This window comes from Telmatherina bonti (genome assembly GCF_933228915.1).
Source record: "Telmatherina bonti genome assembly, chromosome: 6".
Lineage (NCBI taxonomy): Eukaryota > Metazoa > Chordata > Actinopteri > Atheriniformes > Telmatherinidae > Telmatherina > Telmatherina bonti.
Window position 1 is genome coordinate 39,893,092 of NC_136624.1, and position 60,948 is coordinate 39,954,039.

The following is a 60,948-nucleotide window of genomic DNA, read 5'->3' on the forward strand; positions in this document are numbered from 1 at the left end:
GTTCTGCACACCAGTACTTTTCTACCCGTTTCCTGTAATTCACACCTACGGCGTTATTATTATTATACATTGTACTTCAGCCCTGGAGTACATTGTAAATGTTTGTGTACATAGATGCATATTAAGAATAAACAGCTCATAAAAAGTTTACTGGTGAACGTTCCCAGTGTTGAGCTGCCAAACACTCACATCTGTTTCTTTCTCAAAACATTAAAAACTGAACTGAAAACCATTATTTAACCTGATAAACATGTCTGCAAGTTGGGTTTTTAATGTTTCATGGCTTATCGTGACTGAAATCAGGCATCAGGGCTTAAATGTTTTAAAAAATGGAGCAACTATTGAGTATTTAAAGGGATTTATTGCTGCTTGGGTGAGTAGTTACCATGTAATCATGACTATTCTAACAAAGCACAAGATGAAATAAAAGTGCAGATAAAATCATGCAGTTCTGTAGCAACACTGCTTTATGTCTTCATTTGTTTGTTTTTGTGTTGGTGATAAACAGCAGACAGGAGTTTAATGCCTGGAAAAAGCAGAATGGTGAAGTATTTCCTTCATCCAGCAGGGTGAGACAGCACATCATTCAGAGCTGATTTAATCTAAATGGCTTAAAACTGAAGTTCTTCCTGCATGTCTGGTTTACAGACAATAAATAATGAATGTTTACAGGAATAACATTCATCATTACAATACCTATTTTTACACATTGATATAAATGAGGTTTGTCTTGTAACTGACAGAAAATAAGACTGATGTTTTCACTCCTTTTTGCTTCACATGTGCAGAACTTCATTAAGCATAAATGTGCAGTTTTTGTTCATATCTGCTGTTATTTTCACCCCCGAAGTGACCAGGGTCCCCTCACAGAGTTTGTTATTAGTATGTTATTTCCTTATGAACACGATTCTGGTCAGCATCGAGGCATTTGTCCTTTTAAAGGATTTCTTTTTGTCTCGGATCAAAAGCAGAAATTTTTTCTTTCCATGTTTTTCTCTTTAAAGCTTCACAGAAGATGTGGATAATGTGAGATATGTTAATTAGTCATATACCACTCGCACAACGTCAGACAGCAGACCAGTCACAAGCAAAGCAGTGCCTGCAATGAATATTTAAAGAGGAAAGAGACACAAAATATTTTTGCCTATTTGCAGTTCTGCGCCTGCAGTATTAATGACAGCCGATCAGGCTCAATGTTAAAGTTTATTAAAGAGGAGAAGAAAGAAGAGGCTTTTATTCATCACCTGATTCAGCTTCTTTAATTCAGCATTGACTCAATAAATCTGAAATGTTCTGTAAAAATGTAAGTATTAAGGAAGTAAAGGGAGCTAAAGACATTTACTGCAGTGACGATGAATGGATTTTACATGTCAGTCAGAAAGTAGGCAGAACAGAAAACAGGAAGATTGGGGTTGCTCTAGATTTGTGATCCCAAGAGTGTCAATGACCCAATACTTAGTAGAAGTTACAAAAGAAAGACAGAAGTGAGAGCAGCATTGACATCAGAGCAAAGTGTGTGTTTCCTCTCTGCATCCACGTTCAGCCTCAGCTTGCTGCTGCCGCTTGTCACACAAAACCTCCAATCAGCAGCCAGGAAACCAATCACCCTCCGCTTCCCTTGGCTCAGCATAATGCAAGAAAAGTACCTTGAAACAAAGCAAAAGGACGGCTTCTCCTTGCAAACTTCCAGTCCATATCCAGAAGGTCTTTAATGAGGCAGGAATCCAATATGAGCGCACGTATCGAGTTGCCCAAACTCTTCATTATGTGCAAGCCAAAGTGTTCAGGATCAATCTGAGGGAACTGGTGGTTAGCAGGCAAAGTGAAACATTCATTCATTCATCCATTCATTCATCATCCTAACTGCTTCATCTGCTGAAGGGTTGCTGGGAAGCTGGAGCCTATCCCAGCTGTCTTAGGGCGAAAGGCGGGAACACCCTGGACAGCTCGCCGGTCCATCGCAGCAAAGTGAAACATATCACACTTAAATATAACTGTGTGTATTTAGAGAAACTGTGGACATTTCTCCCTTTTTTATTTCCCTTTATGTTATGTTGCCTGGTTGCTGACGAATGGATGACCACTGTGGGGTTTTGGAGGCGGATCTTAGGATTAATTACAGACTTAGACGTGTTTTGTGGCATCTTAAAGATAAAGATGCAGATCTTCCAAAAGGAAACCGCTGCTGTGAGTGATAAGCAGCCCTGAAGGAATGTTTTTACCATCTCTGTGCTGCTGTGTCTGTCTACCAGCACATCGGATCATCATCACAACCACTGGAACGAAGCCAGAGCTGAACTCTTCTTCCCAGACGAAGATGAGGAGGAAGTCGGGAAGTGTGCAGGAGAGAGAAACGAGGACACACAGTGATAGACAGAATTAGTCTGTCTCCTGACAGAAGGACCATTTCTCTCCTTTTTTAGGTTTTGTTTTTCATCCGCTCCCTCACTGCCTCTTTCTGTTCCTCTCATTACTCACTGCTGGGATGGCAGAAATGGTCCTCACACCAGGAACTGTCGGGGAAATTAGTCTTAGCTCACACAGAAAGTATGAGCTTCACTTGTGCTGTGTCATGTCACATAGCGTGCAGGAATTACATGACATGCGGGTGCTTTTCATAGTTACTGTAAAAACATCTTAAAGTGCACGAACTGGAAAAACATCAATGTGAAATGGAGAAACAACAATGCTGCTTCTATTTTAAAGTCCTCTGGTGCAAGTGGTAATTTTCCAGGCGTTTCCTCAGACGGCTTTTCATCACATGAAAGGTGATGTCAGAAAACAACATGCCGCTTTTTTCCTTTTAAAGATGGCGATGAAAACAAGTTATCTTTTCCTCGCTAGCGTTGAGGAAGAAGCTCATACTTCCCCAGTTACAACGTAGTTCCTGCTCAGCCAGAGTGCAGGATGAGGGCAGACCCATGGAGGAGTCCCTCTGCAGGGTACCAGCTGGGAGAACAAGCAGAAAGTTCATTTACTGGCAGGAATTTCCTTTAGTTGCTGTTATTTGGTCTTATCTTGCTGTTGTAGGAGTTTCCTTTGGTTCTGAAATGTCACATGGTGAGGAGCTAAACATGAGTTAAACATGTGGATCAAATCGTTCATTCAGGATTTATAATAAAAGTTCAGATTAATTCAAACCAAAATGTGCTTCATTTTAAAATCAGCCCAACTTTTCCAGCTCTGTGTAGCACAAAGACGCTAAGTTAAAGGACTTCTACGAGGAGTCCTGGTCTCCTTGTGCTTGTTGTAATTTGCTGAGTAACTCCTTGGTTTCGTTCAGTAGCCTCTGTCAACATCCAGCCCTCATTACCTAACCTGTACGTCACTCTTCTCCCTGTTATGGAACGACACAGACCTCCTCAGGAGCAACCTGTTGTCCTGCAGCCTTACAGGGTGGAGGCTGATGATTCATCACCATATGATCAGCATGGAAACATTCCAGCTGTTCAAACCAGCCTTTAACAAACAAACAACATTTTTCTGCTGTTTAAACTGAAGAAAAGCAGAATTAACAGCTGAACTCCTTTCTCTCTTCCTTCATTTGCTTTCAACAGGACAGTGGCTGGCAGTGGAGTCAGGTTCAGGTCAAGGTGAGACAAGGAGTCATGATTCCACAGCAGCTGCCACGAGGCTGCAAACCTGCCACCAGGTCGCGCGCCTGCATTCCTGCAGGACCTCAACATTCAGCTAATCAGAACCAAATCAAGGCTGTGCGCGTGCGCGCGTCTTGGGAAATTTACCTGGCTGACGTCACACGTCCAGCCCTCGACGCTGCGCGCTGATTGAAGAGCTGCGGCGCGCGCTGCCCGGCCAGACGCACGCAGACGGAGCTCGCGCGAGCAGCAGCCGGCTCAAGCACTTCCTGAAGACCCAATCAGGGACGTCCAAGTCCGGAAAAGCGCGATTTCTGCCGCTGAAGTCCGTCCGGGCGCGCGCGGGTCAGCAGCCGCCAGGTGAGTCGCAGTTTACTGGCACGCGCCTGGAGGTTTGGGGGAGCGACTCTGTGTGTGACAGCAGAAAGCTCACACACACACACACACACACGCACGCACGCACGGCTTCTTGCTTTGTTTCGCTTTGATGCGGCTCCGCGTGGGCTTCCGTTCCTCGACGTGTCGCGTTTCCAGGTGAAAGAGACCCAGGCAGGCTCGCGCGTGATTTCTGAGGAGCTGTCGTGTTCCAGGTGACTTCAGGGAGACAGACCACAGTTTTCTAAACTTTCTTACAACGTAGTGAAGATTATTCAGTTCCGAGTGGAGATAGAGGATTTCTGAACATCACTCTTCTAACTTCTGCATGTCTGGATGATAAAAGTCCCACATAGAGCCAGAATTCTTTATTCAGACAGAAATAATGCAGAATAAAGAAGCCTACTGGCTGCTGTTGGTGCTTAAAGTAGTAAAAATGAACATTTAAGAGATTCTGTTTCCTGTTTTATTTTTTACCCAAAACTCTGAGTTTCTAAGTAAGAGGAGATGATGATGATGATGATGATGATGAAGAGCAGCTCCTGAGTCATCGTGGTTTCACTGGACCTGGAGACTCCTTCTGCTCTGTTAGATGAGACTAAAGTCCAGCAGCCTGACTTATGGGAAGTCCCCCTCCCTCCGGCTCCTGCTTCCTACAGTCAAAACATCTTACTTCCTCATATGCAGTGTGTACACACACCGTTACACACACACACACACACACACACTGTCTCCTTACCGTGAACGTGTCACTTTGTGGCAGGAGGCAGAACAGGTAACATCATCTGCCTGAAGTCACTGCTGTGTCAATATTGGCTTGTGGCATCATGAACCGAGGGCGCAGCAGAGACATCTGCTCAGCGACGAGCTGCCCGCGCAGGACCGCAACACACACCCATGGAGTACAAACTGAACACGGTGGAGGTGGAAAGACCTGCATGGAGTCCCGCGTTGGCGTCATGTTGCTGTTTGCTCCAACAGTTCAGCTCTTCCTGCATGTTTTAGTTTAATTTACTGAGCACACAACTCTCTGATACACACACACACACACACACACACACACACACGCTACCATCCTGATGGGTTCATTATTTTGACCTGAAGGGTGGGGATTGAACCACCGACTTTTTGTTGTGCTTGCTCTCCACGCTGCAGAGCTGCAGCTGTTCTTGCACCCTGCCATGGAGGTTGAAGCTCACATGAACGGTAAACCATGTGGACATGATGGCAGAATGTGCGTGAACATCCGTCGGGTTTCTACGATGCGTGACAGTCGTTCAGAACATCTGGTTCCAGGTTTCAGTCTTTTATCGCCTGATGTTGTCTGAAAATGCACTGGAGGGATGTGCTCTCCAGGAATGATTGCATGCCCTTCAGCTCTCGCCAATGCCTGCTCCCCCCCCCCCCTCACACACACACACACACACACACACACCCTGCTTGCCTCGCCCATTGGATGCTGCTTTGAGCCTTTGTGAACTGTGAACGAGGCAGAAATGGACACCGCTTTCGCCTTCTCTCACACACACACACACACACACACACACACACACACACCCAGGCAGGATTCTTTCCATGCTGCAGCAGCATCAGGCTCCACATCGTGCCAGAGAGCCCAGCAGCTCCCAGACTCAAGCCAGAGGTGATTTACCAAGTTTTGAGGTGCATTTCCCAGCAATGAAACATCTGCTGGTCCCTTTTCTTCCCAGTAGAACCTGACCAGTTTGTGTCTGATGGGACGGAGGAGCGTTTGGGCCTGTTTAGATATTAACCTTGGTTTGCAAAGAAAGTCGAGCTTCCATTCCTTCCTGCCAGTTTGCACTGAAATTCCTTAAAGGCCTCTTTGTTCAGGGTTATTGGTGTGTGTGTGCACGTATAAGTAGACCTGTGCGCGCTCGGGGCCGTGTTAAAGCAGTAGTAAAACATGCCGCAGTGCCCCATGAAGCACTTTTAATGTTTTCTGTTTGCGTTTCAGAGACTTCGACTGTAAATTCCTCCTCAGATTTTATTCCGTCCATCTTTAGAGGTTTGGAAACTTTTCGTGTTTCCAGACTTTCAGCCTTCCTACAATTTATTTTAAACTTTGTTAAAGTGTTGATCTGTAGATTATTTCAGATGACATAAAGAAGTTTTTACATGATAAATAAAAAGTGTTGACGATAAATTATCAAGAAAAGTCTGTTTTAAAGTTTATTTTTCACAGCAGATGTTTATCAGATAAAATTTAGCTTATTAAAAAGTGAATTATTGTTCATGAAAAGTATAATTAACCACCTAACTCCTCCTTGTAGACCAACAGAGCGTCCGCTTCATGTCTGCATGGATCCGTTTGGTGTTGGATGATTCAGGAAAACATTTCAATCAGAAATTAAAACCAGGTTTCTTGTTATATGATTTAAAATCAATAAATCACAGATTCCTCTTTTCTACCATGTTTTGGAGCAGCTGTGGCCATGCTCGCTCAGGCTCTGAATACTCGTGTGAAGTGTTTGTTCAGCTGTAACGTTGGCTTCCCTTTAGACCGTCTGCAGTATGATTTAAATCTCCTTTCCATCCAGCCATGATGCTGCCAGGCGGCTCCTCTCTAACTGTAAAATTATAAACGGAACGTAAACTGGACGGACAGGTTAGGGAGCCATGCGGGTTGCAGTCAGAGGTAAATATTTTAGTTTTTTTCCACACTACACTAAATATTTATTGATATTACTGAATTACACGTCTCCAGATGTCGTCCTGTGACGCAGCGACACGCAAAGCGGCGACACGTAAAGCGGCGACACGCAAAGCGGCGACACGTAAAGCGGCGACACGCAAAGCGGCGACACGCAAAGCGGCGACACGTAAAGCGGCGACACGCAAAGCGGCGACACGTAAAGCGGCAACCTCCCCGCCGCCTTTTGGTCGGTTTTCAGTAACACATTTCTTTTCACATATTTCTGAGTGACTTCTTTTGGAAAACTATCCTACTTTTCACCTCCTGTCTTTGTTCTTTCAGGACAGTTTTCATTTCTCCAGCTTGTGTTCTGCCACTGAGGCAGACCTAATTACCCACTTACACGCTTTCCTCTCCCAAGATTTACATTTAAACACTTTGTAGGTGAAGACGAGCAAATATGCAGAAAGCCGGTGAAGGGAATCATCCAGACTCTGTTGTCCTAAAGACAAACACTTTTTAACCTTTCCACAGTGGACATCTTCCCCTCCTGCAGAAGGAAATGTGCAGATGTTGGCAACGCTTTTATTGAGCACTTTGTTCTGTTTAGGAGTCGCAAACATCCTGACGGAGCAACAGCAGGAGTAAAATCTCATGAAGGCCTGATGGTCTGTTATTCTGCAGACATGTTACGGTGAGGAACTGGAGCTAGTTCGGAACATTTAGAGTGAAGCTGCATTTTTCCCCCAGCAGAACCAGAACAGCAACACAGACTTGGAATTATAATAACTCCACAAGGCGTGTTGAAGACATCACCTACCTGACAGGCCGGAAAACGTGCACAAATACTTCCACACTGTGGAATGAATGTATTCTACAACATAAAGCCAGGATGCCTCCTGGACCTCCCTGGTGAGGTGTTCCAGGCACGTCCCTCTGGGAGGAGACCCCGGGGAAGACCCAGGACACGCTGGAGGGATTACATCTCTCGGCTGGCCTGGGAACGCCTCGGGATCCCCCCCGCAGAGTTGGTAGATGTGGCTGGGGAGAGGGAAGTCTGGGCTTCCCTGCTTAGGCTGCTGCCCCCGCGACCCGACCCCGGATGGATGGATGGATGGATGGATGGATGGATGGATGGATGGAACATAAAGCCAGAATGATGGCAGTAGAATGTTGCAGTGCTCTGACTATTGTTTAGATCTTTATTCTCTGTAATGACGCGTTTCTTTCTGGTCTGCTGATAAGTTCCACACAGAGGCGCCCCAGCCTGTTAGACCTGCTTGATCAGTGCTTCCTCTCAGGAACATCTCTTGTAATTCGGTTTGCGGCCTTTCACCGAGCAGGACTTTCTTCGATGCAAGCCGCTGTTGTGTTGCGCTTAAGGCCAGCTCTGCTGCAGGAAAGTTTTCATGTTAAGGACAATCGGATTTGAAAACGGGGTCAGCAAAGTTAAACTTTGGTTAAACCACATGGACTATTTCTAAAAGGAATGATGGTGATGTTTTCAGACTTTCCCTGTGGTAATGATTAATCTGTCCTTTGTGACTGCATTGATAAGAGCCGTGTTCCTGAGCCCACTAGTGATTTTCACCACAGAGGCATGTCTGTGTTTTCATGCACTTCTGCCGGAGGGCCCAAAGATAACAACCACTGTATTTGTTTTCCAGCTTCGTCCCTCGTGTGCAGACGTTTCCCAGGACATCGGATTCTTTTTGTTTCCTGCTCCCAACTTAAAAAGAACAAGAAAAAACGCTAATCAACAAAAATCTGATTGTCTTATTGTACAGAGGACGTTATCATAAAGCTGCACTCCTCAAACTTCCTCGTGTCTCATGTGACACAAAAGTCCTTTTTCCCGTCAAAGTGACGTTCGATGGCGCAACCATGCTATGTGCATCTCGGTGGTTTTAGTATCCTGGTCATTTCCAGTCGGCATGAAATTTAGGAATTTTATTTCTCTGTGCAAAGTTAACACAGATAAGACACTGGAATGCAGACTGGCTTTGCCGTGAACTTACTGGTTGTCCTCAGTCCTCCAGGACATGCACAGAAACCCCATCTGTCCTGCTGTCAGGTTATTTCAATGCTGCTTTTTAGTGGAAATAAAGATCTGGTTTCCCCTCGAGGCCTCTGACCTGCCCTCCAGTGGGTAGTCTTTTTCTTCTCTCTCTTCCTCTCTCTTGCCCTTTTCCTCTACCCACCCCTTCCCCAATTGCATGCACTCATTTTTTCCACTCTCTCTGGGGAAACAAGGCTCTCTTCTATATAATGTCTGTTTGCGTACACAAGAGAATGAGTGAAGTTTCTGAGGCTGGAACTGGACTTTATATATTTTATTTGTGTGTGTGTGAGTCTACATGGCTTTGATTCCTATTTTTCACTATGTGACTGTGTGTATACTTGAATGGGAAGTACTATGGGGTGTCTGATAACTTCTGACCTGGCTTGATGTGACTTTAGTGCGGTCAGTCTTCAGATGAACATCTCCATGATAACGTCACCTGTTGGATAAGAATCTAAACATTCAAGGTGTGCCGGCGTGTCTGGCATGTTGTATCAGCGGTCTAATGAGTAGCACTGGAACATTAAAGCAGTAGCTGATTAAGCTTTAAACTTAATGTGCACCTGGGGGGGGGGCTTTCTACAGATCCTGCAGAAAGGTCAGTTGATCCAAACCATAGACCGTATATGAAAGATGGACGAAGCCTACAGCGGTTAAAAGTGAAGTTGATGCAGAAGTGCATAAACTGCATAAAACTGCAGTTCCCCCTTCATCCAGTAGGGGCTGCAAAACGGAGCAGATCTTCATAGACTCCAATGTTAAAAAGACCAACTTCACAGCAGGAATAAACATGTTTACAGCAGAAATAAACATGTTCACAGCAGGAATAAACATGTTTACAGCAGGAATAAACATGTTTACAGCAGGAATAAACATGTTTACAGCAGAAATAAACATGTTTACAGCAGGAATAAACATGTTTACAGCCTGGTACAAAAATCCATTTTAGGTTTAATAGGTCAGGTTTACCTTCATGACAACTGTGGGGGGAGTGAATTTTTTTCTAACTCTCCCGTTTAAAAGTAATTTAATCTTAAAATTCTGCATATTTAGGGGCGTGTCCTTTTGATTGACAGGTACCCGATCTCCCGTTTCAAGTCAGAAAAACGTAGAACAACCAGGGTTTTTAGCCGGTTAACAACGTGACTTAGCTTTAGCCTGCTTACCTCCGTTAGCTGGTTAGCTCCTGTAATCCCCGGGTTAGCTTGGTTAGCTCTTAGCTACAGAAAGCTCAGAGTTCGCTCGATGTCAAGACGACGTGCATGCCCCTGCCAACATGGCGATGGTAGGAACCGCCCACCGAGCTTCAGTTCAGCTCTTCAGAAACCTGCGTTATTATATAGAAAACTGGTGTAATCATTGTATTCTGAGAGGAATGTTGTATTGACTCCAGGAAGAATATATGTATTGCAATAGCTAAGAGATCAAAATAAATATAAATACAAATACAAATATGTAAGACGTCACGGAGGCTCCGCCTATCTTTTTATATACAGTCTATGATCCAAACGTCCCCTCAGCTTGTCTGCTTTACTGTAGTATGTGCAGCAAAATGACAGTTTAATTTCAGCACAGTAGTTTCAGTATCTGCACATGTTAACGAGCATATCTCCCCTCAAACTTACAACCTCTGCACTAAGAACATGTACAGCCTGACACTTCCCCTCCCTCAGTCGACTAAAATAAGATCTGGATCCATTCAGAAGTAAAAATAGCATCTGCTTGGCCTTTTGTTGGCTGGCCAGGTGGCTGTATTGTATCACATTCTGGTTCGGTCACTTGAAGCTTCTTGAAGAAAAAAACCACATGAACACACTTGATCCACTTATGAGTGACGAGTCGGTTATAAAACAAGAAGTTTCCGTGTGGCACGTATCCATCAGTCAGCATGCACATTCAGACATGACACTTGGAGACCGGTATTGTTGTTGCACATCTGAAAAGCCGCAGGTGTAACGTCTCCCTGCAGGGTCACGAATTTAGGATGTGAAACTTTGAAATGTGTTGCAGAGGGAGGTGTGTGTGTGAGTGTGTGCAGCACAAACAGTGTTTATACTGCAAGCTGCATTTAGCCGTTCCCTCGCTTGCATAACATGGGTTTGTCTAAACACACTTAAACACAGACAATGTTCTTCCTCCTGAGCTGCAGTTACATCATTCTGAAGCCTTTCAACACACATTAACTATGTTTTAAAACATTCAGCTTGTCTGGTTTCTGCAAAGACTTAGAGGTAGAAGCTTCTCGGGTCTGAACTGGTTAAAAGGCACAGAAGCTGCCATCCAGACATGGCTGCAGGAATCCTGGCAGGGTTCAGTCGCTGCTCTGGGATCTGCCATGCAGGCTTATGTGGTCCAGGTCACGCACACACATTCTGGGACTGTTTGGTGTGAAACAGCCCTGATAACATAAAAGACTCATTAAGCATCAGAACGGTTTCTGTTCTACATGACGGCTGCCTTGCTGCTTTTTAAGTCAACACTTGTGTATTAAAGCCCCTGTAGGGGAGTGTGTAGTGATTCTAGTGTGTTTCTGTTAGAGGACGTTGTGTTCTGTAGCTCACAAACACAATGCAGAAGAAAGAATTGTGAAGCAGCATATTAAACATTAAGCTGTTTGCACAAAATAAACGAACGCTGCCTGATTTCTGGTGTTGAGACGGACTTTTAGTTCAAGGCTTTCATGCATTAATGCATGATGATTTACATTCTCATGTGGCAGTATGAAATGTTAATTATTTCTCTTTGGAAGTCATTTCTGAGCGTGCTGGTTTGTACTCCACTAATCTCATGTCTGGCTGTATTAATACGAGTTGGGTGGGTTTGTTGCTCACAAGGTTTGAGAGGAAGTGTGAAAAACAGCCAGAAAGCAGCTCAGTGGAGCCGCTCGGCTTCTGTCGCAGGCCTCCTGTCTTTAAGTCCTCCTTAATGACATGTAGAATATAGATTCTGTCTTTGTGTAAAATCTGCAGATGAATCCATCCCAGTATCACAGTAGGCGAATAGAGGATCAGTGTCGTCTCGTTTTTCTGTCGTATGGTTTCATTTAGATTTTCCTCTCCATGTGACTCTTGTGTTCCGAGTCTCTTCTCTCCTTTTAGCCGGTCGGTTAGTTTCTAATCTCGTGCATTTGGTTGGAAACCTCTACTTCCTCTGCCATTCACGTCTCAGGCTGCTGTCGGCTACAGATGTTCTTCCTTCTTGTTTCAAGTGAAGAACTTGAGCAATACAAACACAAGAATACGTAACTTGAGAAGCTGAGTGTGTCCTAACTGTCGCTCTGTTTTTCTAGGAGGCCTGGGTGAGCGGTCGCCATGTCGCCCTTCCTTCGTATCACCCTGAATACTTACGACGCAGGCGCCCTGCCGCCTCTGACTGACCCTCCCATCTGTGCCATCAAGATGAAGGAGTCTGTCAGTACTGGTATGTACATGTGTGCAGTTTTTATGTAGACAGCAGGAGGTGGAGACCTGAACTGTCACATTCCTGAAGCGAGTATTTGCTCCTCGCTGATGATCCTCTTTTCTCCCTCAGAGCGAGGAAAGACCCTGGTTCAGAGGAAGCCCACCATGTATCCCTCTTGGAAGTCCACTTTTGACGCTCACATCCATGAGGGGCGTGTCCTGGAAGTGGTCCTGATGCAGAGCACGGAGGAGCCACTGGCCAAGGCCACCGTAGGCGTGTGTGTTCTCGCAGAACGCTGTAAGAGCTCCAAAACCAACGGCCGCACTGAGTTCTGGGTGGACCTGCATCCTGCAGGGAAGATTCAGATGGCGGTGCAGTTCTTCCTAGAGGACGCCGACGTAGTCAAATCCCAAATGGGTAAAAATATTCTGTTCTTCCAGAGACCAACGCGGATGTTTGATGTTAATGTGCGACGGAGAATTCGGTTGGATTAAATTATACTCGACTGTCTTGTTCAACCGCCATCAGATTCTGATATTTCTGAAGTTTTACGAGTCGACAGAAGTTCTGACAAACAAAACGATGAGAAAAAAGGTTTTTCTAAAATACTGAGTTCCCTGACCGGGAATCGAACCCGGGCCGCGGCGGTGAGAGCGCCGAATCCTAACCACTAGACCACCAGGGAGTCCTGTAAGGGGGGCAGATGGAACAGCTGACTCGACTGACCCCCTCCACCCCCGTCGCTCTTCCTGCCTTCCCTCTGTCAGCCTGTTTCTGTCCCTGTGGGGGGGTGCTGCCCTCTGCTGGCAGAAATGCCTCCCTTCCTCTGCGTTTCTTCCACCTACAACTTCCTCCGTCTGCAGACTGCAGTTGTTGCTCGCTGGACCTGCTCTGAACCGTCTGCATGATGCTTCACCCCGTCAGCTGACCTCAGCTGTGGCTCTGCAGCCTCTGAATGTGTGTAGATTCAGAAGTTTTAAATCTGAAGTCTGTTTCAGTCCGAGTTTCAGATCCCAGTCGGCCAAATCGAAGAGAAACATTTTTATTATTGTGTTTATTTCTTATAAATTCTTCCTTCAGCTGTTTGTGAGATCAAACCAGTACGTACTGGACACCTTCAGGAACCAGCTCAGCAGATTCTGTGTGGCATCACCGTGCAGCATCGGCTCACGAAGAGCAGTCCACAATCATTGTAGACATGTGTGAATAGTTCTAATCAAAGCCTCCCTGTCTCTTTTCCCACTTCCCTGGTCCGGCTCACCAAACCGCCGCCTCAACTCATCACTCCTACTTTTCACCATCTATCCGCCTCGTTCTATAGGGTTCCTCCTCCAACCCTCCTCCCGTCTCTCATGCAGTTTTTCCTCTTTTTCTTTTGCTGCTTTCACGCTTTGTTTGTCGTCTTCTCACATTGACTTTTGGCCCCCCGCTCTTCTGACCTGCCATTCATCCAGGAGGGGGCCTTTCAGTGTTCAGCCTCCATTTAACCCCAGCATGAGTTTTCTGCTCTCCATAATGTTTCATTTACAACGCCTGCTCGGTAGAAGTTCTAGATAAATCAGTGTGTGAGGTGCATCAAACGTGCTCGGAGGTGTAGAGAATAACTAGACTTTTACCTTGACGTGTCCCCTTAGAGGCATCTAAGCAGTCGGAGTCCATTCCTGAAGACGGCATGATGACTCTCAACAAGAGGAGAGGCGCCTTCAAGCAGCCGAGGGTTCACGTCATCAAGGCCCACGAGTTCACGGCCACCTTCTTCGGCCAGCCAACCTTCTGCTCCGTCTGCAAAGAGTTCCTCTGGTGAGATGGTCCGGCCTGCTGACGGCGGTCTCTATCATGCCTGCTTTTTATTTGGAACAAACATTTCAGAGACGACAGACGTACATCTGATTCTTCTCCGGTTGTTCTCCATCAGGAGACGCTGATATGATAAAACAGTGTTGTTTATCAATAAATAACTGCAGGGAAACCATCTGAGAATGAATCACTTTTGTGGAAAACCCCACTAGGAGGTCACGTCCTCTTCCAACTACGGAAACAGAAGCAATTTCTGTGTCTTGCTGCTTCCAACTCCCCAAACTCCAGCATTTATCTGCCCCGTCCTGGAGGAAAGAGTTCTAGCTTCATTATCCAATATGTGGAGAATGTCCTCCAGTTCAGCTCTGACATGTAAAACTACTGCATAAAAAGAGGATCATGATGCTAAATGGATCTCCATGCCAACAAAAAGCAGTCTTTATTAAAATTCCGCTGAAAGTGACTGAAGGTGTTTAACTGCAGCGTCTGCAGGAGAACATTTCTTTGTGTTTGTCATCTTGGGCCATAAAAAACAAACATTTAATGTTGTCTAAAATCTCACACAGGGGGCTCAACAAGCAGGGCTACAAGTGCAGACGTGAGTGTTTTCTGCTTCCTGTTTCTGTCTCACATGTTAAGTGTATCCAAACGTCCCGCTGACACAGCATCTCGCTGCTTGTTTCCCTCAGAATGCAACGCAGCAATCCACAAGAAATGCATCGAGAAGATCATCGGCAGGTGCACCGGAACAGCAACCAACAGCCGTGACACGATGGTGAGCGAAGCTGATGTTTCCCTGCTTGGACCGCGGTGCTGTTTCACAGTTTTCTAGCTGCTTGTAGAACAGTTTGCCTTCTGCTGTTTTACGGTTTATAAAGTTATTCAGCTGTTAAATTCCCAATGAATGAGTGGAGACGTGTCCTGAAGTTCTGCCGGCATCATCAGTCTGTTGCCGTCCCAACGAAGCAGCCGAAGCCGGATTTGTGTGGCTGAAATGGAGACGTGTGTGTTTGTAGTTCCAGAAGGAGCGCTTCAAGATTGACATGCCACATCGCTTCAAACTGTACAACTACAAGAGCCCCACGTTCTGCGACCACTGCGGCAGCCTGCTGTGGGGTCTCTACAAGCAGGGCCTCAAGTGTGAAGGTGTGTTTTCCTCCTGAACTACATCAGATGTTTCTCCTGCCGTGCTTCTTAACACTGTACTCCCTTTTCCCCTATCCCCCGTCTCGGCTCGGCCAACGCAACCTTCGTTCCGCTGACTAGACTGTGGGATGAACGTCCACAGTTACTGCCAGAAGAAAGTGGCCAACCTGTGTGGAATCAACCAGAAAGTTCTGGCCGAGGCTCTGTCTCAGGTCTCCCTGGTCGGTACAGCGCTGGGTTTACGCACCTCAGGAATTATGGATGTCAGATCGGTTTCATGATGCTCTTTTTTCCACCTTAGAAATCCGTGAAGAAGCCTGACAACTCAGGTGCAGACGACATTGGGATTTATCAAGACCTCCAGAAACCAGCAACAGACACTAGTGGTAAGATGTCGGCAGGTTCGGTCTGGTTTGGTGTCAGATTTGACCTTCTGTTTGTCGCTGATCCTGCTTTAATGGTTTCCATTGTCCTAAACTTTGTTTCCTTGCTTCTGCGGGTTTGCATGAAGATTTGCATACAGGTTTGCATATTCATTTACTCAAAGAGTGCAAATGTTTGTTTACAGCTGGGAGCAACGGCAAGAGCGTGAGCCCTGCGCCGGCTCTTGTTCCAGCCCCCCGGGTGCACCTCACCCTCAGCCATCTGGTCTTCCACAAGGTGCTGGGCAAGGGCAGCTTTGGAAAGGTATACCTGCAGGTTTCACACTTGATGAATCCACCTGTCAAAGCAAAGTTTTCCTGTGATGGATCCTGTGATGGATTCTGGACCATCGTTATTTTTATCATCACTCTGAGATGCACAAACGTCGCTCACGTTGATCTGTCGTCTCCACCCCAACCAGTCGAGGCAGATGGCTGCCCTCCCTGAGCCGGGTTCTGCCAGAGGTTTTCTTCCTGTTAAAGGGGAGTTTTTTCCTTCCCACTGTCGCCTCGTGCAGCTCAGGATGGAGGATTGGATCCAAGTCATGACTCGATGCAATCAGTTGGTTTCTATTATAGGATATGTATGAACTGGCTGGAAATGATGTGGATGTAAAGTGTCCTGAAGTGACGCTGTACAAATAAAGCTGAATTGTTGAGTTTGTAATGCAGGGATGTACCTGGATCTGGTTTCTGACGTGTCCAGGTGCTGCTGGCGGAGTTGAAGGGTCAGGGTCAGTACTTTGCCGTGAAGGCGCTGAAGAAGCATGTCGTTCTCATGGATGATGACGTGGAGTGCACCATGGTGGAGAAGAGAGTCCTGGCTCTGGCCTGGGAGAACCCGTTTCTCACTTACCTCTACGGCACATTCCAGTCTAAAGTACGCACACACCTGCTGCTCCTCTGTGTGTGGAACACACTGCAGCTTTTATCTCAGCACATTTATTCCCTTTCTCACACACACACACACACACCGCGCGTCGTCTGTCACACAATGAGATGACACTAATGTGCTGTTTGCACAGGAGCACCTTTTCTTTGTGATGGAGTATCTGAATGGAGGCGACTTGATGTTTCACATTCAAGATAAAGGCCGCTTCGACGTCAACAGAGCCACGTGAGTACCCTGCGTTGTTTCCTACGGAGCATGTCTAAAACTAGGAAAGTTAGGAAGATCCTAAGGGCCCCATGACTCGATCAAAAAGATGCACAAACTATATAAGAAAATAATTAAACCTTCATTCAAAAATATTTTTCAAAGGTTGTAATAAAATATAGCAGTTATATAAACTGATAAACCATTTATATTAAAATAACCTAGTTAGATGTTTGCACTGTGATTTAACCCTCAAAGAAATACCTTCAAATTAGAAATTTTAACCTAAAATTGTCCTTCTGGTATGAACCAAGACCCCCTTTCTGTTTTACATGAACAAAAAAAATAGTTTCATGCTGAATATGAAAGGAAGCAAAGTGATCAATAAGTCAATTGCCCATAAAGGGTTAAACACAGCCCTAGATCTTCATTATTCCCATGAAAAGCTGCTGCTTTTTTTTTTTTTATCAGCTTGAAGCAAAAACAAAAATCTAACCTTGCGACCCAGTGGGGGGGTCTCTGCCGTTGTCTTTCATAGGACCCAGAATTCCTGGCGGCGCCCCTGATGTCTACCACCAACCCCTCATCTAAACCAATCTGCTTGTTTCATTTAGATTTTATGCTGCTGAGATCGTAGTCGGACTGCAGTTCCTCCACTCCAACGGCATCGTCTACAGGTAAGAGCCAACATGGCGGTGCTGCGCCACTACAACATGCTACACCGGGCAGTAAACTCGTTCCACGCTTCCTCACTGCAAATAAAATGAAAGAAACCGACACTGGTTGTGTGTCTCTGTCTGCAGAGATTTGAAGCTGGACAATGTGATGCTGGACAAGGATGGACACATAAAAATCGCAGACTTTGGCATGTGTAAAGAGAACATCTCGTCAGAAAACCGGGCCAGCACATTTTGTGGGACGCCAGACTACATCGCACCAGAGGTCGGTGTGGAGCCATGAGCGAGCCTTCAGCAGACGGTGCCTGAATGGCCGTTGGGGGGCGTGACGGCACGTTCCTCTTACACACCGGTGGTCTCTGTTGTTTCTCATCTCAGATCCTGCTTGGACAAAAGTACACCTTCTCAGTGGACTGGTGGTCATTTGGCGTGCTGGTGTACGAGATGCTGATTGGCCAGTCGCCGTTCCAAGGCGACGATGAGGATGAGCTGTTTGACTCCATCAGGAACGACGTCCCCCACTACCCTCGGTGGATCACCAAGGAGTCCAAGAACCTGCTCGAACAAGTGAGAAGTCCCGCATGTCCGACTCCTTCGTCGCTTTTCTTCTGTGTTCGTCGTAAAACGAGTCGTTTTGTCACGTTTTCAGCTGTTTCAACGAGACCCCAAGAACAGGTTGGGTGTGGTGGGGGACATCCGTGCACACGCCTTCTTCAGAAGCATCAGCTGGCCGGCCCTGGAAAAGAGACAAGTGGAGCCTCCTTTTAAGCCCAAAGTGGTACGAGCCAACGCCTCCTGCTTTACGGCGCCAGTAACGCCTTTCTTTAGATTTCATTTCATGCATGTTGGATCCGATTGCTTTGCTTTCTGACCTGCAGAAATCCAGCAGCGACTGCAGCAACTTTGATCGGGAGTTCCTCAACGAGAAGGCCCGGCTCTCCCACGACGACAAAAATCTCATCGAATCCATGGATCCAAAAGTATTTGCCGGCTTTTCCTTCGTCAACCCCAAACTGGAGCATCTGATAAGCAAATAAAAGAACCAAATGTCGCCGTTTCAGCCCAGCACTCTAAAAAAATGTTTTTATTTTTTATTTGGTCCAGGGTCGTTTGACTTTTTGAGTCTTTTTAAAACGACGTAAAATAATATCAAGATGTTTGCAGGTATGTAAAACTATAATCGTGTCTCGGCTGTCAGAGTATTTACCTTCAGGAAATCTGGGGAGTGTCCACATCCATGTAGCAGCGATGCATTCAGGGGCTTTTTGTGACTTTATAATATTCTTCTTATGATCACCCTGTGGATCTGTGAGGATCATTCTGTGTGAAGTCTTGTGACATGTTTAGTCTCACGCTTCACCCGCCTGGCTTAGCAAGCGCAGCCAGAGGAGCTGAATGGCAGGAACAGAATTCTGTCTGGTGCAGGTCTTTCTTCGCTGTGTGGGAACGCACATCCATGCCTCTGGGCGTGTTTGTATCAATATGATTATATGCAACTGGTGGTCATATTGTTTGTTGATGAATGAATACTGAGATGGTCCCACCCTTCTAAAAAAATCTGCTGTACTATGAATGTGAAGTAAATTTAAATACTTCTGGAAATTGTAACTTTTATTTTAGTCACTTTCCGTCATGTTGTGTAGTTTTAAGATTTTTCTTAATGACACATTTTAATTGCAGTTTTCTGTTTTTGTGCATCACGGATGTCAAACATTATTCCGTTCATCTGTTCATTCCATTCTGTGGACTATTGACAGGTGTGTGTGTGTGTGTGTGTGTGTGTGTGTGTGTGTGTGTGTGTGTGTGTGTGTGTGTGTGTGTGTGTGTGTGTGTGTGTGTGTGTGTGTGTGTGTGTGAGAGAGAGATATATGTACTTCTGAATATCGGTATATGCTGAAGGATGTGCTTTTTTTTTGTTTTTTTATTACAAGGGAACGGGGCCTTTCCCTGTAAGAACAGATCTTTAATATATGGTACATGTTTGTATATAAGACTTGAATGTAGGAATTTTAACATGAATTAATAGAGCTGTATGCAAAAATATGTTACTGTTGGCTTTCCCAGAGTTGTGGGTGTACTTTTTAAACTCACCTTTTACATGTGATTCTGAATAAATATTCTTTAAATTCACAATGCAAAGTGGCAAAATGATGTTGAAAATGAATTCTCACATTTGATATCCAGCAGTAAACATTGGAGGCGCGCGCAGGGACCCGATCCTGGCCAATCACCGCTGGGATGATGTTAGAATGCAACGCAGCGGGGCGTCAGTGCCACCTAGCGGCCGCGTCCTGACACTGCAGCCGTTCTGAGAGGAAACGTTTGTTGCGGCGCTCGCGCCTTTGTGATGACCTGTGCTCCTCATCCTCTGTCCCTCATCCCATCTCTCTGTCACCTGGACGATGCAGCTACAGAAGATGCACTGAAAGATCAATCTGCATTAGCTGTTCATATATTTACCAGGATGCAAACATGCAGCATTAAACCCACCGCAGCCTCAAAGTTAAATATCTTCTAATTATAATAAATATATTTGGAAACAACTGGTTAACAAATCTATTTTTAAAATAAACGCGGCTACTTTGCAAAGCAGAGAAATTTAAGAGCAGGTTGATTTAATGGGTCCAGTTTCCTCACACGAATCGTGTTTCCTGCCAGTACTTTTTATTTATCTTTCACAATATCACAATAATACATGGAATAAATTCCAATTGATCGTCGACTGACTGTGTCGTCACTTAATGCAAGTGCAGTTTGCACATTTTTCATCTGAACATGTGCAAAGGAAAGGGCTCGTCCTTTCCTTTTGTTAGAAGCATCCACAGGCTGGGTCTTTGTGGAGGATATGTTGTGAAGCAGAAGGAAAAAATGCCTTTCAGACACGGCTTCATGCTGAAACAGAGAAGAAACATACTGAGATCATGGAGGAAGCGCGATGATCATGTAGGATAAAAGCACTTTGAGCATTGCTGTCACACTGTCAGCGCATATTTGCAGCAGTTTCTTCCTTCTCTTCCCAAACAGCAGAAAAAAGCCGCCTGGACTCCGCTTTGCAGCCTCAGACTCTCTGCATTCGGAACCATCGGAGTCTCGGTCGGAATTTGGTTAAAAGTCCAGACTCTGTCTCTCCACGGCGTGTTAATGACGGATGTCTTTGTTTCTCACTTAGAAAATATGAGAGAAAAAGGAAATAAAGTCTCCCAAACGGGACTACTTTCACACAACACGCTGCTTTTCTCCAAACCAAAAAGACCACTTATAGAAAAGTGAGTCGAATTAAGATGCAGTTAATTCCAGTTTAACTAAGTATTGATACCGTGGGGAATAAAGGCTCTCATTGAGCTCGTGCGCTGTGTTTGTGTACATAAATGGCAGCGTTCCTCCTTCCTCGCCAGCGTTTGTTTGAATTGTTGGTCCAGACTCGGATTGTGAGATGTTTTATTGTGTGAGTGAAGATGGAAGTCAGGATGATGATGATGATGAAGCTCAGAGGCATATAGGCGGTAGAACATGCGCAGTGGACACTTGTGCCATATTGGAATGAGGTCGTGAACGAAAAGAGTGTCAAGCTCACGTGACGCTGCGACGGCAACGCCGGAAGTGGAGCGGTTTGACCCTCCACAGTAAAAGCCGCGCGCAAAGAAGAACTCTGTAAATCTCTTTTTATGTTTAGCCAAATTTTTTATTCACAAATGTAAAGTTCAGAAATGCTCCCCTAATTTGATTTTTTTTTTTTTTTAAATGAGCTCAACCCATATGTAAAATCTTTGAATTGTATGAAAAACCCCAAAGCTGAAACAAAGTATTCCTATATACATGATATTCTCTTGGACTCAGTGGTCTCAGACTGAAGTCTTTTGCAATGTTTTGCCTCATTTTTGCGCTTTTGATTTATTTTTTTAATGTATTGCTTGAACTATTCATAATTGTTCCCTTATTTCAAATGTTACAATTGTAAAAGCACAACCATGTCTGTATATTTTCAGGGTGGGATTTATGAAAAAACAGAGGAGGGGGGGGCATTTAAAAAAATCTTTTATTTATAAAATAACTGGCAACACGTTATCTTCCACGCGGGTTTCCTCATTCCAAACTGGAAGAAAAATCTGAAAAATATGGAAAATAAAAATAAAAGTCAGTATAATGTTCCCAGAATTTTGGCCTATTTAAAAGATTCTTCTTATTTTTTAATGCCCTTACCTTTAAACTTAGCAGAACAGTCTAGTAAGGGGAGGGATCTCAGCATGTATACAGCTTTTTATATAGTTTTTGACTGCCTTGACCAAAGACTGGAACATTAGTCTACCCCCTCCCCCCGGATAAAAAATGAATGACCAGAGGGGAGGTAAATCCTCCTCATCCTCCCCCAACAAATTGCACCCTGCATGTACTCACTTGTATGTGAGTTATCAAATAAATAAATAAAAAAATCAAATTAAAAAAAAAAAAAACTAAATAAAAAATATGACTAAATAAATGAATAAATTAAAAAAAGATTATTATTATTATTATTATTATTATTATTATTAATAATAATAATAATAATAATAATAATAATAATAATAATAATAATAACAATAAAATTAAAAGCCCCGAGCATTGCCGCGTCAACGGCTGCGGGAACGTCCGCGTCTTATTTTGAAGGGTCCAACCGGGGCTGCGTGTTTCCTTCACGCGGGTTTGACGCTGCTGCCAGCGAGCAGGCGGAGAGGAACGGCATCTAAAAAAGCGACTTGGGAAAACTACTTAGCGGTAAGAGGTGAATTTTGCGACCAAATATTCACGTTCTCCGTGTTGTTTGTCACGAATCCCTCGCGCTGTTTCGCGCTGTGGCGGCGCATGCGCCGTTTTTCCCGTCTCTCAAAGAGATGCGTGTGGTTCGGTCGGGTGGAAGCGTCCTTACTGCTCCTCCTGCTCCTCCTATTGCTCCTACTGCTCCTCCTGCTCCTCCTGCTCCAGCCGTGACGTCCAGTAACTTGCCTCGGACGCGGCAGATCTTCCACCATGTGTCCGGAGAGTCGCACCCGGCTCGTGCCGGGGCTTGCGCTCCCCAGCCAGCAGCGTGTCACGCGCTGTGCTCGTGGGGAAAGTTGGACCTGCGTGGTGTCTCCGTGAAGCCTTCCACGGCCCATCACCGCTGCTGTTTGTCTGAACGGTCTCCAGCTGGACACACTCCCAGCAGTGTGTGGAAATTTCCCTCTTATCAGAAAACTCTTTGTGATGTCGAAGTCTGACATAATCAAGGTTGCACGAGCTCATCCGGCGCGTGCAGCGACCACAAAACGCCAAATAAACTCGTGTCATTTCTGCTTTAAAAAGCCGACACCTGGATGATGCTCTGCGGGGTTTAACCTGCTGCTGGATGGGGGTTTGCTTCATGCAAGCTGATATTCATGACGCCCCCCCCCAAAAAACCCCAACTTCCCTGTTGTGCAACTTGACCTGCAGGCTGCGCGCGGCTCCGCCTGACGTGCCACCAGGCAGCTGCATGGAGATGCTGAGAGGAATATCTGGAGTAATGTGTGCGTGTCAGTTTGCACAGACATGCTGCATTAGCATCAGGGGAGTAATGGGAACGTTATTCCAGTGACTTCACTGCAAAAACTGAAATCTAAGTAAGATTAAAAATCTGAAATTGAGTCCACATATGCTTTTTTTTTTTTTTTTTTTTTTTTTTTAGGCTGAGTTTTTGCAGTGTTTTTGGAGCAGTGAGATGTCCAAGCTTTGCAGAAACTGTTGTTCTGGGTACTTCTATTCTGCTTCTTGTATCATGATCTCAGCTTCTGTAGTTTATTAGGAACCTCAGCCTGTACATCTACCTGCTTTTTACATCTCTATGAGGTGCAAGGCTCTGAAGGAAAGTCAGCAGACGTCTGTTGGAGATTTTCGCCATTATTTTTGTACAAAAAGAGGAGTTAAATATGAAGGTATTTACTCTCTGGCACCAACCTGCTTCTTTCCTGAAATTATGACATTTTTATTGAATCTAATGTTCATATTTGTCAGAAAATATCTTTGGCTCTGCAGGGTTTCCCTCTGATTTCTGTTTGAATTTCATTTCATTATTAGATTTCTTTGTTGTGAACACAAACATGCAGATTCCCATCATGCCCTGCATGCTGTAGAGGCAGAAGCGAGGCCACAAACAGCAGCATGTCCTCATACCAGATTCATTTCACACATCGTGGTGCTCGAAGCCAACAGATAATGATGCAAAACAAAGAAGTTTTATTTATGTTTAAAGCGTTTACAAAGCAGCAACACTCCAGCCGACGCTGTAATATTTACCTTTATTAAACCTCACAATGCAGCTGCTAGATCAGAACGAACAGACCGTCTCAGGCGGAACCTGCTGGTCCGTCTCAGGCGGAACCCGCTGGTCCGTCTCAGGCGGAACATGCAGGTCCGTCTCAGGCGGAACCTGCAGGTCCGTCTCAGGCGGAACCTGCAGGTCCGTCTCAGGCGGAACATGCAGGTCCGTCTCAGGCGGAACCTGCAGGTCCGTCTCAGGCGGAACATGCAGGTCCGTCTCAGGCGGAACCTGCAGGTCCGTCGCAGGCGGAACCTGCAGGTCCGTCTCAGGCGGAACCTGCAGGTCCGTCGCAGGCGGAACATGCAGGTCCGTCGCAGGCGGAACCTGCAGGTCCGTCTCAGGCGGAACATGCAGGTCCGTCGCAGGCGGAACCTGCAGGTCCGTCGCAGGCGGAACCTGCAGGTCCGTCGCAGGCGGAACCTGCAGGTCCGTCGCAGGCGGAACATGCAGGTCCGTCGCAGGCGGAACATGCAGGTCCGTCTCAGGCGGAACATGCAGGTCCGTCGCAGGCGGAACATGCAGGTCCGTCGCAGGCGGAACCTGCAGGTCCGTCGCAGGCGGAACCTGCAGGTCCGTCGCAGGCGGAACCTGCAGGTCCGTCGCAGGCGGAACCTGCAGGTCCGTCGCAGGCGGAACCTGCAGGTTTGACTGTTTTTTAACAAAGTAGCAGAACATTTATTCTTTGCATCAAAACAAATGAAACCTGAGACGAGCTCGGCTACATGCATCATTGTTATATAAATAAATCCAAAAGTCTAAGATGATGTTTTTGTGCTGAAGGTCCGGTTCGTGATGCTACGATGTTCCTTTAGCTCCGTGCAGAATGAAGCATTTCAGCCGTTCAGCATCCAGAGACGTGCTTGTGTGCATCGTCCTGATAGACGGGATCAAACCCTGAGAGGTGGCGCTGTGAGTCCGGTTGCTTGACTTGTTGGAAGTCGTGTGAAGCGGATGTCGGCATCTTCACAAAGACGATGCGTGAAAGGGAAGAAAGAGTGAAAAGTGCAGTTTGAACACTTTGCCGTTCCTCCACCACCAAGCCGGATTCTATCTGCCAGGATTTTCTATGACTTCTGTTTTTGCAGAACAGGGCAGCAGGAGAAGCCAACACCTCGACTCGTTCTCAGAGTTTGTAGAAATTTGCTGCATGAAGCACCGAAGTGGAAACGGAGCACCACCCAAACCCTGAAGCTTTTCCATAGTTTGCATCTCCTTTCTCTCACTCAGCTCCACCCTCCTCCTCCTCCTCCTCCTCCTGTGTCTGCCAGCAAACCCCCACAAGCTGCCGACTCGCTCGCAACTTATCTTCATTACATAGTGACTTTTTGGACCAGAGGAAGGCAGCGTGTGTTCTCTCATCACCGGCAGCGTAAAGACTTTCTTCCTCTCTTTCTGCCTCCGTCAGCTGCAGCAGGACGTTCAGCAGGCTGCAACGAGCTGTGCACGGACTAACTACTTGGAGATTACTGTAAAGGTAAAGGTGTTAGAAGTCAGAGCACAGCTTTGTTGGTGGTAAATTAGCAGGTATAAAATCTGCTGCTGAGCATGAAGAAGTCTTCATGAGATGTTCTTCAGTCGCTCTTCAGCTGGAGAGAGGGATGAAAATGAGGATTCAGCTGTTTGCCAGGGTAGTCCAGGAATACTCTGCGAGTAGAGGAGGCAAGGTAAACAGAATGTCTGTACTTATTATGCGATCATACTTTGTTTTAAACCAAATATTCATAGATTTAGTTTTGTTTTCAGTCTGAAAAGACAGAATTTGTTCCACGTTGTCCGGCTTCGCTGTCGGTGCTTCAAGAACAGATTTTCTGCTACATCACTGCTTGTGTTGTAAAGTCACCCAGATGCCATCAAGCAGTGTTCGGGGAAATGTGTGTGTGTGTCTGTGTGTGTCTGTGTGTGTGTCAGTTTTCATTTATTTAATTATTTTCCCGTGTGTGAAGATGCATGTTAAGTGCTGATGAGAATATGATTCAGGAAGTGCTTCCAAAGAGGATGCAGCATGGATCTCTGCTCTGTGAGTGTGTTTCTACTGTGTGTGTGTGTGTGTGTGTGTGTGTGTGTGTGTGTGTGTGTGTGTGTGTGTGTGTGTGTGTGTGCGCGCGCGCATTTGGCCCGTTTTCTCTTCCAGGTTCAGTCGGTCTGCTGCTAGCTGTGGTCCACGCAGACCACTTGCAGTGTGAGAAACAGGGGAAGTTGCTTGTCTTCCTGTCTGCCTGACAAACCGCCGGCGTGCACGGAGTTCTGCAGAAACGCACGCCTCGCGCAGTGAGAGCGCTGTTTTAATGTCAGGACGACAGATGGAGTTTTATCTGAGGCCGCAGAAAGCGGCGACTTCTGTTCAGAAGAAGAAATGTAAACTCCAGAGTTAGAAAACTGTTTTAAGACTTAAGGTCTGCATTTTATTCACCACCTTTTTTTTTTTTCTTGCTCCCTCGTGTCAGAATTGTCCCCCCTGCTCCCCCCTCCCCTCTTCCGGACAATGAGGCCCTCTGGTTTGTGTGTCTGTGTTGGGGAGAGGGGGAGTAAGACGGAGGGAGTCTGATGCAGGGTCGCGGGTGAAAGGCAGCGATGATCCCAGCGGAGCACGGAGGTCGCGGTGGCAGGCCGGTGGCCGGGGGGGGGGGGCGGCCTCTGGCGCTGCTTGTCTTAATGGAGACGTCAGATGTGACAGGCTGAATGGAGCTGCGCTGACACCCTCAGCATCCCATACAGCGTGCTCGCCGCTATTGTCACGCCTTCTTTGGCATTCATGCCACCTCTCCTGTTGAATTAACTTATTCCAGTCTGCTTTTCACAGGGCTGTGGGTCAGTTCCATGTGTCATCGCTTGATGTGTGTGTCCACATTCATGTCAAGGCAGTGTTTGAATCTCCGTGTCGGAGCAAGAAAAGGCTTAAAATGAGGGTTTTAAAGAGACGAGCCTGGCTCAGATCAGCGTAGTTCAGAATATTTTCCAGCCATCTGGAGTGCTGCTGACGTGCAAAGTCCAGGACTAGATGGAACTATTTGCATATTTATGTTGCAACTCCAGTGATTTGCCACCCAGCAGTTCTTCGGACTGTTGCACTTTTATTTGCTTTCGGGTCTGAAGCCGAGTTTGGAAAAAAAACTGCAGAAATCTTTTTTTATTTCTGTGAAATCTGTGTTGCACGGCCCGATGGCGGGTTGCACGGCCCGATGGCGGGTTGCACGGCCAGATGGCGGGTTGCACGGCCAGATGGCGGGTTGCACGGCCCGATGGCGGGTTGCACGGCCCGATGGCGGGTTGCACGGCCCGATGGCGGGTTGCACGGCCCGATGGCGGGTTGCACGGCCCGATGGCGGGTTGCACGGCCAGATGGCGGGTTGCACGGCCCGATGGCGGGTTGCACGGCCCGATGGCGGGTTGCACGGCCCGATGGCGGGTTGCACGGCCCGATGGCGGGTTGCACGGCCCGATGGCGGGTTGCACGGCCCGATGGCGGGTTGCACGGCCCGATGGCGGGTTGCACGGCCCGATGGCGGGTTGCACGGCCCGATGGCGGGTTGCACGGCCAGATGGCGGGTTGCACGGCCAGATGGCGGGTTGCACGGCCCGATGGCGGGTTGCACGGCCCGATGGCGGGTTGCACGGCCAGATGGCGGGTTGCACGGCCAGATGGCGGGTTGCACGGCCCGATGGCGGGTTGCACGGCCCGATGGCGGGTTGCACGGCCCGATGGCGGGTTGCACGGCCAGATGGCGGGTTGCACGGCCAGATGGCGGGTTGCACGGCCCGATGGCGGGTTGCACGGCCCGATGGCGGGTTGCACGGCCCGATGGCGGGTTGCACGGCCCGATGGCGGGTTGCACGGCCCGATGGCGGGTTGCACGGCCAGATGGCGGGTTGCACGGCCCGATGGCGGGTTGCACGGCCCGATGGCGGGTTGCACGGCCAGATGGCGGGTTGCACGGCCAGATGGCGGGTTGCACGGCCCGATGGCGGGTTGCACGGCCCGATGGCGGGTTGCACGGCCCGATGGCGGGTTGCACGGCCAGATGGCGGGTTGCACGGCCCGATGGCGGGTTGCACGGCCCGATGGCGGGTTGCACGGCCAGATGGCGGGTTGCACGGCCCGATGGCGGGTTGCACGCCAACCGCAGTAAAGAATGAAGTTGTTATGGAAGCTATGATCACCATTTCTGCAGCTTCATTAAGAAAACAGTCCTGATTTGAATCTCAGTAAAATCCTGCAGGTGTCGCCTGATGCATCATGCAGGGGTTGGAATCGACATCAAGCTCTTCCAGATCCCAGAAAGGGATGTTTGGCTACAAGCAGCTTAATGAAACATATTCATGTCCATCTTTCTTCTCTCTCACCAGATCTCTGGACTGGTGCTGTCACCTCCTCTGGCGGGATAATAACCCTCCTCCTCTCCTCTTTGTCAGAGCTCCTTGTCTTGGCCTTCAGGCGGCTCCAGCATGAGCCGGGAGACACTGGAGTCTGGTAAGAACTCCTCTTACAGCAGCTGTGTGACATGAGTGAGCTGAAACATTGGAACGAGGGCTGGTAAAAAGAAGTGTGTGTGTGTGTGTGTGTGTGTGTGTGTGTTCCAGACGGAGACTGTGCCCAGGATGTGGCTGACTTCAGCTGGGATGACTACCTGGAGGAGACTGGAGCCGTGTCCGTGCCCCATCACGCCTTTAAACATGTGAGTGACGGCTCTAACATCGACACACACCTCTGGAGGAGCTCATCTGTTGTTGTTGGCTGTTTATAAGCAACATGAAGCTTCAGTTTAAAGCCGTTTCCACCACTGGGACGACTCAGTACGCAGCTTTCTGTGTTTAGCCGTTTGGGTCCTAAAGCCACGCGCTGAGAAGATCTGCTGGATGTGCTCCGTTCTCTTCTTTTGTTTCTGTCGCATTTATTTTTATTATAACACAAGGAAGACTTCGCGTTGCTATGACGCCACGCTATCTCATAGCTGACGCATCTATGGTCACGCTGCTGCAGCAGCCTCTGCCCGGTAAGGGTGCGGTTGGTTGTGGACTGGCAGCAGAGGTCAGCGTTCACCGAGGCAAAGCTGATGTCTTGGTGGAAACGGCTGAAGTTTAGAGCGACGACACGATGAGAACATGGAAATATGTCTGACTCTGTCGCAGGTGGACCAGGGGCTGCAGACGGGACTGACCCCCGGCATGAAGCTGGAGGTCTGCGTGCGCTCTGAGACCGACAACCCGTACTGGGTGGCCAACATAATCACAACGTGTGGGCAGCTGCTGCTGCTGCGCTACGAGGGCTACCAGGATGACCGGCGGGCAGACTTCTGGTGTGACATCATGACTGCAGACCTCCACCCTTTGGGCTGGAGCCGGCAGCACAACAAGACCATGCGGCCCCCGGAGGGTGAGTAATAACCGCTACGCCGACGGCAGGAACGTTTTAAACATCTTTGCATCATTCATGTTATTTAAATAAAGACGCCGCAGATTGTAGAAGAACACGACGGTGACGGTCAGATAGGTGCACGCTGCACGCCTTCACATGACCGCCACGGCGGTCCGAGGCGCCCTCAGATCAAACTTCATTAAAAACCAAGTCAGTAAATTTCATTATGATGTTCTGCTTTTCCAAAACTTATTTTTTCCCACAATTCATCATAAAATTGTCTGCAATGATCTCCGCCGGTGTTTCTGGGGAAGAGACACACTTCCGGAGCTAAATAAAGGGGTTTGGGGGGATAACTTGTATCTTTTATCTCTTTATTACTTAATAAATATCACTGCAGTTTGTACTGTGAGGTGAGTCTGTTTAGGTGGTCAGAATGACTACACACATGTGGAAACGTACACGTATGTACATCTAAAACGACTTTAAAAGTTCCTCTGGATCATGCTGGATTTTTTACTTCCACATTCCCAGAACAAAATAATTGGTGAGGCTGCTGCTCCTTCGTGATCTGATGCACCTGGGAACGAGGAAATCTATCAATGTGCAAATATTACAGATGCATGATATCGGCATCGGCCGATATCGGCTTCAAAACACCAGATATCGGCCATTTCACCCCCGGCGCTGGGAGAACATCAGCCAAGTCTGTGTTCAGTAGGACAGGAGGTACATGATGAAATTAGAAATATTTATTTAAATTCAACACAAAGACAGAATTAAACATTGTTTCTGTTTTTGTTAAAACATCTGCATTTAACAGCAGGAAATAAAATGACAAAATCAATAAATATATAACTAATTTTTTTTTATTTATTTCTGACAAAACACTTTTAAACCTGTTTTTTTAATTAACAGTTATTATAGAGTCTGAAAAGCAGCAGGATGAAGATATTTAAAACATTGTTGAAACTCCACTTACATGTTTCTCCAGTAATTTCAGGTTCAGCTTGTTTTCTAAAAGGATTCTTCATTAAGTGGAAATATCTTGATAATTGCACTGAAACAAAAGGAGTTTTCATTGTTTAGAGGTTATGATGCGGTTACTTCCTGCTCCGACGCACAGAGACTAACACTGATGCTGCAGGAGGCGCCGTGCTGAAATCCGCTGGAGAAGTAATGATCTGCTCTAATCAGGTCTAATGTTCTGATCTGCAGCTCCTCTCTTTTTTCCTTTAGCATTTCCTTCTTCAGTGTGTTTTCATGTTGGCAGAACAGAAGAATCCCAAAACAAACAGCAGAGCAGAAGAAAGGCTTGATCAGAGCTAAAAATATTCACAACTTTGTGTTTTGATGCTGATGCTGATGCTCTGCGTCGAGGCGGTGGCTTAGTGAGGAAAGAACAAGAGAAAGGAGAAGATGTGGTGTTAGGGACCGCCTGGCGCTTCGTTTAAACACTGTGAATCTTCCACTTCTTCAGGTGTGCGTGAGAAGCATCCAGACTGGGAGGCCGTGCTGGAAAAGGCCTTGGCTGAGGAGTGCAGCGCGCCTGCCAGCCTGCTGGAACTGGTAAGACTGGGAGCAAAGCAGCTGAGAAGATGCAGTCAGGGCGGGATGTTGGCCGGAAGTCTCTGTCGGTGCCCTGAATGATCAGCTCTGTCTGCACATAACAGCTCTAGTTAGCAATTTCTAGAAGTTAAAATGTCCACATTAAAACAGTTTGGATCTGAAAACAGTCGCGTTGTTCCACCGGGAAGTCTGTTTTTTAGTCTGAGAAGGAATAAAAAAGGCTCCATGCTTGTGTTTTCACCGTCGGGCCGTGGAGAGCGGCGTGGCTGGAAGATCAGCCTGTCAGAGCTGTTCGTTCGTTTTCAGCCACTCTGCTTCAGTTCTGCCACTTAGTCATGCAGCGCTACAAATTCCTCTCCTCGCCGAGGCGTGTGTCTGAGTGTGTGCGCTCTCTGCCTCCCGTTTACCGCCTCCTGCCCTTCCTGCAGCCCCAGCGCGGGAGAGACCCAGTGGAGCTTCTGAGCGCAGGCTGCTATGTGGAGCTGCAGGACGACGCTGACCCAGGGCTGGCCTGGGCCGCTGAGGTGGAAGAAAACGTTGGAGGAAGGCTGAAACTGCGCCTGGTAGGCACAGAGGGCCTCCCAGACACGCCCGCAACCCTCTGGCTCTTTTATCTCCACCCACGCCTCCACCCGCCCGGCTGGGCCAAAGAGCACGGCTGCACCCTGAGGCCTCCTTCAGGTCAGTGGAACCAACACGGGTCAAAGCTTCGTGTTGGGAGGAAAAAGGATGAAAGGAACAATAGATTTCTCGGTTTACTGGCAAAAGAAGCATGAATAATAGTGAAGACGGAAGGACACATGGAAAAACTGAAAGAACTCGCATGAAAGCATGTGTTATAAATCTGTTTTCACTCATTACACTGAATTTTTCAGTCCAGACAAGATACAGCGTGGAAGCGTCGTGCAACACCTAGAGATGAGTTTTTGTCCAGGATTAAAGGATTATTAGATAAAGTCTGCAAATAGTAGCCTTGTTGTGCAAAATGTACGACGCATTACTGCGACTAAACCTTTTAGAATACTTTTTTATTTTATTTAGTTTTACTGAATATGTACAGTTGTGCTGATATGTCTTCATCCCCTTTCATTAAAGAAAAGGCTGAATTTACAACAGTCACTCAAATAACTGGAGACTTAAAAAAGGAACAATAACTAAAAATTAGCAAAAATATGATTTAGTAATGTAAGACACTGTTTATTCATTTAATTGAGTTGAAGAAAGAAAAAAACAAACAAACAAATGTGTCCTGGACAAATGAGAGACTTTTCTGTTGAACAGTGGGAGAAAATACCTGTCAACAGGTGCAGAAGTCTGACTGAGAGGAACAGAAAACACCTGACTGGAGCGGAAACATTAAAGGATTGTTCTACTAAATGTTACTTTATGACTGATGGAATATGGAATAAATTATCTTATTTGTTTACTTTTTAAAAAAATATTTCTATTGAACCAGAATTAGAAAATAATGTCATGATCTTCATAAAATGTTTACTTATTATTACTTTAGTCAATTCCTGCTTATTTTACAGGCAGCTGTTTTTTTTCCTTCTTTAGTGAATAAATATGAGCACAACTGTACTCGTGAGTTTCTGTTTCCATTGTAAAACTGCTTGTGGAGATCGAACAGCGCTTCAGGCTTCACCAGCTGATTCTTCTGCGTCTGTTTGCATCAGACTTGTTGAGCCTGCGGACAGAGGAGGAGTGGGAGGAGGTGAGGCAGAGGATCGGTGACCTTCCTCAGGATGAAGCTCTGACTGCAGAGTTTTCTAAGGTACCGCGTTCATTAACCCGTCGTTTTATTTCCCAGTTATGTTTCTGATCTGAGAGAGGAGTCCCCTGATGCCGGAGCATTTAGAGGAACTGTAATGTTAGCGGGGTAACGTGCGGTAGTTAGGAGCCGTGTTGTGGGAACGTGTGAACATGACCGTGTTTTACAGGATCCGCCTGCCATCGCTGCTCATTGTTTTAAGGAAGGGATGAAAGTAGAAGCTGTTGACCCTGCAGCACCCATTTCCATCAGACCTGCCACAGTCTCCAAGGTAACACACACACTTTCCTTTGCATTATTCTGCTTTTTTCTTCTCGTGTTTATTTGATTTAGAGGTGAATTGTTCTGTCTTTATTTCCAGATGGTCATTGATTCATTAAGAAATGCTTAAAATGGATGAACATGTTGACTTTTACCCCACAGGACCACAGATCTGACGGTCTGATGGCTAATTCGACAACATCTAAGTGCTCTTAATTGATCTCTCGTACTCTTTAGGTGTTTAATGAGAAGTACTTCCTGGTGAGGATGGATGATCTTTGTGGTATCGAGGAGTCGGAGGGTGCAGGACGATCCTTTCTGTGTCACAGAGACAGTCCGGGCATCTTTCCTGCTCAGTGGAGTCTTAAGAACGGGCTTCCGCTCAGCCCGCCGCCAGGTTTGCTTCGTCTCGTTTTCATATGAGGACGTTTGTAACGACACTGAAGGGACCTTTTCATGTTGGCTTACTGTTTCTCCCAATCCACCCTCACCTCCTCCTCTCTCTCTCTTCGTTTCACCTGTGCAGGGTACCAGGGTCCAGACTTTGACTGGGCGGATTACCTGAAGCAGTGTGAAGCCGAGGCTGCTCCTCAGCTTTGCTTTCCAGCTGTAAGTCAGCCTTTATAAATTACTTCCATCAAACTGAAAGGAGATGCTGTTCACCAGGACGATATGCTTCCCGATTCGATTCCGATTTTTTTTTGGGTGCCAATTAGATTCAAAGTGCGATTCTCACAATTCTTCGATAGTGCTGATGACCGTAGATTAAAAACAAAAAAAATGTGTAAAACTTCTTTTTTGTTCGTCATTTTTCTTGATTTCAATGAGGAAAAGTCAACACAGTAGCCAGACCATCATTCTGCTGCTGTAATGACCAAGAAGACAAGTAAAAAGATCAATAAAAACTATAAAAATGACAACAATTTTATAATGGATTATTTCTATTTATTTGGGGGAAAAAAAAAATCAAATTTAAAATTGTGAAGCAAAAAATCCCAAATTTCGATTTTTCAATTCAATTTTCCCACCCCTACTGTTCACTGACAATCAATGTCTTATTATCTGAAGGCTTCACTATTTGCATCCTATTGATAATATGCATCAAATTAGATTTAATTCCTTTTGGACAAATATATGAACGCTTCCTGTTTTTATGACAGAGTCAAATGAAATAAACTCGTTCTAATTATGTGATAATAGTAAAACTGCGTTGACGTAAACGGTGAAACTCTGTCAGCTGCTCTGGTCTCGTGCCCGGCCTGTGTTCAAACAGCTTCATACCCGGATGGTTTTGCTGCCAGTGCTGCTTCCACCTCATGTCGGGAGCCACATACTGAACAACACTTCTCTCATCGGGGTCGGAGCTTCTCTGCTGCAGAGGCGCGAGAAACAAGAATTATTTCGGTGTAACTCTTCCAGGAATAAACGGCTCTTATTTACTCGTCCACTGCCGAAATATTTTTCAGCAACATGCCCGGTATAAATGACAATGTGCAGAAAATGAATGCCATTCCTGTGACTGACAGCGTGATGGAAGAGCGGGGATGAAGGCGAGTCTGTAGAGTGTGACGAGGCTGTAAGCAGGCCACCCGTGCTGACTTTCTCCACAGGCCGATCATGTCGTTCTCAGAGTGACAGATTTCACCCCATACAGCCAGTTCACACTTTAAAAACATCTCTTGGGTTTCCCTTCCAGGAGCAGAGTGAGCACAGCTTCAAAGAGGCCATGAAACTAGAGGCCGTCAACCCGCTGTCACCTGAGAACATTCACGTGGCAACGGTCACCAGGGTCAAAGGTCAGCACATTTGGCTCAGCCTGGAAGGTAAGATGTGGCAACGAAAGATGTTTAGGTTGAAGTAAGTAGATAAAAGTGAATAAGTTCTGTGCATGTTTTGCTGTTCCTCATTTGTGAGGTACTGTGCATTAAAATGTTTTTGTTTTTAAATCATTTAAAAATTAAAGATAAATTAGATTAACAGGAGAAAATCTCAACACAAGAGTTGTATGCTTTTCTGCATCAGAACCTTATTAAGTTTTATTTTTCCACAGTGAAAAATCAGATTTTAATATTTATAGATCTTTAATGTTAAATAATTTTATTGCAGATTTGTGCTTCACTTAATAATAACATCCAGAAATCCAAGGCTCATAAGAGAAATACACAAGATGCAAAATGAAGCGTTTGTCCAGCTGAAAGCGGCACCGGTAACAAAGGCTTCCTTTAATTTGTGCAAATAAAATCAAAATTCAGCACATATTTTGGTCACACTACAATCATTCCAAGGCTGACAGATGCTGTGATGAAATTAAAATAAACTGTCACACAGAAATACCAGGGAATAAACTGGAGGCTTAAATGGGATCATGTCAGATAGATAGATAATTTAAAAAAAAAAAAAAAAAAAAAGCCTCCAGCAACTCTCATAATTTGTGCTGCAAGCTTTGCTCTGCAGGGACAGGATGTAGGTGTCTGTGTATGGTGTTGTTAGAGGTGACAGGCAGGCTTATTCATGCTCGTGCAGCTGCAGTGTAAAGTCAGAAGTGAGAAAGTGAAACAGTATGTATGATCTATCATAACAGGAAATAATAATGATTGCTCTTGCCATTAAAATTTACACACACACACACACACACACACACACACACACCCAGGTGGGCCAGTGGCGCAATGGATAACGCGTCTGACTACGGATCAGAAGATTCTAGGTTCGACTCCTGGCTGGCTCGTGTCAAATTATTTTTATTTTTACATTTAAACTTTATCTTTTAATGTTAAATGTTCTTTAGAAAGATTTATGCCAGAGTTCAAACTAATGAGCAATAACAGTTTATCCTGTTTGTGTTATTTTTATATTTACCTGTACTTTTTTTATTCATGCTGCCTTTATAGTATAGTAAGTACAGCACGTATTTCCTGCCTGCTTTCCAAATTTCACTTTTTGACCTAAATCATAACTAAGATTTTATTACTTAATAAACACAGTTTCCAAATAAAAGACTTTATTGCTAAAGGCATTCACCTGGATTATTTATAACCAATTTATCATATATATATATTTACAAAATAACATCAATATCCTCAATGCCAGTCCTTCATTTTCTCTTCTATTCTAGAATAGCCGTCATTTAGCTTTCATCAAAGCGGCATACATATATACCCCAATAGGGGATGGGCACATCAGGGGGGCAACTTAGGGTTCAGTGTCTTGTTCAGGGACACTTCGGCACACGGGGAAGCCTGAAAACGATCTTTCCAGTTGAAAGACGACTGCTCTTCCTCCTGAGCTACAGCTCAGATTTCTAGAAATTTCTCAAATCTTTTTCTTTGTCCTAAATTGTGACAGAAATTCTTCTTCTACCAGCTTAATGTTTAATTTTTAAAACATTTAACGCCTTTAAAGCCCAGCCCATGAAAAATGGGGAGAAAATATCATTTTTTTCCATTTGAAGACATTAGTTAAACCTTTTACCAAATGTAAAAAGAAATATTTACAACATATGTATATTTTTACCATGCAATGCCTTGTGATGGACAGGCTAAGCGGTATAGACAATGAATGAATAACTGCTCTATATGTCAACATTATTGTAGGATCATTAAAGCAACATTTTTCACCATAAAGTGATGCAAAAGGTCTCAGAAACTGTATGTAACAAATATGACACCATGCCTCCTTAAAGACTTAAGCAGGCAGAATGTTAAAAATGTAGTAAACTAAGTGAAAGAATGAAAAAGATGACGGTTAGTCGACTGGATGTTGTTCAGGATGGTTGTGGCAGAGGGATGGAAAATGTTTTACGCCTGAGTTTCTGGGCCGGTGGAAATGAGTCCAGAGTAGGGGTGGGGGGGTCCTCAATGTTCTGACAAAGGTGTTTGGGGTGAGTTTGTTATTATTCGGTATAATTATACTAACATTAAAGACACACTACAGAATCTTTTCCATTTTCCCGTCAACAACCCCCATCAACAGTTAACTCGGCCTCCATCCTGCATCCTACCCGACCTGTTAGCTCTCTCCAGCCAGCAGAAGGCGACCTTATGATTACTCTTGTTTTTTCTCTTTCTCTCTTTTAATCTTCGTTTCTTTGCTGAATCAGCAACGTTGTGTGTTCAGAACAGACAGTTCCTTGTTACACCGTGAAGCCAAACATCACATCCTGAGTGTAGAAGTTGTATCGTGTCGGTTTCTCAGCCTCGGGACGCTGCTGGGCAGCAGCAGCTCTAGAAATGCACACGATAGATGTCACTGTGTCATCAAACACGTCCGGGATGTGGAGTTTTAAGGCCAGAAAGTTACCTGATGCGTCTATAAAACATTCCTGGAAAGTGTTGCAAATCAACTGAAAGAAGGAATGTGGCTTCATTCTCATCTAGAAATGGTTTGTATGGGAGGATCCTCATCTGATCCGACTAACCTTTATAACAAATGTTCTGGGGAAACTGTAATAATGAATCTTTTTAATTTTTACTTTATTAATCCTGATTGGGAAACCTGATTTTATGAAGGCTAAGGGGTGGCTACGTCACATCCAGCTGTTCCAGCTGAACGGCTCATTTCTTGCTAGCTTGTAATGACTCCACTGCAGCTCAGCTGGGATTTAAAGCAGTTTTCTAATAGTCGTATGCCTGTTTTTGTAGGTCTGAAGCAGCCAATGCCAGAGCTGATCGTTCATGTGGATTCCCTCGACATCTTCCCCGTCTCGTGGTGCGAGACAAACGGCTACCCGCTGGTCTGCCCCATCAAGCCCTTAGGTACATCACACGAGTCTTCACAGGAGATGCCCATTATCTGGAGACAACTTCATTGATTAGACTTCCTAAGACAGTGTTTTTCAACCTTTTTTGAGCCACGGCACACCTTTTTTTACTGAAAACTCACACGGCACACCTTTTTTTCACTGAAAACTCACACGGCACACCTTTTTTTACTGAAAACTCACACGGCACACCTTTTTTTACTGAAAACTCACACGGCACACCTTTTTTTACTGAAAACTCACACGGCACACCTTTTTTTACTGAAAACTCACACGGCACACCTTTTTTTACTGAAAACTCACACGGCACACCTTTTTTTACTGAAAACTCACACGGCACACCTTTTTTTACTGAAAACTCACACGGCACACCTTTTTTTACTGAAAACTCACACGGCACACCTTTTTTTACTGAAAACTCACACTGCACACCTTTTTTTACTGAAAACTCACACGGCACACCTTTTTTTACTGAAAACTCACACGGCACACCTTTTTTTACTGAAAACTCACGGCACACCTTTTTTTACTGAAAACTCACACGGCACACCTTTTTTTACTGAAAACTCACACTGCACACCTTTTTTTACTGAAAACTCACACGGCACACCTTTTTTTACTGAAAACTCACACTGCACACCTTTTTTTACTGAAAACTCACACTGCACACCTTTTTTTACTGAAAACTCACACGGCACACCTTTTTTTACTGAAAACTCACACGGCACACCTTTTTTTACTGAAAACTCACACTGCACACCTTTTTTTACTGAAAACTCACACGGCACACCTTTTTTTACTGAAAACTCACGGCACACCTTTTTTTACTGAAAACTCACACGGCACACCTTTTTTTACTGAAAACTCACACTGCACACCTTTTTTTACTGAAAACTCACACTGCACACCTTTTTTTACTGAAAACTCACACGGCACACCTTTTTTTACTGAAAACTCACACGGCACACCTTTTTTTACTGAAAACTCACACGGCACACCTTTTTTTACTGAAAACTCACACTGCACACCTTTTTTTACTGAAAACTCACACGGCACACCTTTTTTTACTGAAAACTCACACGGCACACCTTTTTTTACTGAAAACTCACACGGCACACCTTTTTTTACTGAAAACTCACACGGCACACCTTTTTTTACTGAAAACTCACACGGCACACCTTTTTTTTACTGAAAACTCACACTGCACACCTTTTTTTACTGAAAACTCACACGGCACACCTTTTTTTACTGAAAACTCACACGGCACACCTTTTTTTACTGAAAACTCACACGGCACACCTTTTTTTACTGAAAACTCACACGGCACACCTTTTTTTACTGAAAACTCACACGGCACACCTTTTTTTACTGAAAACTCACACGGCACACCTTTTTTTACTGAAAACTCACACTGCACACCTTTTTTTACTGAAAACTCACACGGCACACCTTTTTTTTACTGAAAACTCACACGGCACACCTTTTTTTTACTGAAAACTCACACTGCACACCTTTTTTTACTGAAAACTCACACTGCACACCTTTTTTTACTGAAAACTCACACGGCACACCTTTTTTCACTGAAAACTCACACGGCACACCTTTTTTCACTGAAAACTCACACGGCACACCTTTTTTCACTGAAAACTCACACGGCACACCTTTTTTTACTGAAAACTCACACGGCGCACCTTTTTTTACTGAAAACTCACACGGCACACCTTTTTTTACTGAAAACTCACACGGCACACCTTTTTTTACTGAAAACTCACACTGCACACCTTTTTTTACTGAAAACTCACACTGCACACCTTTTTTTACTGAAAACTCACACGGCACACCTTTTTTTACTGAAAACTCACACGGCACACCTTTTTTTACTGAAAACTCACACGGCACACCTTTTTTTACTGAAAACTCACACGGCACACCTTTTTTTACTGAAAACTCACACGGCACACCTTTTTTTTACTGAAAACTCACACGGCACACCTTTTTTTACTGAAAACTCACACGGCACACCTTTTTTTTACTGAAAACTCACACGGCACACCTTTTTTTACTGAAAACTCACACGGCACACCTTTTTTTACTGAAAACTCACACGGCACACCTTTTTTTTACTGAAAACTCACACTGCACACCTTTTTTTACTGAAAACTCACACGGCACACCTTTTTTTACTGAAAACTCACACGGCACACCTTTTTTTACTGAAAACTCACACGGCACACCTTTTTTTTACTGAAAACTCACACTGCACACCTTTTTTTTACTGAAAACTCACACGGCACACCTTTTTTTACTGAAAACTCACACGGCACACCTTTTTTTACTGAAAACTCACACGGCACACCTTTTTTTTACTGAAAACTCACACTGCACACCTTTTTTTACTGAAAACTCACACGGCACACCTTTTTTTACTGAAAACTCACACGGCACACCTTTTTTTTACTGAAAACTCACACTGCACACCTTTTTTTACTGAAAACTCACACGGCACACCTTTTTTTACTGAAAACTCACACGGCACACCTTTTTTTACTGAAAACTCACACGGCACACCTTTTTTTACTGAAAACTCACACGGCACACCTTTTTTTACTGAAAACTCACACGGCACACCTTTTTTTACTGAAAACTCACACGGCACACCTTTTTTTACTGAAAACTCACACTGCACACCTTTTTTTACTGAAAACTCACACTGCACACCTTTTTTTACTGAAAACTCACACGGCACACCTATATTTCACTGAAAACTCACACGGCACACCTTTTTTTTACTGAAAACTCACACTGCACACCTTTTTTTACTGAAAACTCACACGGCACACCTTTTTTTACTGAAAACTCACATGGCACACCTTTTTGAAAAACACCGTCCTAGGACACTAACATAAGACCGTCCTTACTTTACCTTCACCTCAGAGTAAGAGACGGCGTTGTCCAATTGAGTCTGTTTTTGTTGTTTTTCAGTGGAAAAAGAGAGAAAAATTGCTGTTGTGCAGCCAGAGAAACAGTGAGTATCTTGCTTCTCCTCTCTTCATATGAATCAGGTCTAATCATGTTTCAACGCTTGACTCAGTTCTCATCACTTCGCAGCAGGACATCACCTGACGCTGTCAAACAGCAGATGGCAAACCAGTCTGAGATGGGTGAGTAACTCTGCTGCGCTGGCTTTACTGGTTTCCTACAGCGTCTGACTGTTTTACTGAAACTCCTGCAGGACAGGGGAACGGGAAATACTGCTGCCCCAAGATCTACTTCAACCACCGTTGCTTCTCAGGCCCTTACCTCAACAAGGGGCGCATTGCCGAGCTTCCTCAGTTCATCGGCCCTGGAAACTGTGTCCTCGTTCTCAAAGAGGTGACGACTCTTTACATTCATGGTGAAGCATCATGTGATCGCTGCCGTCAGATGTGTGATCATGGCTACGTGGGAATTCAGTCAGCCCGCCACTGAACAGTGTGTCACATCAGGGCTTGCTGGTTATTTTCTCACCATCTTCTCCTGCACGGTCTGAACGCAGTCCTGTATGACTGAGCCCTGTTCATGGAAGTGATTCAGCATAAAGACTTTGCAGAATGCTGTAAGATGACACAGCAAACTAAAAGTGTTTTGTTTGTTTAAAAGGGACGGTAATCTTAGTGACGCGTGTCCACTTGCCTCATACTGTTGCATGAGAATCCATCCATCCTGCTACTAAGGATCTGAAGGATGCCATGTCTCAACAGCCAATCACTCAGGCCTTACACTTTAAACATGTTGGCATGCTGAGTAAAAGCTCATCATTGCTGCCAAACATGCCAGGTTTTGTTTTTGTGTTGGGATGCATGAGTTTGCATTTTAATGCAGAAAACTGCAGGACTGCAACCACAGCTAGACTCTTGTCTTGGAAATGTTCAGCTAAATATTCACTGAAGACTAAACATGATGGTCAGCTAACAAATGGCAATCAGAGCTGGAAAATACGCCCCATAAATCCTTTTTTTTTTTTTTTTTTAATTATAGATGATGGAAGTGTTGTTTTTTTTTTTTATTTTAAGATGCATCATTTGAATTTATGAAGGAATAAGACTTAATCCTCCAACCTGCAGAGGACTTTTTAATGTCACATTTTTATTCACACCTTGTACCCAGGTACTGACTCTGCTGATAAACTCTGCTTACAAGCCCAGCCGCGTGCTGCGAGAGCTGCAGCTGGATCAGGAGAGCCGCTGGCAAGGCCATGGAGAGATACTCAAAGCCAAGTGAGGAGAAGTACCTTTTAATCCAAAGCTCACACTACTCGTCTCTTTAGAAAGCCTGCCAGAATCGTACAAGTGTTCACAGCTGGCCTGTTTGCACTTGAAGCTAAAATGGAAAATAAAACTGTGACTTTCCAGAAAGATCTGCTGTTTATAGTTAACACAAACGGAAAAGTTTAAAGAAGAAGAAAGACGTGTGTTTCCTGTTTATGAGAGTCTGCAGATGTTCTTCCTATTCAACGTTGCTTTTCTTTAAATGCCAGGTACAAAGGGAAGAGTTACCGGGCCACGGTGGAGATCGTCCGCACCGCAGACCGCGTGGCAGACTTCTGCAGGAAAACATGCATTAAACTGGAGTGCTGCCCAAACCTGTTTGGACCTCGCATGGTTCTGGAGCGCTGCTCAGAAAACTGCTCCGTCCTCACAAAGACCAAATACAGTAGGTGGTTTTGCAGAACTGCACACCGCAGAGGATGCATCATAGCACCAAGGCTAACTGGCTTTCTTTCTGACTGTGGGCTTAAAGAGGAAGACATCTCTGTCCTTAGATCTAAAAATCATGAGCACGTTTAATAATGACCAACATGACCAGTATGGTTTAAAACCAGCGAGCACACAAAATGTTTAAACCCTCATTGTAGACCGGGGGATTAAAACGAGACCAGTAAACCTGCTGGTTTCACCCTCAGACAGCTGACTGTAATTCATTCTGTCATGACCTGAGAAGGAGGGATAATTGGCAGAGAGGGTGTCACACTGGCAAAGCCGTTTTTCTGGAAGGATCAGTTCCTAGCAGCTGTTCTACAGTTTGGGAGGAAAAAAAACTGCTGAAATATTAAAGCAGCAAATCTTTAACGGCTTCATTCTCTTATATCAAACTGAAACCGATCAATAACTCTCCATGGTTAGGAGTCGTAGAATGAACTGGATAGATTTCCGACTACGGCAGTGATGCGTTGCTGTCCACACGCCATCCTCAATACATTTCACAGTAGACATGTTGTGCTTCTGCCAGCATATTACTATGGAAAGAAGAAGAGTAAACGTGTTGGCCGTCCACCAGGGGGCCACACCAATCTGGACAGTGGTGTAAAGAGGAGAGGGAGGAGGAGGAAGAGGAGGAAGCAGCTCTTTGTCCATAAGAAGAGACGTTCCTCGGCTTCAGTGGACAACACCCCGGCGGGGTCTCCGCAGGTAACAAACGCAGCGTTTACCTCCATCAGCGCCGCGTTGAGTTGTAGTCCATCTGTTTAAACGTGCTCCTTATGTCTGTCCCGTAGGGCAGCGGAGAGGAGGAAGATTTAGATGAAGATGACTCCCTGAGTGAGGATTCTGGCTCGGAGGTTCAGGACGATCTTCAGGACGATTCTGAGCCGTCAGTGGGGAAATCGCAGCCCACCACGCCGTCTCCCTCCCCACCAGCAACACCCAGACCGTCACGCAGGCGCCGGAAACCACGCTCACCTTCATTCTCGGACGATGAGAACCGCCCTCCTTCGCCCAAAGTAATGAAAACTGCAAATAAAGGCTGCAAAGTATTTCCAGTAAATGTACCTGCAGTGATGTTCAGAGTTACAGGAAAGTCTGATCTGATGGCTTATTGATCCTCTCTCCTTTTGCTTTATCTAGGTAGTTACCTATTCTCCTTCCTCCTCTCGATCCAGAGTAATCCCACTTCCGTGGCGTTCCCGTCGCGCTGCGTTGTCACGTCTCTCTTCTTTATTCTCTTACAGCCGATTACCTCTTTTTCTAAAGCTTTCTGGATCATCCGTCTATAGTTTGTGAAATATTTAGGCCTGATAGCTGTCTCAGCAGGACTTGTAAGATCTGAGTCTGACTCACTGAATTTGTGTCTCCACAGACTTCAAAAGTCGAACCGCCTCAGAAGCTCTGCTTGGACACCAGCCCACTGGAGTGGAGTGTTTCTGATGTAGTTCGCTTCATCAGGACCACCGACTGTGCACCTCTTGCAAGAATTTTCTTGGATCAGGTAAAAGAAAAACAACAACAATACCTGCAGACTGACCGGCCATAAAAGTTACTGTTAATTGCAGAGATGATTTTTACTTCTGTGACTGTATTACCCCTTTTCCATCAGTATCAGCTCATCTCGACTCGCCTCGGCTCGGTTTGGAGGGTTTCCCACTCGGCTTCTGTCCCTGTTTACCGGTACTTTTATTGTATCTCCTCAGCCCAGGTTCTAAGCGAGCTGAGTCGGGTTGTGTGTGACGTCACCAGACTGCATGTCGCTATTGGTCAGGGGCGCGGCCAATCAGAGGTCAGGGAGTGACATCACTGGAAGAGCGACTCCAACTCGCAAGTTGTTTACATTACAATAAGCAATGACGCAACAAAAGTCTGTTCCGTGGTCCAACACTGAGCCGGAGACGTTTCTTTGGTTGCTGAGGAAAGGATACAGAGGGAACCAGATGGAGCGACACGAAATGGAAAAATCTATCAGGAGCTTTCCGACTCCATGTCTACGGCTAGCAACGGAGTTTCCAGCAGCGTCGAGAGAAGCTGGAAAAGCTGAAAGTGACCATCAGCAGGTCAAGGACCACGATGGTCGGAGTGGATCAAAACAGACGAGACTGGAAGGGGCTCCAACAGGTGGAAACGATTTATGGTCGGCGACCGGCGAGCCGCAGACCAAGTAGCAGATTGTCTCTAGGTCCTGTGTTGTTATAGAGCTTGTCGTGTACAACTCTGATGTCACAGCGATTTCACATAAACCCCGCCCCTTTCAGACCTGGAACTAAACTGTAATGGAAAAGAAACAGAGCCAAGCTGAGACGGGTTGAGACGAGTTAAGTTGAGACGAGCTGGTACTGATGGAAAAGATGCAAATGTCTGCTAATCTGGACCGTTGAGTCGACTACCTCGCAGTTTAAATGTAGAAACTAACATGCACTCATGTGTTCGTAGGAGATCGATGGACAGGCGCTGCTGCTGCTGAACCTCCCGACAGTCCAGGAGTGCATGGACCTAAAGCTGGGACCAGCCATAAAGCTGTGCCACCACATCGAGAGGGTCAAACTGGCGTTTTATCAGCAGTTCGCCACGTAGTTGTTGGAGGAAAACCATGGGACATGGCTGCATCCTGTTCTGCATATTAATCCTGTTAAAATTTGGAAGATGTGTTATCCCATCCAGGCTTTTCTAACACTGGACCTCCTTTAGAACCCACTCAGACATGTGTGGACTTGAGAAAGGAGAAAATGTTTTCTGATCCTTGGGGTTGGGGAAGGCGCTGAGAAGAGGGTCAAAACGTTTCAGGTGCTCTTCGGGGATGGAACAGAGGAGGAGTTTAAGGCACTTTGATGGCACAAAAACATTTTAATCAGATAAGTTTAAGTGTTTAAAAGTTTTGGCTTCTAGCCACATTTGCGTTTTACTTCAACTTAACCCTGAGCTTCTGAGTGCACGAGTCTGCTCGTGTTTTACTGTGAGCTCCAGTGAATGAACATCACTTTTACAATTCCTAGTCGGTTCATTCACAATTCCCAGCCTGCCTTTTCATCTCAGAATGGAAATGCACTGAATCAAAGCTTTTTACATGTCATGCATACCCCAGAAGAAACTTTTCCACTTTACTATTTATCTTTTGATGCCAGAAAAGAGTTGGTTCTGCTTCTTTTTCTTCGAGAAAGTGCTTAATCTTTTTTCGTCATTAGTTGTAAGCACTTTAAAAGAACAGTTTTCAGACTGGAAGATAAAAGCAGGCTGAACTCTGAAATTACACATTGGAAATCTGTTTTCTGGTCTGTTTGCCAGAGACTTCCTCTTTTCAGACAGCTGTTAATTCATCGCCTGTGTGAAGATGAGCAGTTTTATAAACACTTGGTTCCATACTAGTGCCAGATGGTAGCTTCTAAAAGATAAAATGTTTTAAAATTGAAGATAGTTTTGACACATTAAAGGTAATTTTGTTTAAATTTGACCATTTAACATACCCAGATTACAGAAAATCTAAACTAAAATACTCAGAATAAAATTAAAGTGGGCTCATTTTTCTCAAGAGACCAAATAGTTGTTGTCCTTCTACAATAGGTAAGAGCAGTTTAGGGATCCTGTAATGTAAGCACAAGCAAAACGGTGCACCGTGATATTGGCTGGTGCATGTTTGTACATAGTGTACATAGTCAAAAATCTTTTAGTGCAACAGGGTGATTTGGAAGTAAAATATACTGAGGAACTGTCTGTATAAGCAATGTGTAAATGTTCAAATGAGACAGTATATTTGCACAACAAAGGCCTAAAATGAATGGTGTATAATTTTTAAAAAGATAAAAAAAATTAAATCTGCCACAAATCGAGTTACCTCATATCAGCAGAGCAGATAATTGGCTGTTTTAAATCGTTTTTTCTGTTAGTTTTTTTTTTCCAGTTTGCATTTTATGTAGTGTGATTTACTGTACGTGCTTCCTTTTCGTGTCAGAAAAAAAAACCTTAGTTTTGCTATTTTGCTTGTGATTTCCAACTTATTTGTTGTTTGAAGATGATTTCTGCTATTTAAGAAGAGCGCTGCAATAAAGACAATGAGCCGAGCAGTTTGCGGCCTACATTTCCCAGCATGCAGTTCGCGGCGACGCCGCGGTCACGTGACCCACCTCCTGTCAACATGAGTGGGCACTGCTGGGCAAGGAAGCTGCTGGGGATGCCGGAGCCGATATCTGCCACTTATGTTCATTAGATTTGTCATTTTTCAATAAATTTGCAGCTTTTTGTGGCGACATAAGGGACTGGTGCGCGTGTCGTTTTGTTTTTAGCGTGAGAAAACATGAAAGTTTGCTCGCGCAGCTAGCTTTAGCCTAATGCTACCGGGCTGTTAGCTTCTCAGCGGCTGCACCTCCTGAATGTTGAATGTTTGGAAAGAGAATGTCTCGTTAAAAGCTGACCTGTAATGTAAATTAGTTTAAATTAGTCTAAACTCTGGTTCTAGGTTTTTAAATGGCAACTATGCCACGGTTAGCCGGTGTTTAGTTCGTGTTAGCACGCAGGTCAGAGGGCTCCAGGTCCGGGCAGGGCATGCTGTCCGCTTCAGGGAGCTTTTAAACCAGCTGTGGATGTTTTTGTTTGTTTAGATGTAGCTCAGTTCTGAACGACCTTACTGGAGATACTTAAAACGTCGTGCCTTCTGTGAAGATAAGGCAGCCATGGCTGTTGGGATGTGTGGAGCAGGAGAATGACTTCCAGAAGATGCCTCCTTTCCCTGCAGATTCTCCTGCTTAACACACCGACAAGCTGACCAGCATCTGCAGAACCAACCGGACTGTGAGAAGACCCTGCTTTGGTTGGAACAGTGTCCTGGTGCATGTTGCCCATGGCTGCAGTAAGTGGAGGCAACCTGCTGGGAGAGGCAGCTCCAGCTGGAGCATCTGTCTCCAACACTTCGGCGTCCTCCAGCCCGACGACAGCTCCTGATAACCGGGGCTGTGAGAACGGCGCCTTGATGGACTCCTTTGGGATCTTCCTTCAGGGTCTTCTGGCTGTGATGGCTTTCAGCACGCTGATGTGTGAGTAGGCACACTTCTTCCTCACTGAAAAATCACAAGGCACACCACAAACCAAAATGGTTTTTTTTTTTTTTTTTTTTTTTTTTAAGTCTATATTATTAATATAAAGTCCATCTTGTCAAAGCCTCTTACATGGAAATCAGATAAACACAAGAAGATGGAATTTTATCATCTTTCACTGAGGCCTGTTCGGATGAACACACAGCTGCTTTTTTAAACCAATCAGGTGAAATTGGGTAATTTCTCAGGGCACACCTGACAATCTCTCACACACACTCGTGTGCCATGGTACAGTGGTCGAAAAACACTGATCTAAAATATTGATTTGACCCAACAGTTGGTAGCACATGTAAAACTGAATGCTGCTCTGACTTGTTTCACTTGTCAGGAGTTTTTTGGTTGGTGAGGAGATTCTGGTTCTGCATTTCCAGGCTCATTTCAAACAACTCGGGATGCAAGATTATGGATTTTTGGTAGATGATCTGATATTTTACGACTCACTTGGCCACTGACTGGTACCAACATTGCAGAGATTATCTCATTTTCTCTGTTGTTAAATAAAATAGAGTAATATTCTGCGTACATTTTGCTATGCTGGCCTGTTTGCAAGTGAAGATGTCAAAAAAAGATGTAAATGATGTAATTTTTTAGTCTAGAAATGTGTATGATGTGTCAAATTGAATAACTATAGTTTTCACACAAAAACAAGTAAGATTTGTGCATCCTGTCTAAAACAAACTTTGAATATGTTCTCCCAGAGCCCGTTATTGTGCCTGTTAATTATAAGTATGATATATCTCTCACTACACTATGTCAGCGTGTAAGATAGCTTTTTTTAATCCATTTGTTAAATTGTAAGCAGAAGACTAGATAATTCTCTGGAAATTATTGCAAAAGGAGGAGCAGATGTTTGTCTTTTTTTGTCCCATTTTATACACCTCTGTATCTGCTTTCTTCTGATGTTTTTTGTCCCCCGTCTCCATACATTTCTGGTACCATGCACAAACCGAGTGACATGACGGTGAAAGTCATCCATAATTATTCCTGTAGTTTTGTTGACTGAGTTTTATCAAAGTTTGCTTCAGTCAACCACAGAACTCATTGTGCATTTCCTTATGAAAAAAAGAAGCTCTTTTTTTTTTTTTTACCTGAAATTCACCAATAAGATGTTATTTTAAACTTTGATAATCCCTGAGCATGTGGAAGAAATTAGATGAATACTGTATGTGTCATTGCTTATCTTGTATTATGGTTTTTAATCATAAATAGGCTTTATGGACACCCCGTACTTTAACAAAGTCTGACCAGTGACTAGTTTTCATAAAACCTCAAAGGAAGAAAAGTTTGTTCTGCACCACTTCAGCTTTGATAAGGAGGAACAAAAGTGTTGTAGGACTTTCTTCCTTCATGGAAAATTGTGTTTTTCTGGATATTGATGCATGTAAACTTACAGAATTTCCCTCTGTGCACATTCTAGATTTGCATTTTTAATTTAGCTCCTGTTACTTTGGTCAGATGCTTTATTTAGACGGATAAACTCTAAACGCAGCAGTCTCTCACTTGTGAGGAATGTTCAGTATTTAGAGGGACCAGGCCGAGGTTTCTGTTCGGAGGGAACAGGCCGAGGTTTCTGTTCGGAGGGAACAGGCCGAGGTTTCTGTTCGGAGGGACCAGGCCGAGGTTTCTGTTCGGAGGGACCAGGCCGAGGTTTCTGTTCGGAGGGACCAGGCCGAGGTTTCTGTTCGGAGGGACCAGGCCGAGGTTTCTGTTCGGAGGGACCAGGCCGAGGTTTCTGCCTGTAGTTTCGTCACATCCAGCTGTACATGGGGTGTGTGGGCCGTCTGAAGTCACACTTGTGGTGTGAGCAGAAACTGAGGTCATAAGTTTCTGGCATGAGAGCACAAAGCTCTCAGTTAATGTGTGGCCAAACTACATTTTCTATTCAATATTCAACAAATATTTCATGTTTGTTGTTTATGTTTTTAGTCCTTTACAAAATGTATATAATTTAAAAGCAAGGCGAGTGTCTAAAAACAAGTGGCTTTTGTGAAGAAAAGGGCCTCATTTGTGAGGGTCATCTCTCTGCTGTCAGAAGAGTCTTGTATTAAATCCCTCACATGTTTACATAAAGGAGTTTATGTAAAAAAAACAAAACAACCTCTTTTTAGCCCATCTGGTTCGTGCTTCATGAAAAGCACATTATCTTGTTTCCTGTTCGTTTTAATGTGAACTGAAATCAGTGTAAGGTGAACATTTTGCTGCTACGCCGTGAATGTTTCAGCAGAAAGTTTGACCTGCAGAATATGGTGATCAGTGACGAGTAACGTCTTGTTCTAGTGGAAGAACATGCGCTCTGTTGATGAAAGATGCAAGTACACATGTAGGAGATTGATGTTCAGTAACACCCCTCCATCTATGTGGCTTTTTTATGTCTTCCCTGCAGTAAAACGATTCAGGGAGCCCAAACATGAGAGAAGACCTTGGAAGATTTGGTAAGTCAACTGAGAAGACAATAAAACATTTCTGAACCAAGCAATCATGTTAATCTCAATGAACCTCCTTTAAAAGCAACCTATCTATGTCTTTACAGGTTCCTAGACACCTCAAAACAGGCCATTGGGATGCTTTTCATCCACTTTGCTAATGTCTACCTGTCCGACCTCACCGAGGAGGATCCCTGCTCGCTGTGAGTATCTGTCTGTTCACCTCAGAGACACAGAGAAAATGAAGATAAATCCGTCTGGTAGCTCCAACAGCATGTTTAGTCATGTCTGCTTTTCTTTGCCTGCAGATACCTCATTAACTTCCTGTTAGATGCCTCCCTGGGCATGTTGCTGATCTATGCAGGGGTGAAAGCCGTAAGCGTGATTGTAGAGTGGAGACAGTGGGACTCGCTTCGCTTTGGAGAGTACGGTGAGGGTCAGACACAGCGGAGCCAAAGTACTTGTGATGTCCAGTGGAGGGCAGTAGGTGACCTCTCCACTCCGACGCTGCTGCGTCATCTCCTGCATTAGAAAGTTGCTTTTTGTGCCATAAGTTATCCAATCCACTTTATTTATAAGCACATTTAAAAAAAAAACAGAACGTCTCCTAAGTGCTGCAGAGTCAAATATCACAAAATTAAAATAAAATAATATTATTAAAATAAGAACAGGTAAAAACTATTTGAAATAAATAAATACCCAATAAAATATCTAAAAAAAAAAAAAAGAAAAAAAGAACAAATAAGTGGCATATCTTTCACCAAATCAGTGATGATCTGCAGAGCTTGTCATGTTTATGAATATGTAAACATATTTCATTGTCATGTTTTATACTGTTATGTGTCGTGTGTGTGTGTGTGTGTGTGTAGGGGAGCCAGTGCAGTGCACAGCATGGCTGGGCCAGTGTATCCTCTACATCCTCATCATGATGTTTGAGAAAGTTCTCATCATGCTGGTCCTCCTCATCCCCCAGTGGAAGCAGGTAGGAAAAATAAGCAACACATAAAGTCACTGCCTGTTTTCTTCTTCTAGCAGAGATTGATACCAGCAGCTGAAGGTACTCTCCTGAGCTGTTATTTCATGGCTTTTTTATTATTACAGTGAATCTGGGACTGGGTTTCGCTCCCTCCTCTGCTTTTACATCTTGATTCACATGAAATTATTCAGCTGCTCTTGTTTTAGTGTGTTACTGTTGCAGAAGACGAGACGGGGAAGTGAATGAAGCGTTGTCTCACTGCTTTAAACATGTCAGAGACTTCTACCATTACATAACCACGAACAAACCGCCTGCAGTACAGAGCATTTAATGTTTAATGTTGCAAAAGACATGCGCTCAAACCCAGGCTGCGGCGCTGAGAGCGCTGAATCCTAACCGCTGGACCACCAGGGAGTGCTAGCATGAAGATTTTTATCCCGCCGGGACGGATTTCTGGTTTCTGGCAGTGGCTGAAGTGTCTCATCTCCCTGCTACTAACACTGATGGCCTTAAGAAGCGTTGCGAAGAGAATAACCCGAGAAACTCTCTGTAATCTGAAGAACGTTGACAGGAGATCCTGGGAGAGCTGTCCACGGACCTGTAGTCATTAAAATATTCATATTTTCTTAACATGTAATGCAAGGAAAAATGGATTTTTCCAGTGTAAATGACTGGTGTCCAGCAGAGCCTTGCGTTGGGGGTCCAATACAAATCTGGTGTGGGTGGTTTTAAGGTTGTTCTGAGCAGCTTTAAATAAACAGCAGGGCCTGAATTTGCTGGTTGATGATGAGTGCAACTGGGATTGGAAGCTAAATTAAGACCGGAGAATAGAAAAGAAGGGTAGACGAGATCAACTCTTGTTTAAACTTGACATGTTTATTTAGTATCTTTGCTGCTTTTTGGTGAGTTTACAGGTACAGCTCAGAAAATTTGAATATTATAAAAAAATTGTTCAGTATTTTTTGCCAATCATTTCAGAATGTGAAACGCAGATATTATATAGATTTATTACACAGAGTGAAATATTTCAACCATTCAAACCTTAAAATGCTGATAATTGTGGCTTGTAGATCATGAAAACCTAAACTGCAGTGTCTCAGAAAATTAGAATATTGTGAAAAACTTCAATCTTAGAAAGTCATGGTGTCACACTCTAATCAACTAATTAACTGAAAACACCTGCAAAGGTATCCCAAATCTTTAAATGGTCTCAGTCTGGGTCAGATGGCGACACAACCATGGGGAAGACTGCTGACCTGACAGATGTCCAGAAGACCATCATTGAGCCTCCACGAGGAGGGAAAGCCATAAAGGTCATTTCTAATAAAGCTGCTTGTCCACAGAGTGCTGGATCCAAACATATTAATGGAAAGCTGAGTGGAAGGAAAAGCTGCACCAGCAGAAGGCAGAACCGCCTGGAGAGGATTGTCAAGCAGCTTCCAGTCAAGACTCAAGAGCCGCTACGCACAGACGGATCCTAGACATGGACTACAGATGTCCCATTCCTCGTGTCGAGCCACTCCTGGACCAGAGACAAGGACAGAACCGTCTCACCTGGGCTAAGGAGGAAAAGGACTGGTTCTCAGATGGAAGCAGGTTCTGCATTTCATGTGGAAACCAAGGTCCCAGAGTCTGGAGGAAGAGTGGAGAGGCCCAGAATCCATGTTGCTGGAAGTCCAGAGTGAAGTTTCCAGTCAGTGATGGTTTGGGAGCCATGTCATCTGCTGGTGTTGCTCCACTGTGTTTTCTGAAGGTCACAGTCACCACAGCATCTAGCAGGACATTTTAGTGCTCTTCATTCTTCCTTCTGCTGACAAGCTTTATGGAGATGCAGATTTCATTTCCCAGCAGGACTTGGGATCTGCCTACACCGCCAAAGGTACCAAAAGCTGCTCCAATGATCACGGTGTTACTGTGCTGGATTGGCCAACAGACCCACCTGATCTGAACCCCGTAGAGAATCTGTGGGGGGGGGTTGTCAGGAGGAAGATGAGACACTGAACCCAACTATGTAGATGACCTGAAGGCTGCAAAGCAACCTGGGCTTCTATTACACCTGAGCAGCGCCACACGCTGATGAGTTCCATTGCCACGCTGCGTTCATGCAGTAATTCATGCAGAAGGAGGCCCAACCAGCTCAGCTCAACTCAACTTTATTTATATAGCACTTTCACACAGCGCCAGCTGCATCAAAGTGCTGAACAGTAAAGATATGCAGTGAGATTATAACAATAGAAGTTAAGGGAATACAAGATAAAACAATAAAAGCAAACAAAAGTAAAAGAAATTAAAAGAAAAACAATAAAGCAGTACATAAGAGAGAATAGAAAGTACTAAGGCATGGAAATGAACATACTGTTCAGAAGCCTGATATTTCTGTTTAAAATATACTTTTTTTTCATTGATCTTATGTAATATTCGAATTTTCCAAGACTGCATTTTGGGTTTTTAGTATCTATAAGCCACAATCATCAACATTTCAAGACATAAATGTTTGAAATATTTCACTCTGTGTAATGAATCTACATAGTATCTGGCCTTCACATTCTGACATGGGTGATGAAAAATATTGCACTGTTTCATAATATTCTAATTTTCTGAGATGTACATATATATTTATTTAGTCATTTGTAATATTATTACAAATATTTAAACAGTGCTTTTAAACTTGGTTTAGTCAGTGGGAGCAGGCGGTACTGGTCAGAGTTTTAGCAGGAGTGGGATCGAAAAAAAAGTCCCGTTCAGGACTCTAGTGTACAAGTCTGGTCTTCGAAGGCTGAAGTCCTGTAAGTTTTAGAGGTCTCCCTTCACATCAAATGACTCTACTCACCAGCTTGTCAAGTTCAGCCTAACCATGGTGACCCACCAATCTGATTCAGGTGTGCTGCAGCAGGAAACATCCAGAATAAAGTAGGGTACGCGTGCAGAACACAGTACGCGTGCAGAACACAGTACATGTACATACTGTGAACGGGTCATGGAGCTGATAAAGGCGTAAACAAGCTGCTGACTCTTCAGTTTGCTTCAGGCTGTAACACGATCGCTGTGCTTAGTGTAGTGCAGTTTGCATGCTGTATCATCCATTGTTTAATGTTGTCAGTGGATGCAGCTTTGTGTCCGCCACTTATTTTTGTTGTATGTTTGTCTGTGTCACAGCTGGCTCTCCTCAACCCCATAGAGAATCCTGAACTGGAACTGGCCATTGTCATGCTCATCGTTCCATTCTTCGTCAATGTAAGTCTGGTGTTCTTGTAGCCATTTTCTGCACACAAACACCAGAGACGCCAGGGCACGGCGGCCAGCTTCTTTCCCTCAAAGACATGACAGCAGGAGGATTTTCTGCTGGGGATGTGGTCTCCTGGCTGGACATGCCAGGGAGGAGGTGTGGGCTGTCAGCAGTGTGCAGGAAGCTGTACATGATGCAGAAATTGGTGGAAATTGCTCTGTCTTCACAGCACATTGAGGAAAAAGCAAATAAAGTTCTTTATTGTGTTGATGAATACTACAATAACTGTGACAGAGTAGAAAGAAGCACTTGGGTGCTCACATGCCACAAATCTCCAGAATGTCTTTTCCATAGCTCATTGATTAGCTTCTCCTACGAAACCCAGTTCTGTGATGACGTCCTGAATCACCCTCTTCTTCATATCATAGCCATTGTCTTGTGCATACACATACATTTTAAGAACTCTTACTGGTTTTGATTAATTGCCCTAATCTCATTGTCTGTGTTTGATTTAGGCCCTAATGTTCTGGGTGGTAGACAACTTCCTAATGAAAAAGCACAAGACAAAAGCAAAGCTTGAGGAGAGAGAGGAGGACTCACGTGGGAACAGCAAGGTGCGCTACAGAAGAGCTCTTTCCCACGATGACTCGGAATCAGAGGTAAGTCTTCTTGGAATTATGACATCGAAACAGACAGATAAAGGCTTCATTGAAGCAGGTGACTGAGTACAAATTGCCTCCATGTATTTATGTTTTTGCTATGAAACTGAATTACTACTAAAGCAGATTAGCCAGCTAAGTGGGACAACCAAGCACCAACCCTCCCGTTCCACAAAAGGTGTGTTGAAATTTTTGACATGACCACTCATGTCACTGCATGCAAAGAGAATCTGAGTTTAAATTTGCCTTCAAGTGCAGAGAAATACATCAGCATTGTTTATGCACCAGACACCAGGGGCCAGCATGTTTAAAACCACCATATGGGAGAGTTGAATTTCTTGTCAGTAAATGTAATTTTTAAGATTAAAAATCAGCACCACAGTTGTATTTTAATACAACATGGCTCAAACGAGTGCAGACCAAAGCTTCATGTCTGAAATTGTTTAATGAAATGAAAAATAATAAAAAATACTTTGAATTTCCCTTGGGGGATTAATAATCAATTAAGGCACCTAGTACAGTCATAACTCTGCTGGGACCGACAGGTAAGGTTCAGTCCTAAGGCCACCACCTGTCAGTCGACTTAACACTACAACAGATGTGAAAAAAATAATAGTGGCAATCCTGAGTTCGAATCCTGTGACATTTACCTGTGCTATGATGTGCGACTACTATTCCTCCACCCATGATCAGAAATCTGGAGTTTGTGACCATTAGCTGTTTGTTTGTTTTTTTGTCAGTGGTAAAAAAAAGACGCTAGCTTGAGGTTAGATGTTAGTATATCGCGGAAATAGTAGCTATACCATTAATGAGCATATATAAGCAGAGATCACCAGAATACGTGCATAATTTGTATAATTATTATGCACATAATGTTTATAATAATTTTAGAGAGAGAGAGAGAGAGAGGTGTGTGTATTTGTAATATAATAAAAATCTGCCTCTGGTCAATTCTTAGTTGTTGCTGGGCGGGACTTCAAAATACTGCAAAATGTAATGGGTTGACGGGCTCAAACCTTGGTTAATTCTTGGTTACAGACTGAAAGCTGATTGGCTATCACTACCAAGAATTACCAAGATTCACCTCGACCTACAGCTAGCGAGGGTCCTACACTTCGCTAAGTGTCTGACTGAGACACCGATAAGTAACTTTTAATTCAGTTTTTAAAGAGAAATCTTTTACTCATAAGGCAAATCAGTGTTCTTTCTAAGAAATACGATCCCAGATTTTTCATTTTCAGAGATAGTTTGGGTGGGCTAGCGGTACCGCAGATCGCGTTAATTCTTGGTAGTGAAGACCAATTATTTCTCGGCTTGCAACCAAGAATAGAGCCTGTCCACCAATCACCTCTCGCTTCAGTTCCGAAGTCCCGCCCAACCACAACCAAGAATTGACCAATCAGAGGACTTTATCTGTCATGGAGGAAAAAACTATATTTGATTAAAGTATAGAGAGAACTTAGTGGGGAGAAAAAAAAAGGTATTAAATATGTATGGCGATCTTCAGGTATGTTCGTGTATTCGTGGCGTTCTTTATTTCTTCGACAGGATTCGAACACGCGATCCCTTATTGGCAGATTTGTGGTAGTTTTACGCCGAAAACAGGCAATGTCGTCAAACTTGCGGTCTCCGGTCATGTCTGCACCGAGGTAAAGTTGGTTTGACGTTTGATATTCAACAGATATTCGAAGACCGCTGCGGTGAAATTTGCTGTCACAACCCCACGACAAAGCAGCTTAGGGTCGGCAATTCATTACGAGGAGACTGGGTGTTGGAATATAGATGGAAGGTGTGAAGTTGAGAAGACCGTTGCATCGTGCATCTTAACCCCACGACGAGGTGGCTTCGGGTCGGGAGACTGGGTGTCCGAATATCTTTTGAATATCAAACATCAAACTAACTTTACGTCGATCATGTCTGCGCAGTTCTCGTAGTTTTACGTCGACTACGATATATGTATTTTTATCTGAAAGGGGTATTTTAAAAAGCAACTATCTCTATTAATACTTTCTGGTCATTTACATGCGTTAGTCAGTTAACATCGCAGCGTGTTTCACTTAATGCTCCTCGGGGTCGTTCGCGTTACTGTGAGCTGTATGGTGTTGAGTGGTAGGCCTGCTCATGCATCTGCTATGCGAATGCCACAAGGGAGACAAGATTAGAAAAAAAAGTGGCACAGTGTCTATGGCTAGTCGTATGTATACAGTCTATGGTCGGATTTAACCAAACTGTGAATCTCACCACGCATCACATGACTTCATATGTAACGTATGCGGGCCAGTGGCGCAATGGATAACGCGTCTGACTACGGATCAGAAGATTCTAGGTTCGACTCCTGGCTGGCTCGTGTCAAACTATTTTTTTTTACATTCAAACTTTATCTTTTAATGTTAAATGTTCTTTAAAAAGATTTATGCCAGAGTTCAAACTGATGAGGAATAACAGTTTACAAGAGATCATGATTTCCAGCTTACTTCAGTCACTTTAGTCCATCTGGAATGAGTGTGAACCCAGAGAAGCCAGCAGCATTCTAGCTCAGCGGAGAAGTGTTCCCATTAGCCTGCTTACTCCATAGAGTCCAAAATTAAAAATATAATCACACCTTTTTCCATTCCCTCAATGGCTGTGTAGATTAATAATATAGCTTATTTTTTATTTTGTAGTTGTTAGAATTTTTATTTTAGATGATTTAGCTGGTTGCATTTATGTAAAAGAAATCAAGAAGCATTGATTTAGTAATTATGCCATCCACCACCATAGATACTCGGCATGTCGGAAAGACCAGTTAAAATAAGGGACATTGAGCTCTTCTCGTGGCTAACTGAAAATGTTTAATGATATTTGTGAGCTTTTATGGTGAACATGTTGGACCCACCGTTTTTAATGTCTTCATTGGGTTTAATCTTCTTATTAGCATGTTTTACATAGCTACGTTCAGTTAAGGGCATTTTTATTTATTTATGTTTTTATTTTCATACGCACACTGTTTTTACTGTGTGAAGTATTTTGTTTGCTTTGTGACACAAAAAGATTTTTATAAATAAAATGATTTTTGATGTTTTGAAAATCAAATAAGTTTAGGGAAATTAAAGTGATATTACTATTAATGAAACAAATTTCTCTTTTTTTCATTTTGCATTTAGCATTCATGCCACTGGCTCTCCAACCACCTGGCAAGGGTTGCCAGATTTAGGTCTCCCACAGCTGGAGCACAGCTGGTCACTTAAGATAACTTTGATTTAAATAAAAATGGAGTCAGAAAGGATTGTGACTGCTAGATAAGTAAAATAATAATAAATAACCATCTTTACGAACCTAAGTTATGGTGTTTTATAGGAAATAGAAATAAATAAGCTGAACTCTGAGAGTTACAATGTTGTGGGGAAATAAAGGGTCAAGTGTTTTGGAGCATGGTCCATACCAGAAGAAGGTTTAACTGTGAGGCATGACACACTGGCATCATTTTCATATGGAAACGTTAGAAAGTTTTTATAAAGTAAATATTTCTCTCTTCCCCTTCCTGTTTCTTAGATCCTTTTCTCAGCAGATGATGAAATGGATGAGTCCGATGAAGACGATATCCGCCGACTGACCGGTCTCAAGACGGTGAAGAAAAAGAAGCTTCGCATGGGGATCCCTGTTTGACCTGCGTGCCTCGCTTTACTGCTACGATCAGCCTCCTCTGGTAGCTCTCACCTCACAGGTCCGCGTACATTCCCTGTACCTTCCTCCGCTACCATTTCCTCCTCCGAACCTCTGAGAACAAGATGTTACACTGTCCTGAAATCCCACTTTGTCAACTCCTGAAGGATGACTCCAAAAAGCATGTCTGACCTGGAACTGTAACGTGCTTTTTGCAGTTAAACCATGATCTTTGTATGTTGCATGTAGACACAGCACTCATTGGATTACTGTTGTCTTAAAAACTGTCCCATCATGACAAGCATACTGGTAAAGCATAACCCATTATCTGTAGCATTATACTGTAATGTAAGCATCATAGGACACAGTTCATCCTGGTTTACTGGTCAAACTTAAGTCACAAACTGTGTGTACTGGTCTCAGACCAAGAGCACTTATCAGACGTTAGCGGCCAGATATCATGCCAGCGACTCCGCCTGCTACGTTTCACATAATAATGCTCTAAAGTACTCCATTTCATGTAAACTTTGTCCTTTTGTCTTCTCATGTCGATGTCCTGTGATATCTACTGTGTGTGCGTGTGTGTGTACATTTTGGACTGATGGAGGAGCATTTTGTCTCTGTAACGACGCAGCTCTAACACATTGCACACTTTACTACTGTAAATCTTGTCTGTAATTCTACTTTTGTCAAAGGGAACATGTTTATTCTTGCGATGATTTTTTTTGATGATTTTTGTCCTGACAGAAAGCAGATTTCTCTCCGCGGTGAGGACTGCAAACATCACGCTGCAGCGCCGAAACGTCCGCTCACCCGGCGTTGTCGGTCTGTAGACGCGAGGCAGCAGCCTCCATTCTTTAGTTGTAATGTTTTTGTTTTTTTCCTTTCCGATATTTTTGTTGCTTTCAGACCAAAAAGGTGACTATGCTTGTCCCCAAAGTGTTCTTCATTCCTTGGTTTAAACTGAGAGTTGATCTGGGAACCATTTCTTGCACAAGTTCCCGTGGATCACAGCTTTCATCCTTCCTTTTGTTTTGTGTGTGACTTTTGTTTGTTTTCCAGTGATGTGCCTGAGTGAGGTTACCAGCAGGAGTTTTGTTTGTTTCGGGTTTGCTAGGTTTTGTTTGGTTTGTCTGGTTTAAACCAGAGCTCTGGGTCTTCAGGCATGAAGCAACATTCAGCAGGCTCTGATGTTAAGAATGTGACTTGCTTAGACCTTTAAACGGTAAAACGTTGAGCGCAGACCAGACGGCTGAGGGGCAGGTGTCTCCGGTGTACATGTGCAGTATACCTGGTGCAGAGTGTGTATTATTGAAGCTGGTCCTGTTTGAAAGTAAACGGGGTGACATAAACTGTGACAAGTTCGGTGCTGGTCATGTTGGCAAGAAAAACACGGGGGGGGGGGACTTCAGCACCTTGCAGCAGTTGTAACTCAGCTCAACAAGGACAAACAGGGCTTGCTGCGTTTTGCAAGGTTTAAACTGCGAGATGATTTAAAAGAGCGGTGATGATGGTGAAGTAATCATTATAAATGATTTTCAAATAAAAAATGTGATACTAACATCTTCATGGATTCATTTTCTCTGTATATTCAGATGTTGTTTATTAACTGTATGTATAAAAACAATCTAAATATGACGTGAAAGAGTCCTGCAGGTACTTTTAGGTCAACAAAAGACAAACATGTAATTAGCATTAAGTACAAGTGCTCACCCTGTTCTGACATAAACGTGTGATTTGCTGTGTCTCGTCCTGATACAGAAACGGTAAAAACCGCTGATGGAGCTCTAAATACAGACTGTGATACAATCATTTCACATTTTCAACGTGGCAGTAACTAGTCGGGATTGTTAAACGTGCACCAGGAGACGCTTGTTGTCTTGGACTTCTCCACAAACACATATTTTAGTCATAAAGAAGATGGTTCTCTAATAAATATAGATTCAGACAGGTTGAAGTTTATTTTTTATTTTAAGCTAAATGTCAGGTTCATGTTTATATTGATAACCCTCTACAAAGTAGCTTGTACCCTCTAACTTTTAACATATAATGATTAAAATGTATGGATAAGATGATTTTAGTACACTGAATACAAAGAGATTAATCTGTGGAATTAATGCGCTTGTTTTTTAAACTGTCAACACATCCTGAATTTGGCATCATCTCTGACAGAAGCTCCACAGGGTGAATGGAATCAACACAAACCCACTTTATCCTCCTTATTTAGGAAGTTTCTGGTCTATTCAAGCCTTACTTTTTGAGTTTTCACCACCAGGTGTCCTGTGATGGACTTGCAACCTGTCCAGGTGTACCTGCCTCTCGCCCAGTGACTGCTGGGATGGACTCCAGCTTCCTGCGACCCTGATTTAAACTAAGCTGTTAAGAAAATGGATGGATGGATCGTCAGGTGTCCAGAAACAAAGTTATTATTGGTTCTATTTTAAAACTCTGTACATACTGTATGTACTTTTTACAGCTGGAACAGAATCCACTAAAACAGCTGTTCTCAAACTGGGGGTCTCTAGAAAGTTATAAAAAAAAAAAGCTAATAATTATCTAAATTTATCAAATAAATTTGGGATTTTATGACAAAATGAAGCCATAAGTCCAGAAATTAATCTGTGAAATGATCACAACGCACAAACAGAGTTATTACTCATCCCAGTTACAGTCGACGTCTGCTGTCTTTGGGATCACGGCTGGAAACTTCAGAGAACTCCTGCACTAAAAGCCACTTTATCCTCATTATTTATGAAGACTGACAGATTTCAAGCCTCATATTTGGAGGCGGAAGTCCTTACCAGACAACTGCTACTCTGTATTCAAAGTACTTCGTACTTGTGGCATCTGGGTCACATTTCAGATTCATATCAGATCCTTCCTGATTGGTGTTTTCCCCCTGAGAGTCTCACGTGGTTTGATTTGTCCAAATTATACTTAA

At 44.3% G+C, this 60,948-nt stretch overlaps 4 protein-coding genes across 5 annotated transcripts in view; all 4 read left to right on the plus strand.

Moving 5' to 3' along the window:
- The window catches only part of fgd5a (FYVE, RhoGEF and PH domain containing 5a), a 40,390-nt gene extending 40,039 nt beyond the window's left edge, over positions 1-351 (plus strand). For both annotated transcript variants that reach the window (XM_079242440.1, XM_079242441.1), the window contains exon 21: positions 1-351. This exon is cut by the window's left edge and continues 1,417 nt beyond it. The gene's annotated coding sequence lies outside the window, so the exon portion shown is untranslated.
- Positions 352-3,829: 3,478 nt separating this feature from the next.
- Positions 3,830-18,761, plus strand: LOC306757461 (protein kinase C delta type-like). The gene is made up of 17 exons (XM_079242510.1): positions 3,830-3,956; positions 11,976-12,106; positions 12,218-12,505; positions 13,723-13,888; positions 14,452-14,483; positions 14,575-14,660; positions 14,902-15,031; positions 15,152-15,252; positions 15,333-15,417; positions 15,600-15,718; positions 16,160-16,333; positions 16,479-16,570; positions 17,164-17,226; positions 17,353-17,491; positions 17,605-17,793; positions 17,876-18,004; positions 18,105-18,761. Exons 2-17 carry the CDS (start codon positions 11,998-12,000, stop codon positions 18,261-18,263), a joined length of 2,061 nt encoding a protein of 686 aa, XP_079098636.1. The 5' UTR covers positions 3,830-3,956; positions 11,976-11,997; the 3' UTR covers positions 18,264-18,761.
- A 9,221-nt stretch (positions 18,762-27,982) lies between these two features.
- Positions 27,983-45,884, plus strand: sfmbt1 (Scm like with four mbt domains 1; the record flags this gene model as incomplete). Its single annotated transcript, XM_079241673.1, has 20 exons — positions 27,983-28,007; positions 28,118-28,212; positions 28,667-28,910; positions 30,373-30,461; positions 30,890-31,142; positions 32,138-32,235; positions 32,402-32,503; positions 32,731-32,890; positions 33,020-33,102; positions 34,190-34,316; positions 37,134-37,247; positions 40,235-40,277; positions 40,361-40,413; positions 40,485-40,624; positions 41,399-41,508; positions 41,769-41,944; positions 42,569-42,699; positions 42,786-43,010; positions 43,367-43,495; positions 44,431-45,884. The coding sequence occupies 20 exons, from the start codon at positions 27,983-27,985 to the stop codon at positions 44,569-44,571; spliced, it is 2,538 nt and encodes an 845-aa protein (XP_079097799.1). The 3' UTR covers positions 44,572-45,884.
- A 302-nt stretch (positions 45,885-46,186) lies between these two features.
- stimate (STIM activating enhance) lies at positions 46,187-59,388 on the plus strand. Its single transcript, XM_079242213.1, has 8 exons — positions 46,187-47,021; positions 49,465-49,513; positions 49,612-49,707; positions 49,813-49,934; positions 50,374-50,486; positions 53,637-53,714; positions 54,222-54,365; positions 57,897-59,388. The coding sequence occupies exons 1-8, from the start codon at positions 46,820-46,822 to the stop codon at positions 58,008-58,010; spliced, it is 918 nt and encodes a 305-aa protein (XP_079098339.1). The 5' UTR covers positions 46,187-46,819; the 3' UTR covers positions 58,011-59,388.
- Positions 59,389-60,948: the final 1,560 nt, after the last annotated feature.

Bases quoted from the DNA above. Each gene is read 5' to 3' on its own strand.
- LOC306757461 (XM_079242510.1), top strand. From the start codon at position 11,998: ATGTCGCCCTTCCTTCGTATCACCCTGAATACTTACGACGCAGGCGCC. The intron at 12,506-13,722 runs GTAAAAATATTC...GTGTCCCCTTAG, and splicing joins CGTAGTCAAATCCCAAATGG to AGGCATCTAAGCAGTCGGAG. The intron at 17,794-17,875 runs GTGAGAAGTCCC...TCACGTTTTCAG, and splicing joins CCAAGAACCTGCTCGAACAA to CTGTTTCAACGAGACCCCAA.
- stimate (XM_079242213.1), top strand. From the start codon at position 46,820: ATGTTGCCCATGGCTGCAGTAAGTGGAGGCAACCTGCTGGGAGAGGCA. The intron at 49,935-50,373 runs GTGAGGGTCAGA...GTGTGTGTGTAG, and splicing joins GCTTCGCTTTGGAGAGTACG to GGGAGCCAGTGCAGTGCACA. The intron at 50,487-53,636 runs GTAGGAAAAATA...TCTGTGTCACAG, and splicing joins TCATCCCCCAGTGGAAGCAG to CTGGCTCTCCTCAACCCCAT.